Consider the following 69,748-nt stretch of genomic DNA (forward strand, 5'->3'; position numbering starts at 1 on the left):
GTGGACCTGGCACATTTGTTTTCATGAACCCTCTTAGCAGCTCGGCAGCACTGTACTTCAGGGTGGGGAAACTGAGGCTGGCCTAGATTCAAAAAGTACTGCCAGGTTTCCAGATATAGTCCTTTCCTCCTCCTGGCCTTCAGGTCCCACTTCATTCCTCCTCCACTGGGCAGAGTTCCAGTCCTTCCTGTGAGACTTGGAAGCCACCGCCTGAGTCAGGCCCTCAGCTGCTATTTTCTGTCGGTTAGAAGCTTTTCAATGCACCAGGACTTTGGGAGGCAACCAGAAGAAAAACGGGTCACGGTTCCTTTAAGGAGCCGGAGGGGAGCGCGCCCCAATCTTTTGTCTGGGCGGTGGCGCGCGCGTCTGCGTCAACGCCCGCGCATGCGCATGGAGAGCGGCCTAGGCGGCGACGGAGGCTGACAAGTCCACAGCGACGCGAGCACCCAATCTGGCCCAGCCTTCGCCTCCCGGCCTCGGTTCTCCGCGGCGCGGCGCGGCTAGTCCCGGCCCCGCCTCAGCCCTCCCGACCTTTCGCAGCCCGGCCCCGGCCGCCCGCTTCCGCCGCCGCAATGATGATGATGGCGCTGAGCAAGACCTTCGGGCAGAAGCCCGTCAAGTTCCAGCTGGAGGACGACGGCGAGTTCTACATGATCGGCTCCGAGGTACCCGCGGCGCGTCCTCGCCCCACCCCGCCCCGCAGGAGGCCCGGGGCGGGTCTGCGCGCGGGGGGCGCCCGTCTCCATTCATCGCGACGGGCGCGCGCGCGTGGCCGGGGCGAGGCCTTTCGGGGGTGTGGTCTGCCCTGGCTCCGCCCGGGCTCTCGGCGTTCTGGGTTGACGTTCGGTTTCCGCGTGGTCCGGGGCTCACCCCGCGTCATGGCTTAGGTCCTGCGAGGTGCCAGGGGACAGCGCTAAGCTGGTCCAGCGCCAGCAAAGACGCAAATAAAAGGGGTGTTGTGGGTTGTTTTTTGTGGCTAGTCCCTGCGGTGCATGAAGGGGTCACAATGTTGCCCTTAAATCTTTTGAGATGTTGACAATCTCATGTGCACCCCGCCCCCATTGTTCCGTCTAAGATCCTGAAATCGCGGGTTGGAAACCTGGGGCTTAGTGAGGGCTCCTGCCGGTTTGTGTTCGTTGCCGCGGAGGTGGGCCAAACCTACTGCCGTCAGTCGATTCCGACTCATAGCGACTCTGTAGGAGGGACATCTCTCAGCACTTCCGAAGCAATTGACGTTTTGGAGATTTGTGAACGGACTGACCTGAATTATTAAGGGGAGAAGGTTCTGTTCTTTAATCCTCAATTCGAAGCGACAGTACTGTGAGCCAGCTGGCGAACTGGCTTTAGGAAAATCCTACAACCGCCCCATCTAATGGGGGTTTGTACTACGTTAAGTTTTGCCAAATTGCCTTGTATTAGTCTTTTCTCACCTAAAGTCAGTACCCAACTAATATATATTTCTTTTTTTAATTGATGGGTGTAAATAAAGTTTACACGTGCACATGTCACACCGTTGAGTTTCTTATGTGACAAGGTAAGTGCCAATCTTGGAGTGCGAACACAACCACAAAATGCCAAGGGTCTCTTCTCCGTTGTAGCAGGTTTCGGTGTCATACTCCAACATCTCATTCATGCTTTTTTAAAAGTGTCTTTCCTTTTCTTCACCACTGAGCATAGCATGAAAGAATCAAACCTGTGATTGTCACGCTGAGGCTGTCAGGACCCCTCATGACTCCCAGCTTGTCTTAGTCTGTGAGGCCGGTGTTGTCACTTACCTCAGAACTTTAATGTTTCACCAGTTTTTATAAAACAGGAGAGCAGGATGCAATAAATTCTTCATGTTATCACATAAGTGCTGCTGTTCAAAGAAGGCTTAGCTGCGGACATGTTGCCAATTTCTGTCCATCTTCCCCTGCTCAGAAGGGGCCTCACCAGCTGGTCGGCACCCACCTACATTCAGGGCTCAAAAAGGAGTTTCCGAATGTGCCGTGGTGCAAGCTGTTTAAGGATAAATCTTTACCTGACCTAATGGTAAAGTAGAGGGTTAGCTTTTCGCTTACCCTCTACGAGATGGATTGACACAGTAGCTGCAGCGATGGGCTCAAGCATAACGATTATGAGGATGGCGCAGGACCAGGCAGTGTTTCGTTCTGTTGTACATAGGGTTGCTATGAGTCAGAACTGACTTGACAGCACCTAATAACAACAATGCCCTTGACTTGGAGTGGGTGGTCCTCTTGAAAAGAAAGCTTCCCATGATTCGGTGGCGTAAAGTAATTGGGAAGAAGCAGCAGCCAGGTGGGAAGACCATTGGAGGCCTAGTTCCAGCCTCCTCCGCCTACGTCATTTTTGTCAACCTATATAGTGAGCATGGTCTCGAAGACCTTCCATGTGACACACTTTAGGTTTCTCGAAAGCTAACAGCAGTCTTTTCTTTCAGCCCGTTTGCTCCTGGCCCAGCTTGTTGAGTGAGAGTGATTTCATGAGGGTCCCTTTGTGCCTGGTCCAGTCTGTAGAGCCCCAAGTGGGAGAGGCCTACACCTGTTCTTTTGGGCCAGGCTTAACAAGCATCAGCCATTTGGCATTCAAGGAAGGATTCAAGAGCAGAATGCTATCTGTGGATACTCAGTAGCTCTGGTGACTGTTGGATAGATGGCCCTTGGACCCCTTGCCCTTGGAAACAGACTCTGTGTTCAGAGAGGCAGGCCAGCCATGGTCACATCCCACCCCACCCCCAACGCCCTGTGCGGTACCCCGTGGAGCTGCCTTGGGTGGCATCTGCAGTTGCTGTGAGTGCGTGTCCTTATTCTCCCGCCATCTACAGGCAGCTGTAGTCACCAGGCCAGGTCACAAAGCTGAGAGGACCCTGAGAAATCACTAAGCCTAGTACCTTCATTTGACATTTGGGACACCTGGGTTCATAGAGGGCCAGGGCTGATTCAGGGAAAACCCAGGAGGACAGTCGCCTGAAGGGGTCTTGGGAGGGGCTGAGGAGTCCCAGAGTCCCGAGGGACCTGCAGGGTAGTAATGGGGGGCACTGTGGTCAGTTTCTTTTCAAAAACCTCATGGGAATTCTGTGCTTACCCTCGGGTGGCACCAGCACACACAGGCCAGGAGGTTCAGTGGCTGGCATCTGTGCTTTCTATCTGAAGCAGGAGGGGCTCATGCTACGCAGAGACTCTGGTTGATGCTTATACACATCTTTACTCGTGAAATGTGGAGAAACTCGTTTTCACTTAATAAATATACTATGCTGGGTGGGTAAAGTGGGAAAAGTCATAGCAGTGGTCTTTTGTGGGACTGAGTTCAACGGTGCTGAGCATTTGACCGAGGAGTCGAGGGACCCAGAAAGGGAAAGCGATCAGGGTCTCCAAGGAAGCCAGCACCTGGCCCACAGGCCACTGGTCATGGGGCGGGGGTGGGGGGCTCTGAGTGATAACTTTTGAGAGGTCAGTGAGACAATGGGGTTTCTTCATAAAAAGTTGAGGGTTGGGTTCCTTTTCCTGAAGGAAGTTATGCCTTCGGTTATAGGCACAAACAAACTGAAGCTGTTGTTTGGGGAAATTATAATTTATGTAGCAGTCTAGTGATTGCTGCTAAGTGCTTTTTAACTCTTAGGAAAATTCCTTTGGTATCCCTGATTTGAGTTTTGTTGTTAAACTAAGTAACGTGGGCTGCGGGGGAAATTATTCTATATGTGTCTGAAATTAAGAGACCTTTCTGGTATTCATTACCAAAACCAAACCAAACCCACTGCCATCAAGTTGATTCCGACTCATAGCGACCCTATAGGGCAGAGTAGAACTGCCCCACAGAGTTTCCAAGAAGTGCCTGGCAGATTCGAACTGCTGACCTTTTGGTTGGCAGCCGTAGCACTTAACCACTACACCACCAGAGTGTTTATTGTATTGTAAAAATATCAAAGTCTTGTTCTTAAGATAAAGGGAGGTCACAGAGGCCTTAACGTTTCTGGAGAGAGAAATGAGATCTTTATTCCAAATTAGAATCTTGGCAAGTGTCATGGTGAGCTTGGGGTGCCTGGCTCCTGGGGAAACTGCAGCTCCGCCAGCACCTGGTCAGGCCTTTCGAACTGGGTCCTATTGGCAGAAGGCAGATGTTGTCCTGCCTCATGGGACAGATGTGGGCCAGATGTTCACAGCGGTTGAACCCTTGATGTTAGTGGAATGGGTTTTATCACTGCCACAAGGCTGGCACCTGGGGGCCGGCCTCAGGCCAGCCCCCCGTCACTGTGCCCAGTGGAGCTCCTCCGGCACCAGGACCTCCCTTCTGCGTCAAGACACGACCTTCATAATGACCCTTCTTGCTTTACTCACAGGTGGGAAACTACCTCCGTATGTTCCGAGGTTCTCTGTACAAGAGATACCCCTCACTCTGGAGGAGGCTAGCCACTGTGGAAGAGAGGAAGAAAATAGTTGCATCGTCACATGGTAAAAAAACAAAACCTAACACTAAGGGTGCGTCTTCACGAGGGTTTGTAAACCTGTTTCAAAACCACTCGCTTATGTCATCAAGATAAAACGTTTTCACCCCAGAGTGTCTTCACTGTGGCCTTGCTTAGTCTAACGCTGCCAGGGTGTCCCCGGGCAGTGCTGACCTGCCAGCCACCATCGGAGCTGGTGAGAAAGCACTCAGTGAGAAGACTGTGGCCGTGTGCAGTTCTTTCCAGAAGGGTCTGCGGGGGCAGGGGGCAGGGTGGGGCCAGAAGCAGGTGCCGTGAAGACATGATGGTCTCAAAACGTTTTAGGAATGCTGTGATGCTCTGCCATCTGTGTGGTGTGTCAACATCGTCATCCTCCATGCCACCCGAGCAGTGGGTGGTGACCCCACCGCCCACTCCCCTGGGACCTCAGCGCTTGCTTTCCAGAGCACTCCATTCTGTAGCACTCCACTGTGGGCAGCAGTGCTCATGCCCGTGTGCATGTCTGGGGTTGCCAGGGTAGGGCGTGTGCTGCTTGGTGGTGAGCTGCTCACCACTTGTAAAACAAGTATGCCTCGGGCCATGGCAGCTCTGTACAGGGTGGAGGGGTACTTTTCCAACACACTGGGGTGTCCCTCAGGAGAGACCCCCCGGTACAGATGGGCATGACTGCAGAGCAGTATTTGACAGGTGGTAAGGCTGCCCCCACTCAGCAGAGGCGCCTTGTAGAGAGCTGCCCAGCCTCTCGGGTAAAGGCTTGCCCCAAAGCTCTGTGTGTGTGTGTGCGTGTGTGTACGTGTGTGTGCTTGCGTGTGCATGCATGTATGCATGGCTAAGCAGTCTGTGCGATTTGGTGCCATCTGTAGGTGCTGCTGTGGTCTTGTCCACTGTGGGCAAGGTAGTGGTTCTTTTAATCCAGGGGCCAGAGCTACTTTTTCATCTGCTGTTCTAACCATTGCACTGACACCCTTAAACAAGCATCCCTGTCCGTTCCCCCAGTGGAGCGCTACCCACTAACTCAGCGAGGCCCTGCTTTGCTTTCCTCTCTGCATGCTCAGAGTGATGTCCTAGTGATGACAGTTCCACCTTATACTTGGAGACACCTCCCTGTACCCAAGTCATTTCTCCAGGGAGCCAGGCTGGGCTGTGCAGAGGTGGCGGCTCCTGACAGAGGTCGCCTGCAGAGCTGTGGGGGAGGTCCTCTATAACCTGTCCTGCTTTCAAATAGCACGCCTCGACTGGGACTAGGAACCCGTGCTTGGTGTGGAGCAGCTCTTTCAAACTCCCTGGTCTCTTGTTTTAAAAGAAAGTATTTTCCATCTTTCATCCCATTCCTCCACTCTGCTTCGTGTTGTGGATCTCAGTAGTGTCAAACCTCTGTGCACTTGTCATCTCACCCTGGGCCACCTTCTCCCAAGAGGCCCAGAGGCACATGTTCTGGAGTCTGGGGTCCCTGCTGCTGTGCTGTGTGGTCGTTGCTGGTGCGGCTGCCCTGTACTGCCCTCTGCCCCAGAGCCAGAGCGTCTGGGACACAGCAGCCCAAATGAACCCAAGGGGTCATCACCAGTAGGACTTGGACGTAAAGACCTCAGGCCCCACGGCCCTTTTGGAAGAAGCCGGCGCTAGGCAGCAGTGGGTTTGACACCTTGCTCACCCCACACCCTGCATGTAAGGACCCATGATTTGCTGTGTCCACCGCTGGCTGCTGCCCAACCTCCCCTCCACCGCCCCCCACAAGCTGACTAAAGCAGCATCTCTCGGTTACAGATCACGGCTACACAACACTGGCCACCAGTGTGACCCTGCTGAAGGCCTCTGAGGTAGAGGAGATCCTGAATGGCAATGACGAGAAGTACAAGGCTGTCTCTATCAGCACGGAGCCCCCTACTTACCTCAGGTACGGCTCCTGGATGAGGCACAACTGGTGTCCACACTGTCCTTTCCATACTCAGGAACCCGCTGGGGTCCAATACTTTTCAACACTTCACCCACTATGTGCACAGATCATTTTAGATGGGTTTCTAAGTGTCTTTTGTGTCTTTGGAATTTATGAGAAATGTAAGCCTAGTCCTGGTGCTGGTGAGTCACTGGGAATGCTTTGATGGTTCAGTTAACTCATCAGAAAATATAGTGGCCCAGGTAGACTCGCAAAAGAAACGAACAATAGATTTGAATGCATAAAGACGGAGAGCCTTTAAAGAGCATCTGTGATAAAATCAAAAGGCAGGTGATGAATTGGGAAGTTGCTGTGTTATATTGAGCGTCTGTTCAGTTAGATATAGAAGAAAAACTCGGTTACCCCAGTAGATCAGTGGGTGGAGTAAACAAACACAAGGAAGAAGGTTTGACCCCAGGTGGTGTTTGAAAAATTCATAGTAAAAAAATTCAGCAGCGAATAAAGGACAGAGCTCTATGGCTCTGTGTGTTGTGTACCCTTTATAAAGCTTTGACATCAGAAAGTGTCGTGTAATCTGACCAGTAATTCCACACACACGTGTTCTCTGCAGCTTGTGGAAAACATGGGGCCTCTGAGCATCCAGCCTCAGGGAATGGCAACATCGGTGAAGACACAGCCCCTTGACAAACTAGGCTGTGACCCTCATGTTCTCACCAGGTAGATGCTGCACTGACCCAAAACCTGCGTCCTCTGAGATGAGCCAAATGCAGAATTGTGCCTACCTACATTGTACTTACTACTCTTAAGAAAATAAGTATTTATATGCACAAAACCCAGGGAGCACTAAGCCAAAAAAAAAAAAAGATTCTTGCTTAGAGAAATGTGGTTATGGAAAATCATTTCTTTCCAGATTTTCTCTCAACTTTGCTCTTGGATTGTTTCTATGGTTCCAAAAAAAGCAAAAGGTGGCAGGCATCCAGACGTGTGCTCTGCAGATTCTGTCCTCGAGGGATGCGGTGAGAACACAGGGTGGCTGGCCCCACCCCCCCCAGCAAGCCCCTGTGTGTGTAGGGGAGCTTTCAAGTCCGAACAGTCAGCTAGGAGCCTCTGGGCTGTCAGCACCTTAGTAGGGATGGCGTCACATGAGAAGCCGCTGAGGAAGTGGAGTCCTGTTCTGCTGAGGGTGGAGCGGCAGCACCAGGTTGAGGTCGAGGGGAACAGGGAGCACTGTCCCACAGCTCAGTCAGCCCAACAGGGGGCCGGTGACCACAACACCACTGCCAGGCAATTGGGGCACAGGCGGAAGGTCTCGCAGTAGAAGGAAGGTCACATCACGTGACTCAGGTTCTCTGTCCTGTGTCCAGCTACGTGTGTGCGTCACACGTGCTTTCCATGTCTGACGTAGTTAGTATTGTCTACTGGAAATGGCTGCCAGGCAAGCGGAGGCTGAGCAGCCCAGACTGGACACGAGAGACAGTCACTGAGGTGGAGACAATCACAGGAGGAGAACCAATGAGGAAAGAGGGTGGCCCAACTGTACCGGACTCTACCCATGGACGTTGTGAAGAATTTGTATTCCTGGCCCTGCTCCAGGGGGCGGTCACCTGGTCTGAGTGAAGCTCAGGACTTGACTCCTTAAAATTTAGCACTCTCAAGGAGTTTGCGCAGCCAGGATTGGGAACCACAGCCTAGGCAGGCTGTGATGAGGACCTGGTTTTGCTGTCCCAGCTCTTAGTCCCTACCCAGATAAGCTCCTGGTTCCCTGTTTTCCTAGGTCTCTGGTCACAAGATCAAAACCAGGCCTGTGTCCAGAAGACGTGATAGAATGCTCCCTGCCCAACCTACAGATGGGTGGTCTCGGGCCTCCCATTTGAGTTACAGGTGGCCCCCACCATCGGAGAGGAAAGGGCAAGAGAGCTAGCGCCTAGGCAGGTCTCTGCTGCTGCCAGGGACTCCATTGGCCTGTATCACTCTCTGAGCTGTGACAGTTAATAGTGGGGACATTGTGCAGGTGTGGGGATAGGAGGATGAACTAAGCAGTCACTGACCTTGTGCTGCTCACAGTCTCTCCAGGGAGGACAGACCCAAGGGTGATGAAGGAACCTAGCACAGAAGCCGTCTAGAATAGCTTCAGGTGTTTTTCTAGTCGTAAGAAAAAAAAAAAAACCTGTTGCCATCAAGTCAATTCCAACTCATAGCGACCCTATAGGACAAAGTAGAGCTGCCCTGTATGGTTTCCAAGAAGCGCCTGGTGGATTCGAACTGCCGACCTTTTTTGTTAGCAGCCGTAGCTCTTAACCACTACACCACCAGGGTTTCCAGAGCAACCTGTAATTTTAAGAAAAGAGTGATCCCTTTATGGAGCATGGGTTATGTAAATGCCTTTGAGCATCACTTTCTAGAAGGCATTACCACTGCCTCTTCTCACCTCTGCTGGCCTGGAAGCTCAGAGGCCAGGAGCCCTGCCCAGCCCATCTCAGGATGGTCCTCATGTCTAAAACAGCAGCGTGTACACGTCCCTCCCTGCTTCAGACCTTCAGGGACACCCGCCAAGTTCAGCCCGTTTATCATGTGGCGTGGGAGACCCTGTAGCTGGCCCTTTCTATCTCAGCCTCAGCCCTGCTGTGTCCTGACTGAGCTGGGTTCCCTGTGCCTGCGACTCCTGTCCTTCCTTGGCCCTCCCCATGAACTCCTGCTTGGCATTAATGCTCGTGTGAGTCCACTTTTCTGAAGCATTCCACAGAGGAGAAGGCCACTCCTCTAGCAGCCATCTTCATACTTCAGCGTATTACACGGGGCTGTGGGTTAGCGTCTGACCTGTGTGCTGGGCTGGGCTGGGCTGGGCTGGGCTGCTCCGCTGTGTTGGGCGCATAGGAGCCCCGTCGCTGAGGAGCTTGGAGCCTGGTAGGTGTGCGCCAGTGGGATGAACACCCACACTGAGTCAGGTGTGCAGAGGTCCCCGAGGGCCTGGAGACTGACAGGTGGGAGCCGGGGGGTTGCGGGGTGGATGCCCACACTAAGTTTGGTGTGCAGAGGCCTGCAGGGTCCTGAAGACTGACAGGTGGGAGTCAGGAAGATGGACACCCACATTGAGTTGGGTGCTCAGAGGAGCCAAGCAGGGTGCAGCAGTGTCACCTGACCCTGCATCAATGAAGGGTCAATGGTACTGGGTACGTACTGGGTGCTCACTCTGACCGGGGCGGGGGGGTGGCTTCCCATGTCTTCCCAGGGAGCAAAAAGCCAAAAGGAACAGCCAGTGGGTGCCCACCCTGCCCAACAGCTCCCACCATCTGGATGCCGTGCCATGCTCCACCACCATCAACAGGAACCGCATGGGCCGTGACAAGAAGAGGACCTTCCCTCTCTGGTGAGTGTGCCATCTGGCCAGGCAGCGCTGTGCCACTTCTCCACCAATGCCGCCTCAGTTTCCGAACATGGTTTTATGTCCTCTTCAGAAAGGCATGGTGCTCTGACCGGGTGTTCTCAAAAAGCTGCCTGCCTCGCCCTTGAAATGCTTTCCTTTAGCATAGCCTTGGGCTTTCTCCAGCGTCACTGGCTCTGCCTGCTTTTTGTCTTTTGCTGGTTTCTCCTCCTCTCTCCAGCACCTGAAGTAGAGTTCTCTGGGACACAGTTGAGCCCTTTTCTCTGTCCTTGGTTTTTCTCAAGCTGTCCACAGCCAGTCTCGTGGTTTTAAATGCCCCCCAGTTGAGCTTGACCTTATCAGTGTCCTGGGACTGCTGTAACAAATTACCACAAACTCTTTGACTTAAACAACAAATTTATTCCCTCACACTCTGGAGGTCAGAAGTCTGAAATCAGTTTCACTGGGCTAAAATCAAGGTGTCGGCAGGGCTTTGCTCCCTCCCAGGGCTCCAGGGGAGAATCTGTTCCTTGCCTTTTCCAGCTTCTGGGTGCTGCTAGCATTCCTGGTCTTGTGGCTGCATTGCTCCCATCTCTTGTCTTCTGTATAAAATCTCTTTTTGCTGCTGTCTTATTGGGACATGTGTGATGGCATTCAGGGCCCACCTGGATAATCTGGGATAGTCTCTTCATCACAGAATTCTTAGTCATGGCTATGAAGGCACCACTCTGTTCTTTAGCCACCTGCAGTGCCATTCACAGGTTCCAGAGATGAGGACATAGATATCTTTTGGGAGCTCCTTTTCAGCCTACCATACCCACATTCACTTTCTGGCCCAGACCTCTCCCTTGTTCACCATCCTCACATACCCAGGTGGATACCCAAGTGTCCGTGTGACTTCTCTCTTGCCTGCAGACTTCCCCATCTCAAGAGATGGCAGTCCATGCTTCTGGTTGCTCAGGCCAAAATTACTGAGCTCTTACTCAACACCTACCTTTTTGTTACACCACAAATCCAGTCTTAGCAAGTTCGTGCTGCTCAGCTTTCTGTGTATCTGGCTGCTCAGTGTCACTCCCACTCCCACCACTTTGTTTGGCTTCGCACACTTCTTGCTGTTCTCCTGGCACTCCCTTCGCCACCCATGGTCCATTCTCAGCCCTGCAGCCAGCACGAGCCTCTTAGGCACTGGGCAGATGGCATCCCTTCTCCTCCATGCGGAGTTCTTCCAGAAGCGTGCCTTGCCCGAAGGGGCGCAGAGTCCCCTGGGGCTGCAAACCGTGCCTGTTCCACTGCTGCGGCTCTTGGCCCTCTCTTGTACTTCGGGCATCTCAGTCTCTTAACGCCTCACACACGCCCAGAGGTATCTGGTCAGTCCTCCCCCTTGCCATTTGTTCCGCCTTAAGCTGTCTTCCTGGCTTGCCCCTTCTTCCCTTCTGCCTCTATTCGAAGGTCGTTTCCTTGCCGCTCAGTCTCCAGCACTCTGCTCTCTCCCAGGTTCATGCTTCCCCACAACACTCGTGTCTGATGTGTGGCGTGCCCTCTTTCGCGTTTGTTGTCTGTTTCCCACACTTTCAAGGGCAGCTCTCCACCCTTCGTATTCGGCAGGCACTCTTAGGTTTACCCCTGCCCTCCCACACCTCCTAACCAACCTGCCACCTCCAATCTTCCCTCTTGTCTTCCTGAAATACAGTTGTGGTCCATCATTTCCTCATTCAGGATCCTTCCTGAAATACAGATGTCGCCCGTCATTTCCTCATTCAGAGTCCATCTGGGTCTCCCTCAGGGTGGAGCCAGGTCTGCAGCCAGAGATGAGCCCTGCGTGGCTTTCCAGCAGCATCCACAATGCTCTCTGGGTTATCTGGCCTCCTCCTCTGTGGTCAGTTTGCTGTATCCTCAGCAGCTCCTCTGTTTTCCTTCCTTTTGGCCTTTGCTAAGCAATTTCCTTTACTGGGAATACCCTTTCCCCTTCTTGGCTTTCTGTGAAAGTCTGGCCTACTTTTGGGCTAAATACCCCTGCCTTCTGAGTGGACCTAGATCCACTCCCACTGCCCACATCAGCAGCAGCTTCTCTGTCCCGTATGTGCTGTGGAGCAGCCTGTTGCAGTGGCGCTCATCAGAGACAGGCTGATGGTGGTCACTGCGGCTGTCCCACCCCGTTAGATGTGGCTGGGCCCTGCTGAGCATGTCTCTGACAAGTGGGCTGTCTTGCAGCCAGGTCTGTGGGGACTCGTGGCATAGGTTTTGGTGCAGAGAGGAAGCCTGAAAATACCCATCCCAGGAGCCCTGGGCAGCAGCACCACAGGGCCCCTTGCTGAGTGTCATTGCCATCTCACTTCCAGCTTTGACGACCACGACCCCGCTGTCATCCATGAGAATGCGTCCCAGCCTGAGGTGCTGGTTCCCATCCGACTGGACATGGAGATCGATGGGCAGAAGCTGCGGGATGCCTTCACATGGAACATGAATGGTATGTGGGAGCTTGGTCTGCAGGCCTGGACCCGGCCACCGTGGCATTGCATGCAGATAGGTCCTTCTCCCACCAGCAACCTGCCAGGTGGTTCTGGACTCTGAATGTGACTTTCAGAGCACTGTGGCCTAGCTTTGCAGGGTGCGGACTCTGTGTTTAAATCCCGGTTCTACCCATTTCTGATGGGCTAGGCACATGAACCTTAGTTTTCTTCCTCACCGTGTAGCACTGTTGAGGAGTGGCCAGCTGCTAGTCCACATAGCTCGGATGATGACAGTGGTGCTGACCAGACCCAGGCTCAGCCACATCGGCCCCTGCTCTTCTTTCATGCTCCACAGACACGGCTTTACACCTCTCTGCCACCCTCGGCGGGAGAGCCTTCCCTCACCCTCAGCGTTCTTGCCTTTGCATATCTTCCTTCTTTAGGTCTGGGGTCGGGTGCCGTCTTCCAGCCCTTCCTGGGCTCCCAGAGTCTGAGTATAACTGCCTACAGATGCAGAGCAGAAAGGTTACAGGCTGCAGGTTCTGAACAGTGTAGAGGGCTTATGCCAGCTGGGAAGGAGGATTGTGTGGGGTTTTTACTTTCCTTTCTTACCGAATTTTTCAGACTTGCACAGTCAAAAAATAGTGAATATCCTTTTTAAATGATTAAAAGCTTAAAATCACCATAATCTCACCACCCCAACAATATTTTCAGTTTTGCATTTTCCCTGCCAACCGCTTCTTCATGCAAATGTATTGAATGTTGTAACCACGGTACAAGTATAATTTTATTGTATTTTTCTTCATTTAAGTATTGTCCTGCAGTATTTTCCACTAAGTTGAGGTCTCTTAACACTCCCCTCATATTAGATATATCTTTTTTACACAAATAACATATTTGCTTACAGCATTTTTTTCTCCAGCAGGGGATTTCCTGAGGGAGGAATGTATATGTTTGTTGAGATGTGGTGGCATCGGGCTTTGTGCAGGGACTAGAGCTTCATCTGGCCATCCCCAGCACTTTGTGTCATAGCATGACGAAGTTCATGAGGGAGGCCAGGCTTTGTTATGTTATACTGCGTCCTCTTTGGGAAGGCTGTGGGGATTTCAGTACTGTGTGTAATCCTATTTCTCCTGACCAGCATTTCGCTGGTCTTTCCTCACAGGAGTCCTACAAGCCATTCTTGAGGAATCAGAATGGTGTCATTCTGCAAATTCTTCCGTAGCCCAGGGTGGTATTCAGAGTGTCTGGAGCCATGATTCTTAACAGGCATTTAAGAGGGTGCACCCCCGACATGGTAGTTAAAAGAGCGTGTTCAGAATTACCATTGATTTGCTGTGGTTTTAGTCATATCTGATTTACTTTGAAATTTCAAATAACCTTAAAGGAGGGCATATCACAAAGGAGAAAGGGACTAAAAAATATGAAACAGCCTCAGTTAAACACATGAATGTGTCCTCCAGACAGTCTTTCCTTACTAGGATTTGTCTCAAGCTTTTTGGTAGGCTTTGGTTTGCAGTGGGTTCGAGCTTCTCTTTGGAAAGCACTGGAAATGTAGCTTATCCGAGTTGCTAGTGAAATGTGGTGTCATCTGCCTTCACAGTCACATGAACTAGGAAAGTGTTAAAATTCTCCAGAAAGGATGAGTTGCCTAACATGAACAGGTGCCTCCATAGACAACATCTTTGCCCAAAAGGGGGACAAGCGAGAGGGCCATGTGCTACCTCAGGAAAAGGTTTGATTCTCTTCCAGCACACAGGCAAAAAGGTGATCATGGCCTCCCAGGGGTCTACACCTCAGGATGTTGTTTCAGAAGGCACGATTTTAGAGATTTCCGTCCATGTGCTTACCTTGGATGCTTAAATAAACCAGAATGACGCATTCAGGAAGCTGAGTGTACCCACAAACAGCGTAACCCAAAGAAATCCATGCTGGGTGTGATCGTTAAGGTTGTGTGTCAACTTGACTGGACCGTGATTCTCAGTGATTTGACAGTTATGATGTAGTTTGGCATTCGTATAATAATGTGATCACCTCCATGCTGGGATGTGCTGTGAGTAGCCAGTCATTTGAAAGAGAATTTCCTTTGGGGTGTAGCCTGCATCCAATATAGGTGGACTTTCTGGCCAGGCTCGTGGGCTTTTGCTTGCTCTGGATTCTGCAGCTGGCTGCTGTTCATCTGACCTCCACTTCTGGGGAGTTGAGCTAGCACCTTTCCTGCCGATCTTGGGGTTCATCAGCCTCCACAGTCTGTGAGCCAGCAACCCACCAGCTTACCTGCTGATCTTGGAATTCAGCCTCCACAGTCTGTGAGCCAGGGGCCTATTGTCTGACCTGGTGATCTTGGGTTAGCCAGCCCCTGCAGCTACTTGAGTCAGGAGAAGCCTCCAGCCTGACCCATGGACTTGGGATTTTCCAGCCTCTACAACTGCGTGAGCCGTTTCCTTGATATAAATCTCTTTCTCTATATATACATACACAGAAACCCTGGTGGTATAGTGGTTAAGTGCTATGGCTGCTAATCAAAAGGTCAGCAGTTCAAATCCAGCAGGCACCCCTTGGAAACTCTATGGGGTAGTTCTACTCTGTCCTGTAGGGTTCCTATGAGTCAGAATCGACTCAACAGCAATGGGTTTGGGTTTTTTTTGTTTTATGTGTATAGATGCTTCACTAGCTTTACTTCTCTAGAGAACTCAGCCCAAAACATTTGGTACTGAGAGTAATTCTAGAGAAACAATATTATACAGATGAGTTTTCTAAATTGATCTCAAGTCTTGTTGGTCTTTAAGGTGTTGATGACTCTACTTCCACTACTAAAGGGAGCACTGGTTATCCGTGGCATGAGGTGGCAACAGAAATATGCAAAACACCACCACCAATAGATCAGGTATTGGTGAGAGGTGAGGCTCTGGGTGATGGCCTGCTTGACACCTTTCTACAATTGTATCGTAATGAGAGGTATAAGGAACATGGTTGGTTGCTCCTACTTTCACTGAACAAAGTGGTGAAAGAAAGAAATGAGCTCAGGGCTTCAGAGTCAAAGCTCAAGCACCTAATAAACGATCTCAAAGTTTCCACGTGTGCTTTGAAAGAAAGCCATATTTCTTGAAGTAACAGAGCTGATATTGTGGAAAGCCAAACCCAGAGACTTATTGTAAGAGTGACTGGATTACAACATCAACTGAATTCCCAGTCTTGAGTGGTGTCTGAAGTTAAAGTGAGGGCATTGATTGGGAAGAAATGGGATCTTGAAACATGGGATGGGGACATATGGGCAGGTAATCAGGAAGCTAGGGTAACTGAGACCCTAAACTGAGCCCCTAAATTTCATTGAATCACTCCTGCCAACAGAACCAACCCTCTCACTCCCATCTGAAGAGATTACTCCATCTTTGTCTGCTAAGCTACCTTTCCAGTAAAACCATTAGCCCCTCAACCCCCATCTCATGGAATTAACCAGGCTTGTGTCTGAAGGGAAACCCTGATGGCGTAGTACTAAAGAGCTACAGCTGCTAACTGAAAGGTCGGCAGTTCAGATCCACCAGGTGCTCCTTGGAAACCATATGGGGCAGCTCTACTCTGTCCTGTAGGGTAGCTATGAGTCAAAATTAACTTGACAGCAATGGTTGGTTGTTTTTTTTTTTTTCTGTGGGGGGGGGGGTTGTGTTTGAAGAGCTTTTGTCTGAGTCATTGCCTGAGCCAGATGCCTTACAAGACATTGCTAAATGTTCTAAAAACACATCTGTACCACTCGTTTTGGCTCCCAGACCTATAACTAGACTTAAGTCCCAGCGAGCCTCAAAAGGTAAAGTACAAAGCGTGACACAGGAGGAGGCATGCTACACTCCAAAAGAACTGCCTGACTTTTCAAATATGTACAAACAGAAACCTGGGGAATATATATGAGAATGACTGTTATGGCTGTGGGATAGTGGTGCAAGGAGCATAAAGATGGATCAGTCTGAGTTTATTGATATGGGCTCACTAAGCACAGATTCTTCATTCAGTGTTCCAGCTTGAGAGGGTAGAAAAGGATCTAATAGTTTAGTTGTGTCACTGAAGCATGGATTATATGGTGGCCTACACTAAATCAAGTTGAAGTACCAGACCTGCCTTGCTGTACTGTAGAAAGTATCCAGAGGCTTAGGGAAATTGTTAGAGTGAATTTATCAGGATAGATCCACAGACCCAGACATGGAGAGCCCAAAGGACACACCTTTTACCACAATGGTGAGGAACAAATTTGTGAAGAGAGCCCCAGCATCTTTGAAGACTGCTATGATTGCTATATTATATAAGTCAGACATGACAGTGGGAACTGCTGTAACTGAATTGAGACACCTAACTGCAGTGGGGCTGACTAGAGCTTGTGGTGGAAGGGGCCAACTGGCAACAATCCTCAAAGACCGAGTGAGGTGTGGTTACCATCATGGACAGTAGAGTCAGAGCAGTAATCAGAATAATCTGAGTCATGTGGATATAGCATTGACTACTGAGTCATGGTGTACCTAGAAGTGAAATAGGAAATCTAAATGTTTACTTGATTCGTACGAGTGAAAGAATTCTAGGTCAAGTGAACACCAGTCTAACTCAAATTGCCAGAATTGTCACGGTCCCTCAATTAATTCCCAGACGTAAGTGAGTTTAAAGACTCACAACCCCTTGAATGAAGGGGAGGCTGGGTCCCCTTGAGAAAGGACCTCATTATACTGCCAAAAATTTATACTGTTAATCCTTCCCCAGCCTTCACCAAAGGGATCTATGGCCTCTTACGAGAGCATCTGTTACTTGGGGAAAAGGAAATAATCAGACTTTTTGGAGATTACTGGATACTGGCTCTGAACTTACGTTAATTCCAGGAGACCCAAAATGTCACTGTGGCCCATCAGTCAGAGTGGGGGCATATGGTGGTCAGGTTACTAATGAAATCTTAGCTCATGTCAGTCTCACCGTAGGTCCAGTGGGTCCCTCAGCCCATCCTGTAGTGATTTCCCCAGTTCCAAAATGCATCATTGGAGTAGATATACTCAGCACCTGACAGAACCCCCACATTGGATCCCTGAGAAGTGGAGTAAGGGCTATTTTCGCAGAGAAAGCCAAGCAGAAACCAATAGAACTGCCCCCTACTTAGGAAAATAGTAAACCAAAAGTAATACCACATTCCTGGAGGAATTGCAGAGATTACTGCCACCATCAAGGACTTGAAGGATGCAGGGCTGGTGATTCCTGCTACATCCCCATCCAACTTGCCTATTTGGCCTATGCAAAAAAGAGATAGATCTTGCAGAATGACATTGAGTTATCTTGTTTTATCTAAAACTTAGCCAGATGGTGGCTCCAGTTCCAGCTGCTGTTCCAGCAGTTTCATTGCTTGAGTAAATTAATACATCTTCTGGTACCTGGTATGCAGCTATTGATCTCGCTAATGCCTTTTTCTCCATTCCTGTTTTGAAGGACCACCAGACGCAGTTTGCCTTCAGCTGGCAAGGGCATCAGTACACCTTCAGTGTTCTACCTCAGGGGTATATCAACTCTCTAGCTCTGTGTCATAATTTAGTCCACAGGGAACTTGATCACCTTTCTCTTCCACAAGATGTCACACTGATCTATTACATTAATGACATTCTATTGATTGGACCTTGTGAGGAAGAAGTGTCAACAACTCTGGACTTACTGGTAAAACATTTGCATACTAACCCATTGTTAACCCATTGCCTTCAAGTCGATTTTGACTCATAGTGACCCTATAGGTGAGAGTAGAACTGCCCCATGAGGTTTTCAAGGAGCGCCTGGTGGATCCAAACTGCCAACGTTTTGGTTAGCAGCCATAGCTCTTAACCGCTACGCCACCAGCATCTCCCTTTGCATGCTGGTGGGTGGGGAATTAATCCAACAAAATTTCAGGCACCTTCCACCTCACTGAAATTTCTAAGGGTCCAGTGGTGTGAAGTATGTGGAGATATTTCTCCTAAAGTGAAGGATAAGTTATTGCATCTGACCTCTCCAACAACTAAAAAGGAGGCACAATGCCTAGTGGGCCTCTCTGGATTTTGAAGGCAACATGGCCCTCATTTGGGTGTACTACTCTGGCCTATTTATCAAGTGACTTGAAAAGCTGCTAGTTTTGAGTGGGGCCCAGAACAAGAGAAGGCTCTGCAACTGGTTCAGGCTGCTGTGCAAGCTGCCCTGCCACTTGGGCCATATGATCTGGCTGACCTAACGGTGCTTGAATTGTCAATGGCAGAGATGCTGTTTGGAGTCTTTGGCAGGCCCCTGTTGGTGAATCACAGCGCCAACCTGTAGGATTTTGCAACAAAGCCCTGCCATCCTCTGCAGATAACTACTTTCTTTTTGAGAAGTAGCTTTTGGCTTGTTACTGGGCCTTAGTAGAGACCGAACGCTTAACCATGGGCCACCAAGTCACCATGCAGCCTGAGCTGCCCGTCATGAACTGGGTACTGTCTGACCCACAGAGATATAAAGTTGGATGTACACAGCAGCAGTCATAAAGGGAGGTAAAGTTTCACTTGAAGTCGTAAACATCAATGCCAATAGACCGTTATAAGTCACATATACAAGCGATACACTCAAAACACTGTAAATGTGTTGTAATGGAATTCTATAAAATGTTCGGCAATGGAGAAATGAGAAACAGGAAACAAACAGAAAAGTAATGAAACGACAGACTTAAGCCCTAACATGTCAATAATTATATTAATGTAAATGACCTCAATACACCAGTTATAATAAAAAATCAACAGTAGATTAGAAAACATGACCCAACTATGTTATCTACAAGGTAAGTATTTATTTTCTCTAACTATCCTTTATCTCTGAAGAAACTCAATTCAAATGACATAAACCCCAAAAACCCAGTGCCGTCCAGTCAATTCCGACTCATAGAGACCCCATAGGACAGAGTAGAACTGCCTCATAGAGTTTCCAAGGAGCGCCTGGTGGATTCGAACTGCTGACCCTTTGGTTAGCAGCCACAGCACTTAACCACTATACCACGTAGGAAAGATAAAGTAAAAGGTTGGAAAAAAGACATATCGTGGAAACATTAATCAAAGGAAAGCAGGAGTAGCTGTTTTAATAGAAGAAAAAGTAGACTACAGAACAAGGAACATTACCAGAGACAGAGAGGGACATTAAATAATGATAGTCAGTCCACTAGGAAGACGTATCATTCCTAAATGCCTGTGTACCAAGCAACAGAGCTGGAGAATATGCGAAGCAAAAACTGAAAGAAGAAATAGACATATTCACAGATGTATTGGCAATTTCAGCACCCCTCCTCTCTCAATAATTGATAGAAAAACTGGACAGAAAATTTGCAGCAGTACAGAAGAATGCAACTCCACCAATCAACAGAACCTGTGCAACATTTATAGAATGCTATTGAATTCAGGGGAATACACATTCTTTTCAAATAGCCTTGGAACATACACCATATAGACCATATTCTGGGCTAGAAAACAAACCTCAACAAATTTAAAAGAATCAAAATCATACAGTATGTGCCCTAACCACAGCGGAATCAAATACTTGAAAACTTAACTATACTTGGAATATACTAAAAATACTTGGAAATTGAGCTATACTTCTAAATAAATAAATATACTTCTGAATAAAGAGTGAGTCTCAAGGGAAATAAAAAAGCACATGGACCCAAATGAAAATGAAAATATAACAAATCAAACTTTGACACACAGCTAATGCAGTGCTGGGAGGAAAATTTATAGCACTAAATGCATGCCTTAGAAAAGAAGAAAAGTCTTAGTTATCTAAGTTCCAAGCTCAAGAACCTAGAGAAAGAGCAAAATACACCCACAGCAGCAGAAGTAGGGACATAATAAAAAGAGATCAGTGAAATTGAAAACAGTAGAGAAAATTCATGAAACACAGAACTAGTTTTATGGAAAGAGCAATTAAACTGACAAACCTCTAACAAGACAGATAAAAAGGAGAGAAAAAAAATTTCAGTGTCATGAATGAAATGGGATATTACTACAGACCCTGCAGATTAAGTAAAAGATAATAAGGTAATACTACAAACAAGTCTACACACACGAAGTTGACGACAAAAAGGATTGATTTCTTGAAAAACAAACTGCCACATCTTATTCAGTATCAGGTAGATAATTTGAATTTAGCAGTAACCTGTACAGATTTAATCTGTAATTTGAAAACTCTGAAAAAGGAAATCTCCAGGCCCAGATGGAGCCTACCAAATGTTTAAAGAAGAATTAACACCAATTCTACACACTCTATTCCAGAAAATAGAGTAGAAAGGAACAGTTCCCAATTCATGTTATGAAACTGGTATTACTAAGATATCAAAACTAAACAAAGACAGTACAAAAAAGGAAAACTACAGACCAATATCCTTCATGAGTATAAATATAAAAATCTTTAAGTATTAGCAAATTCACCAATATATAAAAAGAATTATACATCATGACCAGGGACGCAAGGCTGGTTCAGTATGCAAAAATAAAAAAATCACTGTAATCTACCATATGAGCATACTAAATAAGAAAAACCACATCATTAATCAAGCAGAAAAAGCATTTGAAAAAATTCAATGCAAATTCATGATAAAAACCTGAAGAAAAATAGGAATAGAAGCGGAACTTCCTCAACTTGTTGTAAAAAGCCAAACCAAACCGTTTGCTCTCAAGTCAGTTCTGACTCACAGCAACGCTATAGGACAGAGAACTGCCCCATAGGGTTTCCAAGGAGTGGCTGGTGAATTTGAACTACTGACCCTTTGGTTAGCAGCCAAGCTCTTAACCACTATGCCATCGGGACTCGAAACTTGGTAAAGAGCATCTACAAAAAACCTGCAGCTAGCGTTATACTTAATGGTGAAAGACTGAATGCTTTCCCTCTAAGATTGGGAAGAAGGCAAGGATGTCTGCTCTCACCACTCTTACTCAACATAATACTGGAAGTTCTCGCAGTACAATAAGGCAAGAAAAGTAAATAAAAGGCATACAGATTGGAAAGGAAGAAATAACACTATCTCTCTTTGCAGATGACATGATTGTCTACGTAGATAATTCAAGGTATTATCTACAAAAAAATTTTAAAAACACCTGGAACCAATAACTGAATTCATCAAGTTCACAGGATGTTAAGATAAACATACAAAAATCAATTGTATTTCCATATACTAGCAATGAATACATGGACAATGAAATTTAAAATGCAGTACCATTTACAATCACTGAAAAAAATGTGTAAATAATCAAAATGTGCAGGATTTGTAGATTGAAAAGTATAAAACACTGATGAGAGAAATCAAAGTAGATCTAAGTAAATGGAGAGATGTGCTATGTTCATAAATTAGAAGACTCAACATAGTAATGATGTCGGTTCTCCTCAGATAGATATACGTACTTGATGGAATTTTATCAAAATCCCAGCAGAATGCTGTATTTTTATGCAAATAACATACACCTTCTACATTTGTTTGCCAGCTGCTCCCTCCCCCACAAGGTATTTTTGTAAATGCACTATGCTATTTTTTTTTTTTTTTTTTAGCAACATGTAAAAAAAAAATCGGCGTAAAGGTGCTTATGAAAATACCTCCCTGGGGGAGGGAGCGGTTGGCAAACAAATGTAGAAGGTGCATGTTCTTTGTGTAAAAATAGGTATTTTGTAGATAATAAACAGGATCATCCTAAAATTTATATGGAAAAGCAAAGGAACTAGAACAGCTAAAATAAGTTGAAAGAAGAACTTATAGACACATAGATCAGTGAAACAGAACTAAGAGCTATGGCATGGTGGGAGTAGCGTCAGAAGCTGTCTAACTTCAGGGGGGATGATGTGAATCAAGGGCTGCCGAAGGCAGGCCCCTGTGAGGTAGAGGTCAGACATACCTCCACTCTCCAACCTTTTTAACACTGACACCAGCCATCCTCCCCACAGCGCACTCTACTTTTCTGCTGGGTTTGATAATCTACTGCGGTGGCCACACAGAACTCACAGACCATACTTCGAGTTAAGTGGTTTATTAAGTAAGTAACAGGTTACATCTCAGCATCAGGATCAACAGGCTACCACTCGGGATCAGGATGAGGAAGCACACAAAGTCTGGAAGGCGCCCTGGAGGCGGAGAACACACCTCCCTTCTTCAGTGCAGGACGTTCTCTCAGCTCCTCTGGGCCGTGCAAGCAAACAGGCCCTTCTCTCTGCCAGGCACACCCCCTCTCAGCCCTGCAGGCCTCCTCTCGACTCCCTCAGGAGAGGCTTTCCTGCCGTCGGCCTCTCCACTGCTAACTGATACAGCTCATAGCCAATGCAGCAGTTTTGTTCAGCTCTCTTAGCTGCATTCTTAGCAGCAGGTTTGTGCCATCACCATCCTCTCTGCTATAGGGCCCCTTCTAGGATTCTTGCTGTGTTCAGTCTTAGAGGCTTTGACCCTTGTTACAGCCCTTTTAGGAGGTTCCTTGTTGGCTACGTATATAAGCAAACTCTTCTCTGTTTCAAAGCATAGCCCTCCCACCATGGTCACAAATTTACCAGTCCCCTCTAAAAAAAAAAAAAAAAATTTTTTTTTTCTCTGTAGGCCACAGACACTTCATTTGCGTAGTAGTCACTTCCTTTGCTTAAGTATATTGAGCAGTCCCTGGAAGGTGCATACCAATCACAGGGTAGGCTACAGCCCAGGGCCAGAAAAAAAGTATCAAATCTCAGGCTCTTTACAGCTTCCCCAGGAAATGTCAGTGAACCTGGATAAAACTAACAAGCCCTCTGGGGTTGAAAACTAAGGCAAAGGTAATTCCTCAGGGCTTGGGGGAAATATCACTCAAGCTGCGTTTCCAAAGAACCAAGGCAAAGGGCGGCCACATAAAGGAACTCATTTCATCACAAGGATCCAGAAATAGACCCACACAGATATGCCCAACTGACTATTGACAAATGTGTGAAAGCAACTGAATGGAACAAATACAGCCCTTTTAAAAATGAGGTTGAAACAATTGGACATCCGTAGGCAAAAAAAAAAAGAATCTTGATTAAAGCTTGTACTTTATACAAAAACAAATGCAAAGTGGATCACAGACTTAAATGAAAAACACAAAACTATAAAACTTTTAGGAAAAAAAAACTGTGAGATCCAGGGCTAGGCAAAGAATTCTTAGATTTAACACCAAAAGCACAGTCCATAAAAGGAAAAATTGACAGTTTGGACTTCATCAAAATTAAAATTTTGCTCCGTGAAAGCCCCTCTTAAACAGGTAAAAAGACAAGCTAAAGAGTAGGAGAAAATAATTTGGACGCTACAGTTCTGACAAAGGACTAGTAAATCGAATATGTAAAGAGCTTGCAAAATGCAACAATAAAACAGCAAACAATCACGTTAGAATATGGGCAAAAGACATGAAGAGACATTTCACCAAAAAAGAAATGCAGGTGGCAAGTAAGCATATGAAAAGATATTCAACAGTGTTAGCCGTTAGGAAAATGCAAATTAAAACCACTGTGAGATATTCCACATCTATAAGGTGACATCACCAAGTGCAGGTGGGGATGCAGAGAATCTGGACTACTTGCATATTGCTGGTGAGAATGGGTCATAGATTGAATTGCGTCCCCCAAAAAATATGTGTCAACTTGGTTAGGCCATGATTCCCAATATTTTGTGGTTGTTGTCTATTTTGTGATTTTCCTGTGTTTTAAATCATGATCTCTGCCTGTGGTTAAAGAAGATTAGAGTAGGGTGTAATGTAACACCCTTGCTCAGGTCACATCCCTGATACAGTGTAAAGGAGTTTCCCTGGGGTTTGGCCTGCACCACCTTTTTTCTTACAAGAAAGGAAAGGGAAGCAAGCAGAGAGTGGGGGACTTCATACTACCAAGAAGGCAGTGCCAGGAACAGAGCGTGTCCCTTGGACCTGGGGTTCCTGGATGGAGAAGCTTCCAGTCCAGGGAAAGATCGATGACAAGGACCTTCCTCCAGAGCTGAGAGAGAAAGCCTTCCCCTCGTGCTGACGCCCCGAATTTGGATTTGTAGCTGTAAAAAGAGTACATTTCTCATTGTTAAAGCCATCCACTTGTGGTAATTATAGCAGTACTAGGTAACTAAGAATTTTGGTACGGTGCTGCTCTAACAGATACCTAAAATGTGGAAGCGGTTTTTAAACTCTGAATGGATAGAGGACTCAGAAGGAAGTAAGGAGAACTGCTAGATGATGACAAATAGCAGCAGAGGACTGGCAGCAGCAGAACCAGGAGACCAGGGCCAGACAGCACTGGAGCTGACCCACAGAGTGAGAGAGCTGAGTGCCTGTATGCAGGAGACTTCCTGGCAGGGTGGGATGCCTCCAGGCACTTACTTGTGGAGCTACAGAACTTTGAAACACTTGCCCCAGCAGGGCAGATGCTGGTGGTGAGGCCCAAAGAGCTGAGAGGCTAAGAAACTAGGAAGCAGAAGCTGAAGAGACAAGGAACACAGGAAGCCAAGCTGCCTCAGTCTCAAAGGTATGGCCTCAACCTCTGGATTTCAAAGGGTGGAGCCATGGCCTCTGGTGTTCCTATGGGTGGAGTCTTCACTCAGATGGACTAGGAGAATAGCGAGTCTAAAGCTGAGGGAGCAGAGTTGCTGTCCCAGTGGGCCTGGAAGGTGGAGCTGAAGCCCAGGGCCAAGGAGCCTCTCTCTACTCAGAATCCAGAGAGTGTGGCCAATATCTAGAGTCTGGAGGGCAAGGCTATGGTGTAAATCCTCAGAGAACAGAGGATTATTTTCAAAGCCTTGAGGGCCAATGTAATGTGTTCTGCTGACTTGCTTGGTGCCTGCTATGCCTTCTTTCCCTCTACCTCTAGTTTCTCCTATTTGTAATGGAAATGTCTGGCTTGTGTCTCTTAAGCCATTGTACTTTGGAAACAGATAACTTGTATTCTAGATTTCACAGATGAAGAGGAATTTTTGAATTTTGGACTTGGAGTTGATTTAAGAGTTTTGCTATGATATGATGGGGTGAATGTATCTTACATGTAGCAAGGACATGAATTTTGGGGGGTCAAAGGGTAGAGTGTCATGGATTGAAACCCCAAATCATGTATCAACTTGGTTAGGCCATAATTCCCAGTATCATTGTTGTCCCCCATTTTGTGATTTTCCTGTGTGTTGTAAATCATAATCTCTGCCTGTGGTTAAAGAGGATTAGGGTGGGGTGTAATGTAACACCCTTGTTCAGGTTACATCCCTGATCCAATGTAAAGGGAGTTTGCCTTTTATCTTACAAGAAAAGGAAGCAGAGAGTGGGGGACTTCATATGACCAAGAAAGCAATGCCAGGAACAGATCCAGTGTTCCCGCATGGAGAAGCTCCTAGTCTAGGGCAAGATTGATGATAGAGACCTTCCTCCAGAGCTGATAGAGAGAAAACGCCTTCCCCTGGTACTGACACTCTGAATTTGGATTAGTAGCCTACTAGACTGTAAGAGAATAAATTTCTCTTTGTTAAAGCCATCCATTTGTGGTATTTCTGTTATAGCAGCACTAGGTAACTAAGACAGGATGTAAAATGGTTCAGCTGCTGTGGAATACAGTTTGGTGGTATCTTTTAAAAATTAAGCGTGAAACTACCATACAGTCCAACAGTTGCACTTCTGGACATTTATCCTAGAGAAATAGGGACTCGTGTTCACAAAAACTTGTACATGAATGTTTACGGCGGCTTTATTCATAATGGCCAAAAATGAGAAACGACCCAGATGTCTTTCAGTGGGTGAAGGGTTACATAAACAGTGATGTAGCCATACTGTGGAATACTGCTCAGCGATAAGAAGAGATGAACTGTTGATACTTCCAACAACCTGGGTGAATCTCGAGGGGATTACACTGAGTCAAAAGAGCCAATTCCAAAATGTTACTACTGTAGGATCCCATTTATATAATATTCTTGAAATGATGAAAGTACAGAAATGGGGAAGATAAGTGGTTGCCAAGAATTAAGGAGAGTGTGGGCATGAAGAGAAGTGGTCATAGCTATAGAAGGGCAACAGGAGGGTTCCTCGTGGTGATGGAGTGCTGTGTATCTTGACTGTATCAATGTCAATATCCTGGTGGTGATATTATTCCATTGTTTTGCAAGGTGTTACCATTAGGGAAAACCGGGTAAAGGGTACAGGGATCTTTCTGGTAAAAATTTATTGTAATCAAATATTTATAACATAAAATTGTCCATTTTAATCGTTTTTAAGTGTACAATTCAGTGACATTAATTACAGTCACAATGTTGTGCAACTGTCACCATTCTCTTTTTACAAAACTTTTTCATCATCCCAAACGTGTAAGTGGAATCATACAATATTTGTGTTTTTGTGACTTCTTTCACTCAGCTTGATGTTTCCAAGTTTCATCCGTGTCATAGCATGTGTCGAGATTTCATTTCTCTTCATGGCTGAGTAGTATTCTGTTGTATATATGGACCACATTTTGTTTAGCCATTCGTCTGTTGATGGACATTTAGGCTGTTTCCATCTTTTGGCTACTGTGAACAGTGCTGCAGCGAACATTGGTTTACACATATCTCTTTGTGTTCCTGCTTTCAATTCTTTTGGGTATATACCTAGAAGCAGACTTGCTGGATGGTGTAGTAATTCTATGTTTAATTTTTTGTGGAACCGCTAGACTGTTTTCCACAGTAGCTGTACCGTTTTACAATCCCACCAGCAATGGATGAGGGTTCCAGTTTCTCCATGTCCTCACCTACCTGTTGCTTTCTTTTTTTTTAATCATAGCCATCCTAGTGGGCATGAAGCGATACCTCACTGTGGTTTCAATTTGCATTTCCCTAATGGCTAATAATGTTGAGGATCTTTTCATGTGCTTGTTGGTCATTTGTATAACCTCTTTGGTGAGATGTCTTTTCAAGTCCTTTGCCCATTTCTGGATTGGATTGTTTGATTTTTGTTGTTAAGTTGTAGAAGTTCTTTATATACAGGTAGTCCCCTGACTTAGGGCATATTTGAGTATGACGAACCACACCTGCGGCTATCCTTTTTTTTTTTTTTTAATACATATTATCGTTAGTAATGGAGCCCTGGTGGCACAGTGGTTAAGAGCTTGGCTGCTAACCAAAAAAGTCGGCAGTTCCAATCCATCAGCTGCTCCTTGGAAACCATATGGGGCAGTTCTATTCTGTCCTATATGGTCACTATGAGTCGAAATCGAGTTGATGGCAACTTTTTTTATCATTAGTAATATGTACCATATATAGTCCTGCAGCTCATTATTTGCTGGTGTTATTATTCCCATGCCAACCCCAAAGACAAAGATTGGGTTTGTAAAGATACTGATAATAAAAAGAAATAATAATGGAGGGGGGGAGGTGGGGTCGGGAGCTCGGCTTCCAGTGGCAGAGCAGGGGAAGGGGCGGCAGGTGCCACGTCCAGCTGTGAAGGTAGCAAGAAGAAGCCCCTGAAACAGCCCAAGAAGCAGAGCAGGGAAATGGACAAGGAAAATAAGGCTTTCAAGCAGAAACAAAAAGAAAAGAAGAAACTTGAGGAGCTAAAAGCGAGAGGCCATGGGGAAGGACCCCCTGGCCACAGGTGGAATTAAGAAATCTGGCAAAAAATAAGCTGTACTTTGTGGCTGAGGCAATGGTAACCCTTGATTCCGTTCCTGTTTAAATATCTGGATTCCCTCCTATAACATCTGTTGCCAGCTGTAGTTAGAATGAAGTGTTGTCTTGGAGCCTGTTGTACATTTAAGAATATACTTTTGTAAAAAGAAAGAAATCATAGAATGGTTCATCTCTTTAGTTCTTCTCACTCAGCCATTCCTATCTGTGCGATCAGAGTAAACCCAGTCCAGAATCCTGCCAGAGTCTGCTCTTTGGCCTTTATTACGCCCTAAATTCTATACCTCCTAGAATTAAACCATCTCATTTGAAATAAAAAAAAAAAGAAAGAATGATAAAAACTAAAACAATGAGGTATTCAACTTACGTTAGAACCAACTTAGAAAAGAATTGTCAGAACAGAACCCTGTCATAAGTTGAGGACTACCTGTATTCTGGATATTAAACCCTTCTCAGATATATGATTTGCAGATTTTTTTCCCCAGTCTGTTATGTTTTCACTTTCTTGATAGAGTCCTTTGATGCACAGAAATTTTTCATTTTGCTGAAATCCAATTTATCTATTTTGTCTTTTGCTGCTCGTACTTTTGATGTCATATCTAAGAATCCATTGCCAAAAACAAGGTCCTGACACACTTTGACCAAAGGAAGTGATGCCACTAAAAAGCACAAAAGAAAAAAGGATGTTTGTGGTAAAGAATATGACATACATAATTTTGCAACAATAACTAAAAAATGAGTGTATGATCACATATATATGTGCATGGGCATATATGTGTATGGGTAGGTACCGGTATGTACATATGTGTGCAGAGATAGAAGTATCTATTTGTATGTGTACGTATAGATATGTGTGTGCTTGCACACATAATCATAGAGAACACAACTGCAGATATTTCTCAGACATAACCAAACACCTCATGAAAATGCTTTTCTGGGTTTGAAGGCTTAAGATCTTAGTTTCATGGGACAACTCAGTCAATTGGCATAATATAGTTAATGAAATTCATGTTCAGCATCCTAGAAAGATAAGTAGCATCTGGGGTTTTAAAAGCTTGCAAGCAGCGGTCCGAGATAGAACTCTTGGTCTCTACTCATCAGGAAAAAACGAGAAAAGAAAACGAATGCCTCAGAGAAGAAACTAGTTTACAGGGCTAATAACCTACACTGGCCACAGCCTCATCCACTGAGACCAGAAGAACTAGATGGTGCCCAGCTACCACTACTGACCATTCCGAGCAGGGCCACAATAGATGGACCCTGATAGAATAGGAGAAAAATACAAAACAGAACTCAATTTCTTAAAAAGCCCAAACTTACTGGACCATTTGAGAGTAGAGAGCCCCCTGACACTATCACCCTGAGATACTCTTTAAACCTTGAACCAAAGCTATCCTGAGGTTACCTTTTAGCAAAATAACAGATTGGGACACAAAATAAAGTATATTACCCTTGAGTATGGTGCTCCATTAAAAAAAATCTATGTGAGACCAAAATGTCAACAGTTACTCTACGGCAAAGATAAGAAGATAACGGGGCAAGGAAACTAGAGTACTGAAAAAGAAACAACCAGAACGCAATTAAAAAGAATGGTGACACGTTGTGAAAAATGTAACTAATGTCACTGAACAATTTGTATAGAAGTTGTCAAATGAGAACCTAATTTGCTGTGTAAACTTCCACCAAAAACACAATATTATTGAAATAAATAAATAAAAGGGCCTGAAGCATTACTCCTTTGTTTTTTGTAAGAGTTTTGTGGTTTTAGCTCTTATATTTAAGCCATTGATCCATTTTGAGTTAACTTTTGTATATGGTTTAAGATATGAGACCAAATTCATTCCTTTACATGTGGATATTCAGTTGTCCCAGCACCATTTATTGAAGGGACTATTCTTTCCCCATTCAGTGGACTTGGCACCCTGGTCAGAAATTAATTGGCCATATACATAGTTTTATTCTGGACTCTCAATTCCATTCTATTGGCCTATATGTCTATCTTTATACCAGTACCATACTCTTTTAATTGCTGTAGCTTTATAGTACATTTTTAAATTAGGGAGCGTGAGTCCTGCTTTTTTCTTCTGTTTCAAAATTGCTTTGGCTATTAACACCCTTTGCCATTCCATACGAATTTGAAGATCGGCTTTTCCATTTCTGCAAAAAAAAAAGGCTGTTGGAATTTTGATAGGGATTGTATTGAATATGTCAGAAACCCTGGTGGCATAATGGTTAAGCGCTACAGTTGCTAACCAAAAGGTTGGTACTTTGAATCCACCAGGCACCCCTTAGAAACCCTATGGGGCAGTTCTGCTCTGTCCTATAGGGTCGTTATGAGTTGGAATTGACTCGACAGCACCAGGTCTGGTATTGAATATATAGATCGCTTTGGGTAGTATTAGTTGGGTAGTATTGACATCTTAACGACATTAAGTCTTCCAGTCCATAGAAGACACGTCTTTCCATGTCCCCCTTATTTCTTTCAGAAACCCTAGTGGCGTAGAGATTAAGTGCTACGGCTGCTAACCAAAAAGGTCAGCGGTTCGAATCCACCAAACGCTCCTTAGAAACTCTATGGGGCAGTTCTACTCTGTCCTGTAGGGTCGCTATGAGTCTGAATCAACTCGACAGCAACGGGTTGGGGTTATTTCTTTTAGCAGTGTTTTACAGTTTTCAGTGTATAAGTCTTTTCACTCCCTAGTTAAATTTATTTCTAGGTATTTTATTCCTTCAGATGTTTTTATAAATGGATTAGTTTTCCTGATTTTCTTTTTAAATCATTCATTGCTAGTATATAGAAACACGACTCATTTTTGCATGTCAATCTTGTACCCTGTGACGTTGTTGAGTTCATTTATTAGCTGTAGTAACTTTCTTGTAGATTCTTTGGGGTTTGTGTTTTTTTTTTTTTTTTGGTGCAGATTCATGTCATCAATGAATAGAGGTAGTTATCTAGTTTTTGATGCCTTTTATTTCTTTTTCTTGCCTAATTGCTCTGGCTAGGACTTCCAGTACAATGTTGAGTAGCAGTGGTGAGAGTGAGCATGCTTGTCGTGTTTGTGATCTTAGGTGGAGAGCTTTCAGTCCTTCTCCATAGAGTATGATGTTAGTGTCGATTTTTTGTGAATATCCTTTATCATGTTGAATCATTTCCCTTCTATCCCTGGTTTGCTGCATGGTTTTATCATGAAAGAGTGTTAGATTTTGTAAATGCCTTTTCTGCATCAATTGAAATGATAATGTGTTTTTTTTCCTTCGGCCTATTAACATAGGAAGATCCTTGGACCACACACATAATTCGTGCTTGACAACTAACCTTAAAGATTGGTGGTTTGAACCCACCCAGTGGCACTGTGGAAGAAATGCCGGGCAATCTGCTTCTGATAAGATTACAGCCAAGAAAACCCTGTGGAGCAGTTCTACTCTGTAACACATGGGATCACCATGAGTTGGGATCAGCTTGATGGAAACCTGTTTGGTTTTTTGGTTTATTAATGTGATATATTGCATTGATTGGTTTTCTTATGTTGAACCACAGCTGCACTCCTTGGGTCAGTCCCACTTGTTTCTCTTTATTATTTCTTACAATCGCAAGTGAATCTACAATTAGCTCAAAATAAAAGGTTTAATTTTTAAAAAATGGTCTGGGCCGTGCGCCCGGGTGTTAACGTGAACGCTTCTGCCTCTTGCTGTAATCTCCACAATAAGCCACGCTCACTTGCTGTGTGAGTTGCCGACTCTTACCTGGCCGCATGTCATGTGGCCCACCCAGGATGGTGCTGTGAAGACGGCTGGTCTCCAGCCTTCTTTTCAGATAGTGAGGGAATAGTGGGGTCAGATTCCTGTCAGAGCCAAACCTGGATCTTGTTGATGGCATCAGGAAGGAGGCTGGCATTTGTTTTGGTGGAATTGCTTCACCAGCTAGTAGATTGTCTCAAGGACCATTGTAACAGGTTGTCACTTTCACAAATTCAGCACCCAGGACCTCGCCATGGCAGTGTGTTCCCACAGTTGATAAAGGTCAGGGTGGTCCTCAGGCAGATGCTTCCCAGGCCGACTGGTTTTCCAGGTGCTATTTGAAGCTCGAGTTTTATGGAGTTTTGTTTGTTTTAGCCATCTGTGTTATAACAGGCCACCGCCCATCCGTTCGTTTCCCATTTTGTGGTAGCTTGCATGTTGCTGTGATGCTGGAAGCTATGCCACCAGTACTTCAAATACCGGGAGGGTCACTCATGGTGGACAGATTTCGGCAGAGCTTCCAGGCTAAGAGTGACTAGGAGAAAAGGCCTAGAGATCTGTTTCCGAAAATCAGCCAGTGAAACCTTATGGATCACAAGAGAACATTGTCTGACTCACTTGCTTTGGGCATGTCATCAGGAGAGATCAGTTATTAGAGGAGGACATTGCGTTGGGTGAAGTAGAGGGCCAACAAGGGCGAGGGAGACCCTCGGTAAGATGGATTGGCACAAGAGCTGCACTGATAGATTCAAACATGCCAGTGAGAGTGAGAATGATGTAGGACGGGGCAGCATTTTGTACTCTTGTGTGTGAAATCACCGTGAGTTGGAGCTGACTCAGTGGCAGCTAACAACATTATAATAAGAAGGAGGTTAAGAGACGTAGGTGCCTGGGAGCTTGAACTCTGGGTGGGAGAGCTGGTGACATGCTGGAGAGTGTGCTGAGCGCCAGAGCCAACAATGAGCACCCACGGTACGAGCGGGACCCCGCAGTGCTGCCCCCCGGGCCTGTGCAGTGGACAGGAGATGTCACAGTTGATTGCAGCACTGTGTCATACATGCTAGTGCAGAGCAGAGGACACAGCACATGTCTCTAGAGGAGCAGGCAAGGGAAGGTGTCACTGAAGCCAGGTCATAGAGGAAGACCAATTCGGGCACTGGTGTTTCTATGAGAAGTTGGCTGGGAGGGTGCTAGGTAGCCAGCCCGTGCCCTCGGCAGGTGCCTTGACCTCTTGACACAGAAGAAGAGATATGAGTGGAGGATGGTAAGGACAAGTGTCATGTCCCCAACCCCATCCACAAGGGCCACCCCCATGTCCCCAGTCTTCATGGCCGTCAAGAAAGGTGGGGGCGTCTAGGTACCCAGGACCCAAGCATCAGCCAGCCGCCCCATCTTCTGATTGCAGAGAAGCTGATGACCCCCGAGATGTTCTCGGAGATCCTCTGTGATGACCTGGACTTAAACCCGCTGACGTTTGTGCCCGCCATTGCCTCAGCGATCCGGCAGCAGATCGAATCCTACCCCACAGACAGCATCCTGGAGGACCAATCAGACCAGCGTGTCATCATCAAGGTAGGTGCCCCACCTCCACACTGGGCACCGGGGATAAACCAAGGCCTTGGCACCGTCCATCTCTGGGGTCGGTACTGCAGGGCAGGGCTTTGGGAAGCCTTCTTGGAGGCAGTACCCCCCACCAGGTAGGGCAAGCAGGGTATTCGGCAGCTTCTGTGAGTCAGGTATCGCTGCTGGGCACTCTCAGAGCAGACATTCCAGGAGCACTGCTGTGGGTCAGGCACTAAGCAGAGCCCGGCGGTACAAGGGAGGTAGAGAAGCTGACACAGGTAAGAGTAGCCAAGCGCCACTTGGGACCAGCGTCACCACACTTGCCCTGCACAGTGGGGTCAGTGTCTCCATGCTTGCCCAGCACAGTGGGGATGGGGACATAGTCTCCATCCTCACCCTGCATGTGCTCCCTGTACTGTCTCCGTAAACCCTCCATAGTCCTGTGAGGTGATAAAGGAGGGGCACTTGGTGACACTGAGCTGAGTCCTGCCTGGCCATCATGGTCACATAAAGATCGGGGTTCCTGGATGAGGGAGTGGCAAAAACAAAGACTTTGAGGCAGGAGGAGCTCCATGTGTGGAAGGACAGGCAAGAGGGCATGGCCATTGCATTGAGCAAGTTGGGCAGGCATGGGGGAGGTGGACTCAGGCTGCCCTCTCTTTGCAGCTCCAGGAGGTTCATGGGGTCAGGCCCATTTTGCCGGTGGGGAAATTACAGCCGGAAGGATGGCTTTGCTCAGGTCTTAGCTGGTGTCTGGCAGGCCTGAGCAGCTGCCCTCGTGTACTCCTGGCCTCTCTGGGTGGGTGCACATCAGACACACTAACCTTCGTATGTGGCCCTAGCTGAACATCCACGTGGGCAACATTTCCCTGGTGGACCAGTTTGAGTGGGACATGTCGGAGAAGGAGAATTCACCTGAGAAGTTTGCCCTGAAGCTGTGCTCGGAGCTGGGGCTGGGCGGGGAGTTTGTCACCACCATCGCCTACAGCATCCGGGGACAGCTGAGCTGGCACCAGAAGACCTACGCCTTCAGGTAGGACACACAGCCCCCCCGATGTCCTCTGCAGAGCATCTCAGGGAGACTTCTTTCATCATGTGAGTCGAGTACCTGGAGGGCTTTCTTGGGCTTTTTAATCTGGTCATGCCTTAGCAGCCATGTGTTCCATCAGAAAAGAGACGCATGGGCCCAGACAAGCTCCTCTTGCTTCATGACCACCCCCTACCCCCACCAGAGACCTGGGCTCAACCTGGCTCCAAGTCCTGGGTCGCGGTGGTCTGCATTGCGAGAAGCTTGGAGTGGGGTGGCCAGCAGAGTCAGAGCTCTGTCACCATGAGCTCAAACCCCTCACCTCTGCTTAGCTCCCAAGTCTTGTCCATCTGCCCCTCCTGGCTTTACCCCTGCGGCCCTCTGTCCCCCTCCACCCCCACCGCCACCCTGGCTCCTGGTCTGGTATCCATAGCAACTGAGTAGCGGTTCTCTGAGCTTTCATACAAACTGTTAACCCAACATAGTTCTTCCATGGAGGGCCCTGCCATCTGTCTTAGGCACAGCCTCTCCCAGTAGCTACATTTTCCTCATCTTGCCCTCACCTTTCCCTTCATTTGCTGGGTCAGAGAATGTCTGGGGAGCACCCCTGCGGGGCTTGGCCTGGATGGAGTGCTGGGGAAGAGACAGGCCACCTGGGTCCTGTCCTCAGCCCTGCTGAGAAGGCAGGAGTGTGAATAGGACCTTGTGGCCCCGTGTCCTCTGTGCTGGGGGGCTGTGCCGGGGTTGGGGGCTCCTCAGGGGGAGCCTTGCCTTTCTGTTCCTTTTAGGGGGCCGAGCACACAAGTGCTAACCATGGTGGAGCCCGCCACCTGGTCAGGACATGGAGCAGGGAGCTTGCTCAGGGCTGCTGCTCAGAAAGCCCAGCCCTGTCCTCCAAGCTCTCACTCGTGTTAGGAGTGGGTAGGAGGGAAGTGCTGAGCATCCCTGCATCAAAACAGGATGTTAGGATTCATTCTGCTTATTCAACTATCACCACCCACATGTGGTCATAGTTAGGGGCAGGCCCTGCAGCTTAGAGTAACAAATGAGAAGCCAGGACCCAGGTCCCTTCACTGGCACGATGGTTAATGTGCTTGCTAGTACATCTGTGACTCATCTGGTTTTCCCAGAAACCCCGTAAGACAGTGCTTCTGCTGCCTGTAAGTCTGACCAGGAGAGAAGGAATGACTGTGCCCACAGAGCGGTGGCTCTGCCCACAGTGGCTGAGCACCCTGGCTCTGGGCTGAGGCGGATATCCAGGGTATCCCATGGCATCCCACCTGAGGGACCAGGCTGAGGAGTGGGTGTCTGCTGGCACTGCTTCCGGCAGGCGAGCAAGGTGCTATCTGTTCCCCATGTACCGATGCCATGTTTGACAGGCCCAAGAGCCTGTTGGGGGCGACCCTGCCCCCAGGAGTCACCCGGAAACCCTTTGAGGCCGTAGCATTGCACAGGTCCTGAGGATGATCCTGACACTGGTCACGTCACCCCGGACGGAGATCGAATCATAGCCCAGACTCGGGGCTCGCAGATGCAGACAGTATGTCTTGCTCCCAGCAGCTAAACGCAGAGTATTGACATTCAGCCAGGCCACGTGATGGCCACCAGCACCAGTCAGGGCTCCAGAAGCAGAGCCACCGAGGCCACTTGCAGGGTCCTTCCTGCACCCTTCCCTTGATCACCAGTCTGGGCAGCACCCCCTGCTCCAACCCTAGGACGCCTGGCCAGCTGCCTTGGCCCGTGCCTGTTCCAGGGCAGCTGGCATGATGCCCCTTGGCTCCCAAGCCACCTCCCCTGTGCCCTCATCGGCTAGCAGGTCAGAACTTACAGGCAGATTCTTCCCTTATCTTGGTGGCTGGTTAATGAATTCTAGCCACATGGAGCTGGGAGCCACGGAGCCCCATCCCACCATAGTGGTGGTGCTGAGTGTACAGGTTTCAGGTCTTTGGATGAAAGCAGGGCTGCCTGCTGGGGACTGGGCACACATATTGCTCCCTGTCAGGACCAGGGAGGCAGGAGGGCTGTGGCCTGCCTGGGGCCAAGGCAGGCATACCATCACATTTGGGCATCAGGAGGGCTACCTGCACCCCTAACTGGCCAGGCCTCATGAGCAGAGCTCTGCATCTTGGCCTAGCATGTTCTGTGTGCTGCATCTGGTCTGAGCAGCCAGGATGCTCAACTGGGAGTGTGCTGGAAGGTGTAGGGGGAAGGCCAGAGGCCAACTCATACCAGGTGTCACACCGTCCGAGGGACAACTGTGGCCACTGTGGCAAGTGAGGGGCGGAAGGTGACCCCTGACCGCCCACACTTATCCCAGAGCACCACCCACCTCTCCCCAGAGATGTCAGTCCCATGGGTTACGGGGCCCCTGCTCAAGGACCCCCAGCAGAGGGGAGAGCCACCCAGCCCACGGAGGACCTGGACCAGGAGCCCTGGCCTGGCCTTTGTGCTACATGTGAACCTTGACAACTCCTGCGCCACTCGACTCCTTCATGAAGTTCTAAGTCCGGGACTCTGTCACCATGCTGGAGGACTCAGTTCTGCCAATGGTCCTGTCTGTCCTACCCCAGTCCTAAACTCAGCCCCTGCTGCAGCACCCTCCTTAGGATGGGGACCACTGTCCACAGTAGGCTGGGGTGAGCTGCTGGTCACAGGATGTGTGTGACAGGCAAGGTGCCCACGGATGGGGATCAGGGCCAAGGCCAGCTGCTGCCCAGCACTTAGCAATGGGGGCACAGGGGTGGATGTGGAGAGGGCCAAGAAGTGGGCTTCGGGTGAGTGTAATGGGGAGAAAACGGGAATTCCACAAACTGGGAACACAGGGCAAACTGGCTGGGACCCCAATCCCCAAGAGGACGGAGCTGGACCAGCTGACATGGACATCTGGGAGCAGGGCCGTGGAGACAGTGACAAAAGGGGGCAGGGCACAGCCCGGGGTTGAGGTGGACAAAGGCGTGTCGGAGGTTCCCAGAACTGTGAGTCTGCTGTTTGCTCCTCCTGTGTAGAATTTTATCCGGTAAAGTCTGCTGGCCCCTCTTGAGCTGTGCACCCAAAAGAGACAGACATGTGGGGCAGCCACCAACATGTAGTGACAGTGGACAGCATGAGAGGCCATGAAAATGGTAGCTGGTTCTGCCAGGCAGGAGCAGGGAGGAGTGGGTGCTGGCTGGAGGAATGGGGCAGGTGTTTGGAGAGACAGGCAGGTGGCCCATCTCTGGGTGCTGACTGTGAATCAGGCAGTGAATGTTTGCCCTCGGGGCTCCTCACACCAGCAGCCCTGCCAGGAGCATGTGCTGTGGGGGTGCTGGCAGGGGTAAAGGGTCAGTGCTACGGGGGCGGGGAGGCACCTTATATTCTGGATACTAGACACAAGTTACGTGAGTTCCCAAAATCTTCTCCCATTCTGGGCATCTGGGCTTGAACGAGGGCCAGAGACAGTGGCACTAGTACAGTCTCAGGGATGGGGACACCAGGGTCACATTTGCACAGGACAAGTGTGGGCCGCAGACGTTAGTCCTGACATTCTGTGCACTAGCCCTGCCTGACATCACAGTGAGTGGGTTTTATAACAGCTTAGGAAAAGCTGTAGTTAGTACGCCCTACATTCAGCCGTTTGAAGTGTACAGTTCAGTGGTTTTTAGTATATTCATAGATTGTACAGCCATCACCACGCTCTAGTTTTAGCACGTGGTCATCACCCAAAACAGAACCTGTGTCCGTCAGCAGTCACTCCGTCCCCCACGTCCTCCAGCCAGCAACCACTGATCTCGTTCTATCTCTATGGATTTGCCTGTTCTGGACGTTTCCTATGAATGGAACTATGCAGTATGTGGTCTTTTGTGTCTGGTTGCATTCACTTAGCATGTTTTCAAGGTTCACACATGTTGCAGGATGTATCAGAACTTCATTCCTTTTTATGGCTGAGTAGTATGCATTTTAGGGATGGACCACAGTGTATCCATTCTCAGTTGATGGACATTTGGGGTAGTTTCCACCTTTTGGCTTTTGTGAATAGTGGTGCTGTAAACATTAGTGTACAGGTTTTTCTGGGAATGTATGTTTTCATTTATCTTGGAGTGGAATTTCTGGGTCATATGGTATGTTTTGGTCTATTTTTATCCTTTTGAGGAACTTCCTGTTTTCCAAAGTGAGTGCACCATTTCACATTCCCACCAGCAGGTACAAGGGCTCCGGTTTTTCTATATCCTTGTCAACACTTGCTATTGTGTATTTTTTGATTCTAGCCATTTTTTTACTGTATAGGAAGTATTATCCTTTTTTTTTTTTTTTTTGCATTTCCCAAATGACTAATGACAACATGGGGATGTTTTCACTTGTTTATTGGCCATTTGTATATTTTCTCTGGAGAGATGTCTATTCAGGTTTTGCCCATTTTTTAATTGGGTTGTGTCTCCTTGTTGAGTTTTCGGAGTTCTTTATATATTCTGGATTGTTGTGTGTCAAGTTGATTCCAACTCAAAGTGACCCTATGTGACAGAGTAGAACTGCCCCAGAGGTTTCCCAGGCTATAATCTTTATGGGAGCAGATTGCCAGGTCTTTTCTTCCAAGGAGCAGCTGGTGGTTTGAACCACCGACCTTTCGGTTAGCAGCCAAGCACTTAGTGCTCTACCAGGGCTCCTTATATTCTGGATACTAGACACTTACAAGTTACATGATTTCCCGAAATTTTCCCCCATCCTGTGGATCGTCTTTCACTTTCTTGGTGATGCGTTTTGAAGCACAAAAGTTTTTAAATATTGATAAAGTCCAATTATTCTATTTTTTTGTTTGTTTCTTGTGCTTTTAGTCATATATGTAGGAAATCATTGTCAAATCCAAGGCATGAAAATTTACACCTATGTTTTCCTCTAAGAGTTTTATCATTTTAGCTCTTACATTTAGGCGTTTGATCTGTTCGAGTTAATTTTTGTATATGGTATGAGGTGGGGTGCGACTTCATTCTTGTCCATGTGGAGATCTAGTTGTTTGGGCACCATTTGTTGAGAAAATAGTTCTTCCTCCATTGAATGGACTTGGCACTCTTGTTGGAGGGGTCGTCTAGTTTTCCTCTCCTCTCCTCCCAGTTGTGTGGCTGCAGGCAGGCCATTTCCCCTCCACTCTATTCTCATTTGTGTTAGCTGGCCTGCATCCAGTGCCTGCTGCATCCAGTGGTGTCATGGAAGCAAGATCCCATTGAACATGAACCTCACGGTACCCCACAGGCCTCAGTCCCTTCCTGGTCCGGGCGTATGTCCCCACCTGGACACTGGGGGGCTGTTGCAACGGCCCACAGATCAGAATCCCCTCCAAGGTGGGGACGAAGGGCAGCTCCCACAGCCCCCAGGGCCTCTGGAGCTCTGGCTGCGTCTACTGCTTCCCCGCAGCCCAAGTCAGTCTCCATGCTGGCTCCAGGCCCACTCAACGCGGTCAGGTCAAGCGGTTCTTCCTTTACAAGCAGCGCACTGGATTGGGATCTTTCCAGAGTTGAGGAGGTAAACAAGGGGCCTCAGGCACCACTCGTGAGCTCTTGTTTACACAGGACAAAAACATGTTTTGCCCCTCAGTGTAACTGTGGCTCCTTTCATGTCTCCCTCCTGGAAGGCAGCCGGCGCCTGGGTGATTGATGATGGTCTGGGGCTGGGTGGTTCCTGGATTTCCAAACCCCAGGCACTGGCTGGAGAGTCACTGTCAGGAGATGCTGAGGAAGGACCTGCCCTGGTGTCCAGGGTGGGTGAGTGGTGGGGCCCAGCCACACATCTCTCAATCACCAGCATGGGCTCAGTATATGGGCCTCGTGGGCATGGACTCAACAGGCTGAGCTTCAGGAGCAGGAGGCGAGGCCACTTCCACAGGGCGGACACAAGGTCAGCCAAGGCTGGCCCAAGAGCAGAGGGCCCAGTACAGCGGGCATACCTAGGGGAACCAGCTGCAGGGGCTGTGTGAGAAAGTTCCAGGCGCCTCAGAAATAGTCTCAGTGGGTGGATGTTGGTTACTTAGAGTAGCCTTCCAGCAGTCCTCACAGCAGCAGATATCATTCCCATTTCACAGATGACAAACTAGAACCACCAGATTGCCTGACTAGAGGCTGTCTACCCTCCTTCCCCTAGAGCTCCCCCTTCCTACAGAGTGGGCAGACATCGGCTGAGCACAGCGATAGTGTGGGGCAGTTCTCCAGGACTGGGCCTCAGGAGACAAGAGGAAAGAGCCTCATGGGCGTGTCGGGGGAATCATGGGAGGATCATGGTTAGGGTCATGTTGAGGCTTGCTGCCAGGCCAGGGGCTAGGCAAGATCTGACCGGGAAGGCGCCAAGCCCTAGAGCTCCTCTTTACCCTTGAGGTGGGGCTGACACTGGGCCCCTGGGTCCTCCTGGAACCCCCCATGCATCTGGAAGACAACCACCTAACACCCTCCTCCCCACCCTAGTGCTCCCAGGCCTGCTTTGTCCTTCCGCCCGGACACTGGGCATCTAGACCATCCTGGGAGCACAGTCCACTAGCAGGGGCATGCTCAGGTATCCTTCAGGTGTGAACCACTGGGTCTCTGAGGGACCACAGGGCAGGGTGGGATCAGGAATGAAGTTTCCAGCCCAGCTCTGCTCACCAGCTGTCTGACCAAGCAAGTAACCAGACCTTTCTGGGACTTAGCTTGGCCCTGTGAAGTGGGCTGAGGGGCCACAATACAGAACACTCAGGAGTGGGTAGTCCAGCTCCCCTCTGTGCCTGGAGGGCATCAGTACCTCAGGGGGCCAGGGGACTCCACCATTCTCTTTCCTGTTCCTCTGGCCTGTGAGCCCTGATGGGTCCTGGCCCTGGACTCTGAGCAAGGTGGTCAGCTCTCCTTCCCTGTCTAGGTGGGCACTGCTTCTTGGCTGTGATCCACCAAGCACCATAGTGGCCCAGCCAACCTGCCATCTCAGTGGAACCCCCCCAGTGAGTGTCCCCTCGCAACTTGGCTGAGAGATGCCGGGTGGCTGACACAAGGGCCTGTTGGGAGTGTGTTCTGCAGAGAGGCCTGTGGGCTGCCGGGGTGGCAGTGTTAGAGCCAGGAGATGGAGCCCAGCCAAGCCTTCTTCCCGGCCATGGAACGCTGATGGGCAGTGTTCCATCTGTAGGGCGGGCACTGTGGTTTGGGGCCCCACCAGTGCTGTTCGGTGAACTGGTCACTGCTCTCCCCACCCCTTCTCCTACAGTGAGAACCCCCTGCCTACGGTGGAGATCGCCATCCGTAATACCGGCGATGCTGACCAGTGGTGCCCACTGCTGGAGACCTTGACGGACGCCGAGATGGAGAAGAAGATCCGCGACCAGGACAGGAACACAAGGTACCCTCCAGCCCCTACAGATGCTCTATCCATAGGCGGGGGGGCAGGGCTATCTCCCTCCTCCCAGGGCCTGTGGTTTCAGGGAGGGGACCCGGGTGCCAGAGGCAGGCCCCTGGGTGACAAGGCCCTCAGGTTGGTGCTGACCACAGCCCAGAGCTGGGCCTCAGGCCCTGGAGAGCTTACAGGGCTGAGGGCAGGAGAGCAAGCTACTTCTGGGCCAGGCAGCAGACGATCAAGGCAGAGGGGGTGCCCAAGTGACCTGCTGGTGGACTCCAGTCCCTGTTGCCTGCACTCAGCTGCCCTACAGGCCTGGGGTGGGCCACCCGGCTGGTAGCTGCCCTGCCTCACTGCCCTCTCCCCCCAGGCGGATGCGGCGTCTCGCCAATACTGCCCCAGCCTGGTAACCACCTCACCATGGGCACCCACTGGAACAGCTCAGAAGATCATACCACCTGTCCTCCAGCACCTTCTAGCAAGGAGACGCAGAGACAGCTGTGTCGTGCCAGGTGGCACAGGTGGGGGCTTTCCAGCTGCCCTTGGCACACATTCCATTGCTGAGCCTTACTCCGCCACCCACTCTGGCCTCTGGGGTCAGGAAGAGGCCTCATTTTGAGTTGTGTTTAGTTTTTCTATAGGAAGCCCAGGCAGGGCTAGCAAAACTTTTTAAATAAAAGGTAACGGGTCATATTTGCTTTCTCCAACTGGTGACATAAAAATAAGAATGGGAAGTGCCGCGGCCTGCCACTGGGCCTGGCTGGGGGCTTTGGGGCCTGGCTGACAGGAGACTTCCCTCTACGGCCACCCAAGCCCCAGAGCCCTTGAGGCCACTGGACAGCTGAGCCCAGCGGCCTGCAGAGGCAGGAGATGGGCAGTGGGGCTGGTCCATGCAGGAAGTGGGGGAACCCAGAGGGCAGGAAGCACCTCAGGTAGGCGGTGCCCTCATGCCCCTTCCCCACCAAGTGGCTCTGCTTGACTGAATGAAGTAGCAAGCAGCCCTGCGTGCTGGACCCTAGTGCTCAGCCCCCCAGGCTAAGAACAGGGCACAGGTGGGGTCCCATTGGGCTGTGCCAGGGTTCCACCCCAGCAGGGTGATGCCAGCCTTACCACAGCACATGTAAGAGGTTGACAGAGCCCTCCACCCTGCCTGGCACTGTGGTCCAGGCCAGCTGCTGCTCCTCTGCCCCGGGCTGGCTGTGAGGAGTGACACTGGCAGGACACTGGCCCCTGGGGTGCGTGCAGTATGGAGAGACGGTGGGAAGGCCCTGGGCCCCCCTCCCTCACTCTCTCTCCCATGGCCCCCACACCCTTGTCTGAAACATGAAGTGGCCCACCCTACAGGATGGAGGTAGGCACATGAGGACAAGCCACCTACGTGGGTCTCCTTGCCTAGTTGAGCCCTACGTGGTGAACTGCACATGTACCCCAGTCTTACGAGATAATACAGGGCAGGTGCCACTCCGGTGCTGCTGGTCACCCAGGAATAAACTGTCAGGCCAACTGCTCAAGGGCAACAGGAAAGCTGGCCGACGCTCTGGGTGCCCACTTCACAGATGAGAAACCTGAGCTGTAGAGAGCAGGCAAGGGCCCACACAAGATCCTTAGCTAAAAGTGGCAGCAGTAGACCTTTGCTGCCCAGAGTCTGCCTCACTTATCACAAGGCTCTGCTAAGGTGGAAGCTTCTCCAGGCTTAGGTGCCACAGGGAGAGTGAAGGACCCCATGAGGCCTCAGCCAAGTCCCTTAGCCACTCAGCCTCAGTGGCACCAGCTGGGTAATGGGGAGAACGCCCCTCGACACGGTTGGGGTTGCTGGTGAGAGGTGGGAATGCCGGGTGAAGTGCCACAGGCAGGGGACACCCATACACTGCCCTGAGCCCTGGCTGCCGTAGTCTGGAAAGCTCAGTGGCCAGCAGGGAACCTGCCCAAGGCCCCATTGAGGCCCTGAGCTCAGCTGGACCACTGCAGGCAGCCCCAGCCTTTGGGGCCTTCCACCCCACTGCCTGTGGCTGGGCTCAGAGGGCAGCCAGGTTTAGTATGAGTAGAGCTGTACCTTGGGCCTGGCCCGGGACGTGCCCCACAAACAGGACAGAGGAAGCCAATGCGTGGCCGAGAGGCTGCAGGTCACTGTTTATTCAGGTCAATCCCGGGCACTAGCATCTCCAGGATGAGTCTGAGCTGGGTGTGCAGATAGGGTGGAGGCTTGCCAGGGATGGCCCCAGGCTGGCAGGAGATCATTGCTCTGGGGGTGGCGGCTGGGGTCCCGGCTGCTCCTCTGGTAGGGGCAAGTAGTTGGGATCCTCCTCTGGGGCATCCAGTAGCAGCTTCCTGTGGGGGGCTCATGCTGAGCTTAGGCCTGTACTCATCCCCAAGGGGTAAGAAGGTTGAGGCAGGTAGGAAGGGCAGTGTATCCAGCACTCACAGGAACCTGGGAGTCAGCAGCACCCTCTTGCCTCCAGGCTGATTGGGGAACACATCTTCCAAGTAGTAGTAGATGTGGCCAACGGCAGCCCCTGGGGGAAGAAGCCAGGACTGCTGAGATCACCCTGCAGGCCTCCAAGCCTGCAGGTGCAGGGTCAGAGCAGCTTCACATGGAAGCCCACCTTCTGGGCAGGCCCGGGAACACAGACTGAGCCAACCCAGGCTGGGACAGGGCTGTCCATGAAGGACCTAGGGAGGGGAGGGCCTGAGGAGCTGCAAGCACACACAGGACTGTCCACAGAGCTGGGGCTATGAAGCAAGCACCCTGGACCACTAACCTCCCTCCCCCCATGGACACGTCAGCAGGCCAGCTAGAAGATGAAGCTGAGGGGTGGCTTGTTCCAGGGGCTGCAAAAACAGGAGCTAGGAAGACAGATTCTGGGGGGCACCTTGGGTCCTCAGGTCCTAGGCAGTGTGAAGTCTCGGCCACCCCATGGGGTAGGGAAATAGCTCACCCATCAGGTCCACGAGGACTGAGTTGCCCAGCAGCATCGAGAAGCCCATGAGTGCCCAAGGCAGGAAGGGTGCCTGGAAAGTAAGGAGCCCGAAGAAGTTGACCCTGACGCGCGGGTTGCGACGGCTCCACACATACACTAGCATGGCCATGAGGGCCTGGCCCAGGAAGAACAGGCTGCCCAGGAACCCCAGCAGCTGCACCAGAGTCAAGGGGCCTTGGAGGCCACTCCTGGGCCTCAGCCCTGCCCAGGGCCCCTGGGTGGGGGGCCTTCCATCTTCCTAGGGGTGTAGGGATGGGAAGCCTAAGCAGAACCCCAAGGCAGAAGCCTCAGCCTGGTCCCTCACATGTCCCTTGCCCTCATCCAGTGAACAAGGCTCACCCCTCTGACTTCCCAGATAAAACCTCCCCCTGGCCTCCCTCCCGTCACCAGCCCTATGAGCTATTCCCTCATCAGAATCAAGGCCACACTTCGTGGCCAGCAGATCCCATGCCATCTGCCCTGCCCAGCTCTCCACTCATCTCGGCCTCCACCCCCACCCGAGTCCCTCCTGGTCCTGGCGGACTGGCATTCAGAGCCCAGACCCTGAGCCCCGGCTCACTCTCCCGCATATCGCCCTGTGGTATTCTGCGCACAGCCATGGCTCGGGGGAGCTAAGCCGGACACATGGTGGCCACTCCACGCATCCTAGCTTGGGGGTAGGACTTTCCCTTCCCTGGCGCCCGGCGGGGCGCTCGGGTCGGGCTCAAGGGCTAAAGCACACCAGAACCGGGGAGCCCGGAAGGATACGGTCATGAGGACGCCCCCGAAGAGAAGCATGAAGACAAAGTCGGCCGTGCGGCCGCGGAACGAGCCCTCCTCCAGCAAACGGCAGTAGCGGAACCTGGGCCTCGGTATAGGAAGCGCAGCGGGCGGGCCTCAGTTTCCCCGTGCCCACGCGCCCCGCCCTGCCCTGCCCGGTCCGCACTTAGGATACACGAAGAGCATGTTGAAGAAGAAGTTGAATCCCAGGTGCCCGAAGAAAAAGAAACTGGTGACTAGCCGCCAGACCTGCGGGGGGGGCGGTCAGGAGCCACAGATCGGATGGACGTGGGCGTCCGCGGGGGCGGGGGCGGGGCGTGCGGGGGCGGGGCAGGGGGCGGGGCGGGCAGGGGTGGGGCGGGGCGGGGCGGGCAGGAGCAGGGGCGGGGCCTCACCTGGAACTTCCTGAAAACGAGGTGCGGGTTGAAGTAGAGCTGGAAGGGGCTGAGGAAATCCAGCTGCTGCAGAACCAGGACGTGTCAGCGACGGCCCCGACCTACGCCAGCCGGGGTCGTCGCCAAGGCCACGGTCGCCCCGCCTGCCTGGGCGGTAATCAAGGAAGGCGACCCTCAACCCGCTCGCCTGAGCCGTAAGCATGGCGGCCCTCCTCTGGCCGCCCGGGCCGTAACCATGGCGACGATCACCCCGCCGCCCTCCCACCCCAGCTGGCTCACCACGGCGGCGGTGGTGAGCACGCAGGCCGCCGTGTAGGCTCGCGTCACCGCCGGCACCTGCAGGAACTCGGCCGCCAGACCCTGCCACGCCATGGCTCCTTCTCAGGCACGCGTGAGCGGAGTTGCAGCCCACTCTTTAACCCTCCTCCGAGCTCCGCCTCGCTCCGGCTTTCAGCCTATCCATGTCGGATGCGCAGCTAGAAGGCGGGGCCCTAGGCCTGGTAGCCAATGGAAGGAGGGAGCGAGTCGCCGGGGTGGGGCAGGGGGTGTGGACGGATTTTACACTGCTGGCCAATTAGCAGGCTCCGCAGTTGAGCACGTGGCGGTTGTTGTGCCGGCAGCGCGGGAGAACGCGTGGCCAATGACGAGCTGGTCACTTAGCGGCTTCCCAGGGCAGGGCCAATAACCAGGACCCACGGGGCTGCCTAGGGGGCGGAGCTAAGATCTGCGCTGTTAGTTCAGAAAAGATAGACGCGGGGTCCACGCTGGCTGGGAGGGGCGGGGCAACAGGGAGGCGAAGTCGGGTAGGGCGGGGCTGCACCAGCACCTCCTAGTCCCCTACCCCGCAGGTAATGCTCCCTTCTACGACCCGGGGCGATCTCGCGTGACCCTCAGCTCAGTGACCCTTAGGCCAGGAGGCGTTCAAGAGCGTGCCCACATGCCCGCTCCAGCATGTCGAGGCCGCGGGAGGAGGGGGCCGGGCTGGGTAGCGCCCCATTCATTCGTTCACGAACTCAGTAAACGTGCATTGAGAGTCCACTGTGTGCGGGCGGTGTTCCAGATGCCGGGCAGATGGTGGCACCCACAGACGGTGTCCCTTACGGTCAGGAGGGTGCGCTGGCGGACACAGTGCCAGGTGAGCGAAAGAGGGCCGCGTGATGGGCGCCTCTGTGAGGAGGTTATTATTATTATTTTTAGAAATGCAAATTTTATCCCAGTTTAAGACCATCTTTTTTATTGTGAAAATATACATAACAAAACATAAGACATCTCAACAATTTCTACACGTACAATAAATTAATTACATTCTTCATGTTATGCAACCATTTTTGCTCTCCTTTTCCAAACCATTCCACTACTATTAACATAAACTCAGTACCTCCTAAGCACCGTCTCCGGCCCTCTGCTTTCCACCTCTGGTAACCACTAATCTTTAATTTCTATATATCTGCTTATTTCATATAAGTGAGATCATACAGTATCTGTCCTTTTGGGACTGATTTATTTCACTCAGCATAATGTTTTTCAGCTTCATCCATGTCGTGGCCTGCATCAATACTTCATTTCTCTTTATGGCTGTGTAGTATTCCATTGTGTGTGTACCACATTTTGTTAATCCTTTCATTTGAGGAGGTGACATTTGATTGGTTGCCGTGTGGGCATGGGCCAAAGACTGCAAACCAGCCAGAGGACAATCAGTGAGCAGGGGAGGCTGCAAGGGGCAGTGGGCTCAGACTGGAAACAGCTAGAAGGGCAATAAGGGGCGAGGTGTGGCTTTTGCCCATGCACTGGACAGAGGTATGGGAGAGAAGTCAAGGTTGACCCAGTGACCTGAGCCACAGAGTGATGGCCAATGGTGGCCTCTAGAACACTTCGAGATGAAGAGCCCAGTTCTGGCTTTGCTGAGACTGAGACATCTGTGTGATAGCCCCTGAAGAAATCTGAGTGTGTCATTGGGGAAGGTTGGGGCAGGTGGTCCAAATGTAGGCATTTGTAGTGTTGTGGGCATTTGCATGAGAGGCCCTAGGGGTGAAGAGAAGGGGCCTAGCCTGGGTCAGTGTTGCCCCATTAGGGTCTGTGCCCTGGAGCAGTCAAGCCACCGAAATGTACTCTAAGTCGGAAAGGGTGAGAAAGTTTATTTAGGATATGTTTCCCACCGGTAATCCGACAGTAACCCCGACTGTCTCTATGAAGTCCCAAGAAGCAATTTTACATCAGAGCTTATATAGAATTTTTACAAGGGTTAGAAGTGTCTTTGTAGCCCACAGATGGCATGGCCGGAGGAGTTATTCATTTCAAGATAGTGACAGGAGACTCTATCAGACTAAAGAGATACATGACGGGACATCTCCTTATCAGGCTAAAGATACACATGTCAGACACCTGGGCTGTAATCTCCATGGTGAGGGGGTGGGGGTGTAAGTGACAGGTAGCTGGACAAAGCAAAACAAAATTATTTGCAACAAGTCAAAGCAAAGAACAGAGTCATTAGCATTAAATCCAAACAAAGTCATTAACAAAGGTGTGTGAAGGAGGAGGCAGTCAGAGGAGGGAGAAGTTATGGGTTCATTTTTTATGGCGTTAGTTATGTCAAGCTCTCAGTTGCCCATTTTGAAAAGGAGAAAACATGTTGGGGAGTATTAGGGTCACATCAGGGAGAGAAGACAGACCCAGTGAGGTGAGGCAGCCAAGAGCCCTGGGTCCAGGGGCTGAAGCAGGAGGGAGCTCCAGGGTCTCAGGGAGATTCAGGTTGGGAAGACTGTGGGAATACAACCACACCTAGAGTGGATAGCAGCAGGCATGGGGGTAGGTCTGGACGCCAGAGCGGGCACTTGCAAGGTGAGCAGAAGCCAGTGGAAGCAAGGATCAGGTTTCCTATTGCCAGGGAAGGGGAGGTATTCCTGCCTCCAGACACTTGGCAGGCACTGGCCCGCCCTCCACTGGGGTCAGGCTGGGGCTAATGGGGGGGGGGCTTCCATTTTGAACAGGCCTCAGCTCCCCTTTGATGGGGCTTGATAAGGCAGGCGCCTGGGATGAGGGCTCTAGAAACTGATAGGCACATTCCTAGGAGGCTGGAGCTGGGCAGAGGAGGGGGCTGTGGCTGGGTCCTACTGCAGAGATGCCCGTTGAGGGGCGGGGATCCCAGATGGGGAATCCGAGGCCCGGTGGGGAGCAGGGCCCAGGTAGGCCACTGGGGAGACACTGGGTTCACCTCTCCTGGGACCCTCCTGACAGCTATTTCTGGAGAGGAGCCCCGCACATCACAGGTTCCCTGGGCCTAGGGACAGGCAGGGCATTCTGCCATCTGTCCGAAGAAGCAGGATGGTGAGACATTCTGTCTCCCATGTGGGAGGCTGTGGACTAAGGAGATGAAGACCTCCCCCAGTGGGCTTGCTTTGCACCGAGCCAGAGCCCCAAGATGCCCAGGTACCCTGTCCACATTCTTCCAATGCCTCTGGTAGGACAACCCCTTCGAGCCCACCAAACCTGCCCTCCTCCCACAGGCCTCCTGCACTAGGAGAGACTCCACGGGTCCCCGGTTACAATCCAGAAATCTGGGTCATCCCTGCCCCTCCCTCCTCCTTAGCCTCTCATCCCCAAGTGCATTGGATGCCTCTACACAACTTTCCAGTCCTTTCTCTCCTCTCCAGCTTGCCTGACCACCACCACCTCTTCTGTAGGCCTCAGCTTCTCTTGCTGGGGACTGCCCAGCTCTCTGATTCATTCATTCATTTAGTCATACTATCCTCTTCCAACCTAAATGTTTTGTTTAAAGAAGGGAGGAAGGGAGGGTGGTGGGAATGCCCCCGTTCCACGAAGCCCTCCCTGATCTGCCCCAGGAGAGACCAGCAGGAGACCATGGAGTGGGCTTACCAGACCACGGAGCAAGAAAGTTGAGCACCTGACATGCTTGTGGGGACTTCTTGTTGTTCTTAGATGCCATCGAGTTGTACATAGCAACTCAATGTACAACAGGAAGATACACTGCCCGGTCCTGCGCCATCATTACAATCATCGTTAGGCTTAAGCCCATGGTTGCAGTCACTGTGTCAGTCCATCTCATTGAGTGTCTTCCTCTTTATCGCTGACCCTCTACTTTACCAAGCATGATGTCCTTCTCCAGGGACTGATCCCTCCTGACAACATGTCCAAAGTACGTGAGATGTAGCCTTGCCACGCTTGCTTCTAAGGAGCATTCTGGTTGTCCTTCCAAAGCAGGGTCTTATTGAAGAGCTTACCTGAGTAGGGCAGAGGCCTCGAACCAGAGAGAGGTGTGCCTGTGGACACCCCTGAAAAGACAGTGTCCTGATGGAAGAACTGTACCCTGAGTGTTCCCGAGCCTGAACTGTAACTGCTATGTCCCTAATAAACCCCATAATCGTGAGTATTGTCTGTGAGTTTTGTGTGTCCATTGCAATGAATTATCGAACCCAGCAGAGAAGTAGAGAGTGCCATGGGAGGGACGGTTGGTGTCAGAATTGGTAAAGATGGTAGACAGAGGAGACATGTCTGACCTCTGCCTCACAGGAATCAGTGTTGGGCTGTTGATCTTAATTCTCCTTTCTTCTAGTGAAGAAAGAGGTCAGACATTGCCTGCATGCCATTTTTACAGTGCAGCTGTTTGGAGAAAGAAGGGGACAAGAGTGGAAGCAAGAGTCCAAGTGGGTAGAGGAAGCCAGTGGGTCAAGGAGGTTGAAGCCAGGACTAGTGAGCGCTTGGCAGGTGGGTGAGACAGGAGGGCCAGGTGATGCCCAGGTGCCTAGCTTGCCTAACAGGGTAGACAGTGAGCCTTCCCCTATGCAGAGACATGGGTGAGGGCCAAGTCTGGGAGGAGGACCATCAGTTGGTTTTGGACGGGCCCAGTTTGGGGTGCTGTAGGGCCATGGCTGCCCTAGTGAAGCCCTCCCTGGCCAGTTGGATGGATCCTCTGAGCTCCTACCCCTTTGCTCTCTTGTCACGGCCACACAAGTACTGCCTTTGTCAACATGCCACCCTCCCCATTCCTTGTGCTGGTTGTGGTGCTAGCCGTGGGCAGAGGCTCAGCAAACATTCAGACAAGTGAAGACAGAAACTGGGACCCCAGGGTTGGAGCTGCAAGTCTGTGGCTGGCAGCGGGGCCTGGCCACTCCCTGCCCACTCTGGGCCTTAGTCTCTCTGTCTGCGAAATAGGCAGGTTGAAAGAATTAATCTCTAGAGCCTCCTCCAGATCAAAGATTCTGCTGTACACTATAGTGGGAGGCAGAGATGTATGGACAGGGGCACATGATTTATGGGCAGGGGACAGGCCTGGCTGGCTCCCCCGTCAAGGCCAGCATCTCCCACCAATGAGTGAATGCTGGTAATTGAGAATAAAGGAAGAACCGACTCTGCAGGGCTCCGCAAGTCCTCTCCCTCAGGCCTGTTTCCTGCTCGAGTCCTCCTGGCCTGTGATCAGGGACTTCTGCGGAGGCCTGAGGGTGTGGGAGGGGAGGAGGGACCCACAGGAACTCTCTCCCTCTGGCCACGGTTCTGGGTGCCTCCTGGGAGACTTGGGGGCCCTAGGCAAGTAGGTCACATGGTGGGGGGGCAAGGCCCAGGGGCAGAGTACTCCTGACCAGGACAGAGGTGGGTGAAAGAGAAGGCATGCTGGGCAGGGACAATGGCTTGAGCAAAGTGTGACTGCAGAAAAAAACCCAGTGTGCTCGTGGGTGAGGCCCTTGGGTACTACAAATGGTTTGCACTCAGCTACTAACTAACTGAAAGGTTGGCATTTCAAATCCACCCAGTAGTGCTGCAGGAGAAGGCTTGGTGATTTGCTTCCATAAAGATTATATCCAAGAAAGCTGTGCGGAGCAGTTCTACTCTCTAGCACATGGGGTCGCCATGAGTCGGAGTTGACTCCATGGCAACATGTTTCGTTTTTTGGGTTTCTTCACGGGTGAGGAGCCCCGGTGGCAGTTCGAATCCACCAGCCACTCCTTTGGAAACCCTATGGGGCAGTTCTTTGTCCTATAGGGTTGCTATGAATTGATTCAACAGCAACAGTGTTCATGGGTGAGCCCAGGGCTGGAACCAGTTGTGACCAGGATGACAGATGCTCCATGCCAGCCTACACCTCAGTCAATACATGGACTCTCTTCACCCTCATCGCCATCTTACGAGAGGCAGGCTGGGAAATACCAGCACAGAGAGGTTAGGTCATCTGCCTGAGGACGCACAGTTAAAGAGGTCCGAAGCTGACTGGTGGTGACTGGAGGCGTTGCGGGAGTTGGGTGGCGGGGGGGCATTAAGATCTCATTGAGCACCGAGCACCAAGCACCAGGGAGAGTCACCAGGGGATGAAGATGCTGTCAGCCACATGCCTGCCCACAGAGAGTGTCAACGACTGGCCTCCATGCTGATTCATAATGGCAGGAGGAAATGGTCCCTGCTCAGCCCCCACTGTGGGACAGGCCTGAGCACATTTCCCAGCTGTCATGACCCTCAGCAATTGCCCCTAATTCCACTTCCTGGTGTGGCTGCTGCCTGAATGTCAAACCACCTCTGGCCCGGAACCACCCAGAGCATCTGGTGCTCGTCTGGATGGGCCTCCTCTCCCTCCTCAGCTGTCTTCTGGTCCAGGAGGGCTGGGCGGTGTTTGGGTGAAGCAGATTATTTGCTTGGCAGGGTTGGCCAAGGGGCAGGGAGTTCACGGAGACCCAAGGACTGGCGAGACACAGTGAAAAGACCTTGTGGCCTTGAAGTCACCTGAGCCGCCTGTCTGTATACCCTGGAGGCCCCTGTCCAGACAAATGACTCAGAGCCACAGGTGGGCCGAAGAGGAGGCTTGGAAAGGCCCTGGTTTCCCTCCACCTCCCACCAGGCTAGTACCCACTGATGTCCCTCTTAAGCAGCCCAGGCTGGCTCATACACATACATGGGTTTGGGCACCCCATGCCAGGGGCTTGTCCAGGCACTATGGGGGAAAGCTCACTACCAGAGGGAACTAGAGCCCAGGTGTCCTTTTCCTCCCATGTGATACCACACTTCCTGCCTCCACACTCTGCTCAAGACATTCTCCCCACCCTTCCCTTCTCCAGATTGGGGCTGAAGCTTGTAAAACTTGGGAGGGCCTTTTAAAGAAAGGAGCCTCTTGGTGGTGCAAATGGTTAAGTACTCAGCTGCTGACCAAAAGTTTAGAGTTCACCCAGAAGTTCCTTGGAAGAAAGCCCTGGCAATCTAATTGCGAAAAATCAGCCGTTGAAAACCCCATGGAGAGCTGTTCTACTCCAACGCACATGGGGACGCCAGGAGTCCAAGTCGACTCAACCGAAACTGCTTGTTTTTTTTTAAAGAAAGCAAATGCAAAATGAAATGCAAAAGCGAATATTTATTTAGAATGAGAAAGCAAACAACAAATTCATAAATGCTGACAAATACTACCCCAGAAAAAAAAAACCCTGGTCAGAGCCTTGGCTGATGGCTCACCCGGCCGGGCTAGGTTGGAGGTTGGTAGAAGGACCAGCATGTACTAACCAGCTTCCTGTGTGCCCCTCTGTACAGCTGAGGAAACTGAGGCTGGGGGCTGGAGGGGGCTTGCATGAAGTAGTGAGAGTGGGTCCAGGAAGGGACAGGCTCCCACCTTGCAAACCTAGACTCCGCGGCCTAGCTTCTCTGGGCCTACTTCCCCCTCCTGTGGGCCCTGCTGGGAGGGGTCTCTCCCTCCCCAGGAATGCTGGCATCAGTGCTTCAGACCCCAGCTTAACCGTCACCCCCACCCCACAGCCCCGCCCTTCCCCTCCAGATGTGCGCACAGCTGGCCCAGGCCATGGTGTATTTTTAGAGCAGCCAACCACGGGACATTCTTTCCTTCTAAATAAGAAGGCTTCAAATCTTGCATCTGCAACCAGCCCCATTGTTCAGTCCTCGAATATCAAAGGGAGGTGGGAGGGGCAGAGTTTTTTTTTTTTTTCCTGAGCCATTAAGTTGGAAATGAGACCCAGAACCTGAGTGAATGCCAGCCCCAGGAGGAGGAGGAGGAGGAGGACCAGGAGGAGGAGCGGCAGTTGAATTGGATTTTGGGGGCAGTAAAAAAAAAAAAAAATTTTTTTTTTTTTTTTCCGTAGAAGCTGCCCCAGGGCCTTGCCCTAGGCTGCCCCAGGTGGGACTTCCTGCTAGGCTGTAGCCCCAGTATCACCCACCCAAAGTGAGAGCTGTCTGGGTCCCTGCCCTCCGGATGTCCAATCCAGTGAGAGTGGACAGACACACGCAGGGGCCCGAGGGCACAGCACTGGTGAGGTAGACAGATCAGCTGTTATGTTTCCATTTCAAGGCCAGCAAAGCCAGGCTCAGGGAGAGGAAGTGGCTGTTCAGAATCACAGGAGCCTGGGGCTGTCCTGCTGTGTGTGGCGTGGTGGTGGCTCACTGCCCAACTGGCAGCCTGATAACCCAGGTCAGTGGCAGGGAGAAGAACCTGGAGTCTACAGGGAGCCTCTAGACTTTAGGCCTCGCCCTGCAGAGGTTCCTGGTGTGGGGAAAGGGTGCTGGTCCACATGGGAGGAATGGAAGGCCACAGGGAGGAGGGCTTCAAAAGACAGCAAAGCAGCAATCTCATTCTAGAAACTAGAGTTCTCAACTCCAGGTAAGGAAACAGAGAGGCCAAGAGGCTGGCCCACAGCGGCTCAGCCTGTCCAGGGCCCGCCCACCACTCCCCACAGAGACAGATGGGCCTGCTAGGCTGAGCTGGCGGAGAGGCCAGGGTCTTGGGGTCAAGCCAGAGCAACCAGATCCCTATCCCACGCCCAGGGAGGGGGAGTCTGGCCCACCTGGCACAGATGTGTGCGAGGTGCAGAGGCCCTGAAATCGCCCAGGGCGCTGTGGCAGAGCAGTACCTGGGCCCGGGGCCACCGCCAGGACTCGTGTGCCCAGGGCTGAGGGGGTGGCGGCGACGAGGCAGAAAGGGACAATGCCCCCGAAGAAGCGGCGCCCCACGTGAGGTCGGCCCCTTTGTTTCGCTACCACACCGAGCCTTCAGGAAAGGCAGACACTCGGGATCCTGCGGCCGGGCTCTGTCGCCCCCACGCGACTGAAGTGGGTCTCCGCGGTGTCCAGGCCATGCGATAAGGCCTGCAGGCGGGCTGAATGGGAAGCCCGAGGGTTTCTGATTGGGGGTTGCAGGGCTGAGAGGGACTGAATGGTGACGGAGAAGGGGGCTGAATGGGGTACCTGATGCAGAGGCGTAGCGAGCGGGCCGGGGAAGCAGAGGGAGGCATTTGCCCCTGGGCGCAAGTCCAAGGGAGCGCCACAGAAGGCGCGGAATGAAAGACCGAGTGGCCACAAACATGAAAGGCGCGTGACTGAGGTGACGGGACAAAAGGAAGAAGGCACTTCGGCTGACCTGTCGCTATCAACATCTATTCATCCTAAAACTGGTGGCGAAGGGCGGGGGCGGCGCAATTTAGAGATTGGCTCCGGCTGCTCGTACCGTCCCTTCGCCCCTGCCCTGACCGCCGCCCTGAGGGGAGCCGCATGGGGAGGACTGAATGGGGGGCTGGGGCAGGGGAGTGGGCAGGCTGAATGGGGGGCCCAAGGCTGGGAAGTCTTGATTAAGAGGCCGAATCCCTAGGAATTCCATCATAGGCGAGGCCCCAGTCCCTAGGCCTGGCCAAGGGCGGGAGCATTTCTGGGGCGCGCCAGTTCCCAGTCGGCCCACCGCTGTCCCGTGGGTGGGAGTCCACATTGCCCACCCGCCTCGCCATATCGGTCTTTTTTTGGGTGTGGCTTTCCTGCTGTGTGTGGGGGGGCCACCCTGCCTGCTCTGGGCCTCAGTTTCCCATCAGCAGAGCAAAAGGGTGGGCTCCTGCGAGGTGGGGGAGAGCATCACCACCCACGACTGGTCCTAGGCCATGCAGTCCCTGAGCAGCTAGCTGGTGGCCATGGGCAGGCTGCCCCCTCCCTATCTAATCGCCTGGAAATACTAGGACAGACTCAAACGCCAGAAGCCGAGGGCTGGAGGAGTCAATGAAGTAGAGAAAATACATTTTCTCCAGTGTTTTAATATTAGAGAGACGATATTCCCTCGTTTGTTTTAGTATAGCTGTATAAGCTGTGATTAATCTCTAGTTTTTACAAAATGGCGCAGGTTCTGTTCAAGATACGGCTGAGCAGCCTGTTCCACTCTTAACATAACAAACACCGTAATATCTTACAACATGTTTTCTCCTATTCAAAGTGGGTGATTGAGAGCTTGACATAACTAATGCTCTAATGATGCTCTAAACTTTTTTTTTTATTGCACCAGCTGCACCGATGTCTTCCAAAGGGGTGCGGAGCTCTCTCAGCTCCTATGGCCTTGGTCTCTCTTCTCTTTTTGTTCTCTTGAGAAATGGCCTTCAGCCTACAGGGTGGCAGAAAGGCTGTCTGGCATTTTTAATCTACAACTTTCTTTCTTGCTCCCTATCTCAGCCAGAGTGGACTTGGCAAAACAGTTCCACTAGCCGAGAAATTCTTATGTGAGTTTTTTCAGTCTCTCACAAACATACTGATTAGAGTCCAGATGTCTGACAGGCATATCTTTAGTTTAATAAAGAGTTTCTTGTAGTTGTCTTGTGATGTATAAGACCATCTGTGGACTACATGCTCAAAAACATTAGGTAACCCTGACCTTCCCTCTATAAAACTCTCCCGCTAGCTCTTTAGAATTAGAATTTGGGAGAAATTTAACCCCCTCTATCTCTTGAATACCAGTATTCAATAAAGCCCTCTTGCTGCTTACCTCCTCCTGTCTCAGTATTGGCTTTGCAGCAGGCGGCTCGAATCTGTGATTGCCGTTAACATCAAGAGTGTTCTTTCAACCTGTCCAGCTTGATGGCACTGCTGGGGAGAGGCCGGCAGGTCCCCAGCCCCAGAGTTGCCGGACCCCCACCCCTGGGTCGGCCAGGCAGCAGCAGACAACCGCAGGCTGGGCAGGCGGAGAAAGACCAGCCCCAGCAGGGCAGAAGGCGGGACACGGGCACACACTAGACCTCTCTGAGTCCCTGGGCCCCTGTAGAAGAGGCTGAAGCCCTCCACGCTGGGGTGTTGACTGAAATTCCCACCTGGAGCCAAAGAAGGCACATGTGACCACCGGGCTGCCATAAATACTGACAGCCACAACTTCCACATTTTCAAGGTTAAACTCCTGGTTAATGTTTGCCAAGGGGAAACCTCAAACTTCCTGGCTTAATCATTAGCTGGTAGTAAGGCGGCACATAGGAGCCCTGACTCCACCAAGGGGGCAGGGGTTGAGGTTAGGGCATCCAGGTAGCATTTCAGGGAGAACAAGGGACAACTAGATATTATCATATCAGTGGTCAATGGTGGAGTCCAGACTGGCAGTCTGGGACTCAGAATGTTAAACCCAGTTCTGAATTTGGTCCTTAATCACCCCCTTGCACACTCTCAAGGAAACCCTGGTGGCTTAGTGGTTAAGAGCTATTGGCTGCTAACTAAAAGGTTGGTAGTTCAAATCCAGCATGCACTCCTTGGAAACCCTATGAAGCAGTTCTACTCTGTCCTACAGGGTCGCTACAAAGCTGAAATCGACTTGATGGCAATGGGTTTGGTTTTTTGGGTTTTGCACACTCACAAGCTTTTACTGCATATGCACGTATGCACATAAAATGTGGTTTTGTGTTTCCAAAGTGAACATACAGTATTGTGTCCACATCTTTCTGCAGCGCTGATTCACCCATGCACTGTTCCTCAACTACAGTGCTTCTCACTGGCGAGTGGTATTCTATTGTATACCACATTTGTCTCCATTTTCCCCACGATTTACATTTGGGCTGTTTTGTTTTCTCATATTACAAACAATACTGCATTTGTGAACCAAAGTTCTTGAGCCTGGGCTTAAGAGTTTCTCCGAGGCAAACTCAGGAGTGGAACTGCTGGTATCCCTAGGCCACAAGTATGAGCAACTTCAACTTTACTAAAAAAAAAAAAACCCAAATCCACAGCCTTCAAGTCAATTCCGACTCATGGCAATCCCATGTGTAAAGAGTAGAACTGCTCCATAGTTTTTGAGGCCGTGACCTTTCAGAAGCAGGTCAGAAGCCTTTCTTCTGAGGCGCCTGAGGGAGGGGATCAAACAACCAATCTTTGTGGTTTGTAGTCCAGCGTTTAGCTGTTTGTGCCACTCAGGACTCCTTCAACTTTGGTAAAAAAAAAAACCAAACCCAGTGCCATCGAGTTGGTTCCAACTCATAGCGACCCCATAGGACCCTATAGGACAGAGTAAAACTGCCCCATAGAGTTTCCAAGGAGCGTCCTGGCAGATTCGAACTGCCGAAACAACATGCTGTTCTGGACTGAGTTTGCTTTTCCTGAGGTATAATGCAAGTGAGCATCTTTTCATTCGTTTTTTTTGTTTGTTTGTTTGTTTTGGCTGCTTCCATTTCCTTGGAAACCCTGGCGGCGTAGTGGTTAAGTGCTACGGCTGCTAACCAAAGGATTGGCAGTTTGAAACTGCCAGGTGCTCCTTGGAAACTCTATGGGGCAGTTCTGCTCTGTCCTATAGGGTCGCTATGAATTGGAATCGACTCTACGGCACTGGGTTTTCCATTTCCTCTGAAAAGAAAATTCCCTGCTCATAGCCTTTGCCAATTTTTTTTTCCTTATTGATAATGTAGAAATTCTTTATTCTGAATACTAACCCTGCATTGGTCATAAGTTTATAGCCACCTTCTCCCAGTCAGTAGCTTTTAGTTTTGCCTTTTTATGTTGTCTTTTTACACAGACTTTATTTTAATGAGATTAAATCCTCCTAAGAAACCTGTGTGGTTTGTGCCTTTATCATCTTGTTTAGGAAATCCTTATTTATCCTGAAGTTATAAAAATGTTCTATGCTTTTTTCTAAAACATTTAAAGTTTGCTTTTTGCATAGGTTTATATGCACTTAGAATGATTTTTGTGTATGGGGTGAACTGTATTTTTTCCCCACATAGATAATCACTTGTCCCAGCACCATTTATTAGTCCATGTTTCCTCACTGATCTTCAATATCTCTCAGCCATGTGTCAAGTTTCAATAAATGGGCAGGTTTCATGCTTTTGTCGGTTTCATTGGTCTTTTTGTATATCCTGGAGCCCTGGTGGCACAGTGGTTAAAGCGCTCAGCTGCTAACCAAAAGGCTGGTGGTTCGAACCCACCAGTCGCTCTGCAGGAGAAAGATGTGGTTGTCTGCTTCCGGAAAGATTTACAGCCTTGGAAACCCTGTGGGGCAGTTCTACTCTGTCCAATAGGGTCACTAGAAGTTGAAGTTGACTCGACAGCAGTGGATTTTTTTTTTTTGTTTGGGGTCAATAGCACACTATCTTAATTATTACAGTTTTGAATAAACCTTAATATCTATCAGGACTAGCCCCTTCTTCCATCTTGTTCTTCAAAATTATCTTGGTTATTTTCTGTCCTTGGTCTTCAATGTACATTTTAGAATCAGCTTGTTACATTCCACAAGAACAACCTGCTGCGAATTTGTCATCCTATTGAACCTATGTATTAATGTAGACAGAATTAGTATCTTTACTACGTTGACACTTTTAATCTATGAACATAATATATTTCCATTGATTTAGGTCCTCCTTTAATGTCTTCCAGTAGTTTTATAATTTTACTTATAAAGATTATGCATATGTTGTTAAAATGATAAGTACTTTCTTTTTTGTTCTGTTGTGTTATCCTTTGCAAATTACATTTTGATCTTATATATTGATTTTCTATCCAGCAACCTTAGTCTAGTCTTATGAATTCTAATGGGTTGCTTATAAATTCTTTTGGTTTTCTATTAGACAATCATATTGTCTAGAATGACAGTTTTCTTTCCTTTCCAACTTTTATGCCATACAGTTCCTTTTCAGCTTTTACTATGCTGACTAGACTCATCAGAACAAGACTGAATAGAAGCTGTGGGAAGAAGTCATCCCTGCCCCAATCCTTTGGTCATTGAAACATGGAGCTGAAATTGTCCTGAAGAATTCATCTGGACAGACACCAGAATGGATCCTTGAGTATACCTACAGTTCATGCTTAGTTTGGTTTAATTTTTCCTTGTCTGAATTTTCCGTAATTTCCAGAAAACTCTGTGCATTTTCAAGGGTGGGAAAAAAAGCAATTAAAAAAAAATAAACCTATTTAAATGTTAGCAGTTGAAACTAACAATATGCTAATGGCAACAAATAACAAAATTAAGAGCAAACTGAGTTTACTCCAAGAATTTGTTTACTCCAAGAATTCATGGATGGTTTACCATTTTTTAGAAAATCTACTGATTTAATTGATCTCATAAACGGATTAGAGGAAAACCATATAATTATCTCAATAAATGCCAAAACAGCATGCAATCAAATACCCATTCATGATAACTGCTAATATTTTGTTGTATTTTTCTTTAAAAATGCATGGTGTTTCAAGAACTACTGCCTCCTTTGTCTGAGACCAGAAGAACTGGATGGTGCCAGACTACCAATAATGAATGTTTTGATCAAGGACTCAACAGATGGGTCCTGATCAAAAGAGGGGGAACATGGAACAGAATTTCAAATTTCTTATAGAATCCAGACTTACTGGACCCATTGAGGCTGGAGGAACCTCTGAATATTTTGCCCTGAGAGAAATTTTGTACCTTGAACTGAAACTATACCCTGAAGTCATCTTCAAACTAAACAAGAGTTCAGCAGTTTGCCTTGAGCATTGTGCTCTTTTAAAGAATTATTTATATCAGATCAAACCGACAACAGTAACCCTAAAGCACAGACTGGTAGTTTATAAGGCAGTGAGTCTTAAATCAATGATGGTGAAACAATATGGAAAGAGAGAGTGAGAATGTAGCTGACGTCATTAAACTGTACAAGTAGAAATTGTTGAATGGGTGTGTGATCTGCTACGTATATTTTCACCAAAAATACACATTAAAAAAAAATGCATGACAAAGGCCCAAAGGCTGTTAAATGGGGAAAAGACAGTCTCTTTAACAAATGGTGCTGGTGTAACTGGGTATCCATCTGCAAAAAAATGAAACAAGACCCATACCTCACACCATGCACGAAAACTAACTCGAAATGGATCAATGGCCTAAATATAAAATCTAAAATGAGAAAGATCATGGAAGAAAAAATAGGGACAATGCTAGGAGCCCTAATACATGGCATAAACAGTATACAAAACATTACCAACAATGCACAAACACCAGAAGAGAAACTAGATAACTGGGAGCTCCTAAAAATCAAACACTTATGCTCATCCAAAGACTTCACCAAAAGAAAAAAAAGACTACCTACGGACTGGGAAAAAGCTTTTGGCTATGACAAATCCAATCAGTGTCTGATTTCTAAAATCTACATGATACTGCAAAAACTCAACAACAAAAATACAAAAACCCAATTAAAAAAACGGGCAAAGGATATGAACAGGCACTCTACCAAAGATGACATTCAGGTGGTTAACAGATACATGAAGGAATGTTCACAATCCTTAGCCATCAGAGAAATGCAAATGAACACTACAATGAGGTACCACCTCACCCCAACAACGCTGGCATTAACCCAAAAAACACGAAATAATAAATGTTGGAGAGGTTGTGGAGAGACTGGAACTTATACACTGCTGGTGGGAAGGTAAAATGGTACGGCCACTCTGGAAATTGATTTGGCCTTGCCTTAAAAAGCTTAAAATAAAACTACCATATGATCCAGCAATCCCACTCCTTGGAATATATCCTAGAAAAATAGGAGCCCTCATACAAACAGATAGATGCATACCCATGTTCACTACAGCACTGTTTACAACAGCAAAAAGATGGAAGCAAACAAGGTGACCATCAAGGGATGAATGGATAAATAAATTATGGTATATTCACACAATGGAATATTACCCAATGATAAAGAACAAAGATAAATCCATGAAACATCTCTTAACATGGAGGAATCTGAAGGCATTATGCTGAGTGAAATAAGTCTGCTGAAAAAGGACAAATATTATAAGAACTCAAAAAGAAGTTTAAACACAGAAGAAAATATTCTTTGATGGTTACTAGGGTGGGGAGGGAGGGAGAGGGGTACTTACTAATTAGATAGAAGACAAGAAATATTTTAGTTGAAGGGAAAGACAACACACAATACAGGAGAGATCACAACTGGACTAAACCAAAAGCTAAGAATTTTCCTGAATACAACCAAATGCTTTGAAGGCCAGAGTAGCATGGACGGGGGTCTGGGGACCACGGTTTTGGAGGACATCTAGGTCAACTGGCATAACAGAATGTATTAAGAAAATGTTCTGCATCCCACTATGGTGAGTGGTATCTGGGGTCTCTAACACTAGCAAGTGGCCATCTAAGATACATCAATTGGTCTCAACCCACCTGGAGCAATGGAGAATGAAGAACACCAAAGACACAAGGTAAATATGAGCCCAAAAGACAGAAAGGGTCACATAAACCAGAGACTCCATCAGCCTGAGACCGGAGACGATGCCCGGCTACCACCAATGACTGCCTTGACAGAGAACACAACAGAATCCCTGATGGAGCAGAATAGTGGGAAAAAGACCTCAAATTCTCATAAAAAGACCAGACTTAATGGTCTGACTGGAGAATGGAGGGACCTCAGAGGTCATGGCCCCTGGACCCTCCGTTAGCCCAAGACTGGAACCATTTCTGAAGCCAACTATTCAGACAGGGATTGGACTGGACTATAAGACAGAAAATGATACTGGTAAAGAGTGAGCTTTTTGGCTCAAGTAGACACAGGAGACTATGTGGGCAGGCCTGTCTGGAGGCCAGATGAGAAGGCAGAGGGGCACAGAAGCTGCTTGAATGGACACGGGGTATACAAGGTGGAAAGGAGTGTACTGTCACATTAGGGGGAGAGCAGCTAGGGTTACACAACAAAGTGTGTTTAAGTTTTTATGTGAGAGACTGACTTGAATTGTTAACTTTCATTTAAAACACAATAAATTAAAAAAAAGAAAAACACACGTTTTTAGAAATTATGGAAATTTCGAAAACCCTAATACCCACTACCGTACAGTTTATTCTGACTCATAGCAACCCTATGGCACAGAGTAGAACTGCCCCATAGGGTTTCCAAGGCTGTAAATTTTTATGGAAGCAGACTGCCACATCTTTCTCGGGCTGGAACAGCTGGATTTGAACAGCTCACCTTAAGGTTAGCAGCCGAGCGCTTTAGCCACTGCGCCACCAGGCTTCCTATGGAAAGTTCAGACAAGCAAAAATAAAACAAATGCCAAACAGGAGCAAGATGCACTGCAGGATCTATTCGGTCGTGTCCTATCTATCTGCTCAGATGACTTACTAAGGCACCCTCAGCTGTGTTTCTATGACCACAGATAGCATTTCCGGCAAATCTGGGTTTCATTTTGGCCTTTGTCCGACTCCTGAATTCCACGCAGGGACTGAGGAGCCCTGAGAAAGATAAATCCGACTGGACGGGTCCTGTGGTTCCTCACCTCCATACAGTCCCCTGGCGGCAACCGGAGACCGGCTCTGCCCAGGACCGACAGATGAGAGCGCTTCAGAGACTAGTGGGTCCGCCTTTCGGCCCCGGCTGGTCCGGCCCCTCCCCTGGGGGAAGGGTGGGGGCACCTGGGGACGGAGGCGGGGAGCAAGGACTTTCCATGCCCAGGGGCGCCGGATGGGGAGGTGTGGGGTTTGGGGGGGAGGCAGAGCGCTGGATGGGTGTTAGAGGACCCCGGGCAGGGAGGCTGGGGACGTGCGGGGGCATGCCTGGGGGGCTAGGCAGGGACCCGCAGGGATTCCCTCTGGAGGCGGCAGCGAAATAGGGGGACGAGGGGTCGGAAAGCTGCTTTCGAGAAGACCGTTGGGACCGCTGCAGGGGACTGGCGCGGATGACCGCAGACCAGAGCCCCTTCCGGTCTGCATGGCCAGTAAAGAGTGGCGTTTCAGCCTGAGAGCCACAAAAAGAGCGAGACCGAGGGTGAGCAGGTGCCGCCCCCACGACCACCGACTCAGGTGACCCGCCCGCGGTTTCCTCACTCTCCCCACGCCTGCACCTGCGTGCGTAAACCGGCCTGGGTGAGCTTTGCGTTAGCCTTCCGCTCAGTAGAGCGCCCCCCTACCCAGCACCTACTGCGCTTGCACATCCACTTCCTCCCCTGAGCTGATTTGCGCCTTTCAAACTTCCAATGCGCTTGCGCTGCTTTCTCCCTCTCCCCTCGGATCTCGAAAGTGTGGCTTCGCCCTGCCCTCCGCGCGCATGCGCCCCACCCTTTGGCCGATGGCGGGCTAACTGAGCTTGGCCGGCGGGTGTCGCAGCTCAGCAAGCTGGTGGCCAGGAAGGCCTGCTGGGCCCCGGGGCCTCTCGACTCCTACCTGGCCCTCTGAAGGCGTCACATGTATACAAATACCGTGTGCTTGTATGTAGTGGAGTTAGGTGCTGGGCTCAGATGAGCACAAGCAGGTGAGCACGCCTAGGGCTGGCTCGTGGGCCAAGGCCAAATTACAGGAGCGTCCCACGCGCTGCCCGCATTGCCCTAGGGTCCTCCTGCCGCCAGACACCCCCCAGCACTGCCATCCTGGCCTGCCGCCTCCTCCTACGACTGTTTCCGGCCCACTCTCCTCAGCCTTCATCTCCTCCATGCCTCCTTTAAGCTCCAGCCTTGGCATCCTGCTTGACAGGGAATGGGGACTGCCGGAGAAAGAGAAAGCCCTCGTTGTCCGTCTTTGGGTTCCTCGCTGCCCCCGCTTCACCCCCCACCTGGCACCTGGACTGATTTCGCGCAGATACCTGCCTGGCACTTTCCCTCACCTTCAAACATCACCTTTTCAGGGCATCTTCCCTGACCCCCCTTTTAAAATAGCACCACTGTCTCCAAACACTCCTTGTCACCTTTCCTGCTTTATGTCTCCCAGTAGCAACAGCTAACATAGTATATATTTTGCTTGTTCAGTTTGTTATTGCCTATCTTCCCCCGTGGGGTCCTGCATTTTGTCTTTTCCGTTCGATGCTCTATGCCTAGCACACAGTACATTTATTGTCCATAGTGGAGAGGCAGTAAACATTTGTTCACTAAATTAATCATCATTACCATGGCCAGGCACAGTACTAGGCAGTTTGGCTGCCTGAGCTCCTTGAATTAAATGATTCTCTGCTGTCTTGGAGATGGGCTATGTGCTCACCTGTCATGAGACACCAGGCTGCTCCTTCTGGAGAATCCGGTTCTCACCTCTATGCAGCCCCGGTGGGGCTGAAATAGGGTGGGTGGAGTCAGACTCCTGAGGTCTCAGCTGGCTTCAGTAAAGGGTGTGTGGTCCGGTCACCAGCTGGGGTGTTAGGTTGCCTGCAGCATGGAGGGGCAGAGCTGCAGGAACCAGGTCCCAGGACAGGACAGGTGACTTACCTGCCCTGCCTCACTCCATCCTCCACCTAGTGGGCAAGTGAGCTGCTGTCAACAGGTTCATTTCCTGCCAACTGGGTCCCCACCAAAATAAGTCTGCCCTATTAGCTCTGGCAGAAAACTCAGGAAGACTGTAATTGGCTGCTTTGGATCACATGCCCACCCCTAGACCAATCATGTGGCCAGGAGGATGGAGTCCTCAGATGGCCAATCCTGGGTCAGCTGATCACCTTTATGTGAACACCAATCAAAACCAAACCCATTGCATCGTTTGCTTCCTACTCATAGTGACCCTATAGGACAGAGTAGAACTCCCCCACAGGGTTTCCAAGGAGTGGCTGCTGGATTAGAAATGCTGATCTTTTGGTTAGCAGCTGAGTTCTTAACCACTGCGCCACCAGGGCTCCTATGGGAACACAAAACCCACTGCCATTGAGTCGATTCTGACTCATAGCAACCCTATAGGACAGAGTAGAACTGCTTCATAGAATTTCCAAGGAGCGCCTGGCAGATTTGAACTGCTGACCTTTTGGTTAGCAGCCATAGCTCTTAGCCACTATGCCGCCAGGGTTTCCATGGGAACACGGGGGTTGCAATTGCAAGTGGGAGAGAATTTCCCCTAAAGGTAAGTGTGGTGTGGTAGCACGAGATGGAGGATGGGGGCATGTCCTGGGCGGGAACGATGGTAGCCACCCAGCCTCTAAAGAAAGGATGGAATAAGTGGATTTAGAAAGGGAGGTCCAAGCTGGCTGCACTCGTTTATTCATTCAACAAGTGCTCGAGTGCCCACTCAGTGTAGCCCCACAGGCTGGAGAGGAGTCCTTGGTGGCAGGGTGTACCTCCCCTGAGCCATCATACATCACAGCCTGTGCACACAGGCCATACCTCCCCTGGGCCATCACAGCTCCTACACACACAGCACCCTCAGGCTCGGTCTCCTCTGGGCCATCAAAGCCCCCACACACAGGCCTTTCTTGGGTTTGGAGGTCCCCCTGCTCCCTGAATGGCCACTCTTGTGGGCTTCCGACCAAGATTGAGGAGGCTGGCCCTGGTTCGGCTCCCCAGACAGACCCTCCCAGCAGAGTGGCCTGGTGGGCACTGGGCTGTCAGTCGACACTTGAGCTGGCCTGGGCAGGGAGAATGACCAAACAGCTGAACCCGCTGCCCTGCCTTGCACCTTGTTGGGAGACCTGAGACCAGCTGATGTGAACATTTCATCTCTGACCGAGGGAAGGGGTCCTGGTGTTCCCCGAGCACAGTCCATCCTGTCCTGTTGGCTTCCATTCACTAGGGTGATGTGGAAGCTGTGGGGGTGGTGATGGTGGTGAGGCTTGGAGTCCAAACCACCTGGGTGTAGCCGTGACCTGTGGCTGAGGCCATGGGCAAGTTATTTCATCTCCCCAGGCCTAATTCCCAGTCTTAACAATGGACAAAGTAATCTAGCACAATAAATCATCAAATTCTTGAAGGTTAAGAATCAAGATCAGCACAAAGCTGATCCCTACAAAGTAGACATCAGACATACCTGCACTCTCCAACTTCTTCACCATTTCTGACATCTGCTGTTCCCCCCACATCACTCTCTACTTCTCTGCTGGTTCGATAATTCATTGCAATGGCCACACAGAACTCACAGACCATACTCACAGTTATGTGGTTTATTAGAGAGGTAACAGGCTACAATCAAGATCAGGATCAACTTGGAAGTAACAGGAACACTCAGGATCAGGGTCAGGAAGCACATAGGTGAGGTTTGGAAGGCTCCCCTGAGGTGGAGAGTGGATCCGTCCCTTCTTCAGTATAGAACAGCTTCCAACCAAGACAGCTCTCTCATTTGATCTCTGGGCCATGCTAGCAGGCCTCTCAGCCGTGCTAGCAGGCCCCTCTCAGCCATAAAAGCAGGCCCTTCTCAGCCATACAAGAAGGCCCTTCTTTCAGCTGTGCAAGCAGGCCCTTCTCTCAGCCGTGTATGCCCCCTCTCAAGCATGCAGGCCTCTCTGCCTTCAGCCCCCCAGCCATTGGCTTTTCCATTGCTAACTGGCCCAGCTCATAGCCAGAGTATCAACTTGCTCAGCTGCTGCTCTCCTAGCAGCAGCTTTCTATCCTCACTGCTGTCTCTGTCTCAGGGACTCTTCCAGGCTTGTCATTGCCAACTGTGTTGCAGAGCCCCTTCCTGTCTTCGGTATTACAGCCCTAGACCTATATTACAGCTCTTCTAGAAGATTCCTCTAGCAGAAGCCCTGGGTCAAAACCACTCCACTCCAGGCTCTTTTTGGTCTTGAAGTTCTCTCCTTGCCTTTTCTCTAAAATCCTCTGTAGGTTTGGCTGCTTATATAAGCAAACTCCTTGTCAATTTCAAAGCATGGCCCTCCCAGCAGTACCACGAATCGTCCAATCTCTTCATGGACCACAAGTCATTCAATCCTACTGGGTGGATTTTCAAGCCACCCTGGTGATGCAATGGTTAAGCACTTGGATGCTAACCAGAGGTTGGCAGTTTGAATATACCCGCCTCTCTGCAGGGGAAAGGACCTGGTGATCTGCTCCTGTAAAGATTACAGCCTAGAAAACCCTGTGGGGGCAGTTCTACTTTGTTATATAGGGTCCCTATGAGTAAGAATCGACTCCATGGCACACAACAACAACAACAACAACATTTGAATAGTTGTGGCCCAGCCAATTATTTTGGGTGAGTCACAAGTCCATGAGATGTCAATCAAGTCAGGTCTTAGATAGAAGTAAGATTTTCGGCTGTCGGAGACCTGGTCCTTCCCTGGGCAAAAGTAACAAACCCTCTGGAGTAAAAAGCACCATGAGAGGTCCCCCAAGTAGTTTCCACAAAGAACTAGGGCAAAAGTAACTCCTTAGAGTTTAAGGAAAAAAATCTTCCAAGCTGTTTTTCCAAAGAACCAAGGCAAAAGGCCACATAAAGGAACTTATTTCACCACAAATGTGTATCCATCAGAGTGCTTATGAGAGCTTGTCTCAGTCAGGGTCCCAAGGAAACAGATGGCACACTCAGGAGAAGTCAAGCAGGTTTAGATACTGAAGAACAATTTGCAAAGCATTGAGTGGGGCATAGAGAACACCAAACCAGTTGCCGTCGAGTTGATCCCGACTCCTTGTGACCCCGTGAGTTATAGTAGAGCTGTCTGAGTTTTTCAGAAGTAGGTCACCAGGACTTCTGGTTTCTAGTTCCGCATCTGCCAACAAGTACTATTTGAACTTAATGAACAAACAAACCTGTTGCTAATGAACCAACTCTGACTCATGGTGACCTCATGTTTGTGGAGTAGAGCTGCTCCATAGGGTTTTCAGTGGCTGTGATCTTCCAGAAGTAGATAATCAGGCTTTCTTCCAGGGTGCCAGTCTTAGTTATCTAGTGGTGCTATAAGAGAAATACAGTAAGTGGATGGCTTTAACAAACAGAAATTTATTCTCTCACAGTTTAGGGGGCTAGAAGTCCAAATTCAGGGAGCCAGCTCCCGGAGAATGCTTTCTCTCTCTGTCAGTTCTGAGGAAGCTCCTGTCATTAATCTTTCCCTCGTCTAGGAGCTTCTCAGCGCAGGGACCCTGGTATCAAAGGATGCACTCTGCTACTAGCACTTCTTTCTTGGTGGCATGAGGTCCCTCTCCTCCCTGCTCGAGTCTCTCTTTTATATCTCAAAAGAGATTGACTCAAGATACAACCTAATCCTGTAGATTGTGTCCTGCCTCATTAACATAACTGCCTCTAATCCTGACTTGTTAACATCATAGAGGTTAGGATTTGCAACACGTGAGATAATCACATCAGATCACAAAATGGTGGACAACCACGCAATACTGGGAATCATGGCCTAGCCAAATTGATACATACTTTGGAGGGGCACAATTCAGTCCATGACAGTGCATCTGGGTGGATTTGAACCATGAACATTTTGTTTAGTAGCTGAGTGCTTAACTGTTTGCACTACCCAGGGACTCCTTATTTGACCTTAAGCAAGTATTTTTCCCCCAGACCTTATGTTTCCCCCCTGTATCTAACTGATGCAGTTCTTGGGTTGCAGACAACAGAAAGTTCCTCTGACTAACTTAATAAAAACTTGTAATAACTGAAAGGATATTGGGGAGGCTCAGAATGAAAGAAAGTGTTTAAAAGCCATGGCTTGAGAAGGTCAGGAATCAAGGCAGTGCTAAAGATCTCAATGGCCAGAGCTTTTGGACTTTCCTTCCAGGGAGGAATTGTCTTCAGTGTACTCAGATCCAACCACATTCTGTCTTCAACTATCAACATTCAAGATTCAGAATCCAGGAAGGCAGGCTTGTATTGGTCCAACCTGTGAAAGAATGGGAGTGAAGCAATGCTGGGTGGAAAAAACAAACGGCTACCACAGGCTACCCCCTTTGCTACCCACCCAGCATACATCAACTCCTTTCTCCCATATATTCAGTTCCACAAGTGCCCCCAGCTAACATTATTCAATCATCCCATATACGACAGAATTACCAGATGATGACCATTCTTCAGGCAGCTGTGCAGTTAACCTCTTTGATACTCTGCAATCTACACACTTAACGAGTAAATCTGACACTCCTAGAACTTCAGTCCTTCCCATTACATCATTTTCCACTCCAGGGCACTCTGTTAAAATTTGATGAGTTAGCAAGCATTTATTGAGCACCTGCTGTTTCCTGGGCTCTCACACTGCTGTGTTGTGATGAGGAAATGGATAGATTCATTGATGCACCAAGGTCCTCTAAGAAATTAAAATATCTCAATCTCCTGAAGCAATAAACTACTCCTACCCTCTCCCAGCTTTCTGACAGGACCCTCCCCCTGCCCACCAAGGGGACCATGACTGGTGCATAAATCAGTG

General features: G+C 49.7%; 3 protein-coding genes and 1 pseudogene across 6 annotated transcripts in view; 3 read left to right on the forward strand and 1 right to left on the reverse strand.

Moving 5' to 3' along the window:
- Nucleotides 1-410: 410 nt before the first annotated feature.
- On the forward strand, nucleotides 411-42,082 carry SMARCB1 (SWI/SNF related, matrix associated, actin dependent regulator of chromatin, subfamily b, member 1). 2 transcript variants are annotated; one of them, XM_064272397.1, is made up of 9 exons: nucleotides 411-665; nucleotides 4,337-4,475; nucleotides 6,206-6,335; nucleotides 9,565-9,702; nucleotides 12,036-12,163; nucleotides 32,888-33,054; nucleotides 33,888-34,078; nucleotides 41,264-41,395; nucleotides 41,760-42,082. In XM_064272397.1, exons 1-9 carry the CDS (start codon nucleotides 573-575, stop codon nucleotides 41,797-41,799), a joined length of 1,158 nt encoding a protein of 385 aa, XP_064128467.1. In that variant the 5' UTR covers nucleotides 411-572; the 3' UTR covers nucleotides 41,800-42,082. The 2 variants fall into 2 exon arrangements, with proteins under 2 accessions (XP_064128467.1, XP_064128468.1); XM_064272398.1 differs by having other exon boundaries at nucleotides 412-665; nucleotides 4,337-4,448.
- On the forward strand, nucleotides 18,932-32,881 carry LOC135228208 (translation machinery-associated protein 7-like; annotated as a pseudogene).
- DERL3 (derlin 3) lies at nucleotides 38,342-45,931 on the reverse strand. Of its 3 annotated transcripts, XM_003419112.4 has the most exons (7): nucleotides 45,801-45,931; nucleotides 45,522-45,587; nucleotides 45,302-45,375; nucleotides 45,115-45,208; nucleotides 44,326-44,521; nucleotides 43,812-43,902; nucleotides 43,511-43,717 (listed from the first exon to the last, which is right to left on the reverse strand). In XM_003419112.4, the coding sequence occupies exons 1-7, from the start codon at nucleotides 45,891-45,893 to the stop codon at nucleotides 43,624-43,626; spliced, it is 708 nt and encodes a 235-aa protein (XP_003419160.2). In that variant the 5' UTR covers nucleotides 45,894-45,931; the 3' UTR covers nucleotides 43,511-43,623. The 3 variants fall into 3 exon arrangements, 2 of the variants coding, with proteins under 2 accessions (XP_064128470.1, XP_003419160.2); XM_064272400.1 differs by lacking the exon at nucleotides 45,801-45,931 and having other exon boundaries at nucleotides 38,342-43,717; nucleotides 45,522-45,793; XR_010318601.1 differs by lacking the exon at nucleotides 43,511-43,717 and having other exon boundaries at nucleotides 43,830-43,902; nucleotides 44,149-44,521.
- Nucleotides 45,932-65,538: 19,607 nt separating this feature from the next.
- The window catches only part of SLC2A11 (solute carrier family 2 member 11), a 6,621-nt gene continuing 2,411 nt past the window's right edge, over nucleotides 65,539-69,748 (forward strand). Inside the window, exon 1 of the mRNA XM_064271917.1 lies at nucleotides 65,539-65,574. Coding sequence (XP_064127987.1) covers nucleotides 65,539-65,574 — 36 coding nt within the window. The remainder of the gene's footprint in view (nucleotides 65,575-69,748) is intronic.

The sequence above is a fragment of the Loxodonta africana genome, chromosome 19, assembly GCF_030014295.1.
Source record: "Loxodonta africana isolate mLoxAfr1 chromosome 19, mLoxAfr1.hap2, whole genome shotgun sequence".
In the NCBI taxonomy this organism is placed as follows: Eukaryota; Metazoa; Chordata; class Mammalia; order Proboscidea; family Elephantidae; genus Loxodonta; species Loxodonta africana.

Excerpts from the sequence above, each read along its gene's own strand:
- SMARCB1 (XM_064272397.1), top strand. The coding sequence starts at position 573 with ATGATGATGATGGCGCTGAGCAAGACCTTCGGGCAGAAGCCCGTCAAG. Across the intron at positions 666-4,336 it reads TCTACATGATCGGCTCCGAG|GTGGGAAACTACCTCCGTAT; the intron begins GTACCCGCGGCG and ends CTTTACTCACAG. Across the intron at positions 6,336-9,564 it reads GAGCCCCCTACTTACCTCAG|GGAGCAAAAAGCCAAAAGGA; the intron begins GTACGGCTCCTG and ends ATGTCTTCCCAG.
- DERL3 (XM_064272400.1), bottom strand. The coding sequence starts at position 45,723 with ATGCTTACGGCTCAGGCGAGCGGGTTGAGGGTCGCCTTCCTTGATTAC. Across the intron at positions 45,376-45,521 it reads TCGTTTTCAGGAAGTTCCAG|GTCTGGCGGCTAGTCACCAG; the intron begins GTGAGGCCCCGC and ends CCCCCCCCGCAG. Across the intron at positions 45,209-45,301 it reads TTCTTCAACATGCTCTTCGT|GTTCCGCTACTGCCGTTTGC; the intron begins GTATCCTAAGTG and ends ACCGAGGCCCAG.